The sequence below is a fragment of the Petromyzon marinus genome, unplaced genomic scaffold (genome assembly GCF_048934315.1).
Source record: "Petromyzon marinus isolate PM22_M1 ecotype Great Lakes invasive population unplaced genomic scaffold, UKy_Petmar_22M1.pri1.0 PM_G_Scaffold_84, whole genome shotgun sequence".
In the NCBI taxonomy this organism is placed as follows: Eukaryota; Metazoa; Chordata; class Hyperoartia; order Petromyzontiformes; family Petromyzontidae; genus Petromyzon; species Petromyzon marinus.
In genome coordinates this window covers 319,922-379,582 of record NW_027423040.1, presented here as the reverse complement: position 1 = coordinate 379,582, position 59,661 = coordinate 319,922, and the positions used below count along the sequence as shown (strand labels likewise).

The 59,661-nt window shown below is 50.7% G+C and overlaps 1 protein-coding gene and 2 long non-coding RNA genes across 3 annotated transcripts; 2 read left to right on the top strand and 1 right to left on the bottom strand.

Annotated features, from left to right (window-relative positions):
- Positions 1-7,349: 7,349 nt before the first annotated feature.
- On the bottom strand, positions 7,350-21,937 carry LOC142921680 (protein LSM14 homolog B-like). Its single transcript, XM_076062985.1, has 8 exons — positions 21,898-21,937; positions 20,175-20,298; positions 18,371-18,579; positions 15,365-15,511; positions 14,511-14,657; positions 12,950-13,052; positions 11,503-11,752; positions 7,350-8,006 (listed from the first exon to the last, which is right to left on the bottom strand). The coding sequence occupies exons 1-7, from the start codon at positions 21,935-21,937 to the stop codon at positions 11,545-11,547; spliced, it is 978 nt and encodes a 325-aa protein (XP_075919100.1). The 3' UTR covers positions 7,350-8,006; positions 11,503-11,544.
- A 13,322-nt stretch (positions 21,938-35,259) lies between these two features.
- Positions 35,260-36,712, top strand: LOC142921683 (uncharacterized). Its single transcript, XR_012939616.1, has 3 exons — positions 35,260-35,395; positions 36,080-36,224; positions 36,492-36,712. It is a non-coding gene; the product is annotated as an uncharacterized LOC142921683 (long non-coding RNA).
- A 13,861-nt stretch (positions 36,713-50,573) lies between these two features.
- LOC142921682 (uncharacterized) lies at positions 50,574-52,026 on the top strand. Its single transcript, XR_012939615.1, has 3 exons — positions 50,574-50,709; positions 51,394-51,538; positions 51,806-52,026. It is a non-coding gene; the product is annotated as an uncharacterized LOC142921682 (long non-coding RNA).
- Positions 52,027-59,661: the final 7,635 nt, after the last annotated feature.

Below are 59,661 nucleotides of genomic sequence, written 5' to 3'. Positions count from 1 at the left end.
GTTGCTAAGTAGAGGCCCAACACGCGAGGCGGCCAGGCACAAACAGCACTCTGATGGGAGCTGTGGTTGATGGGAGTGGAACGCGGTTCTTGATCTGAGCCAGAGTCATGATTTGTTGTACGTGCACGTGTGACATTCAAGGCAGGGGTAAGCCTGTGGTCACAATCCTGCCTTGTGCTCAAAATGTCAATGAGCCAGCAACAAACAGTGCAAAAGAGAAGCGTCAACACACTTCCTGCAATAAGCAAGGTAATAAGAACTTAAGAAAAGTGACGAGGGGTATTTTATGTTTATATTTGGTGTTTGCAGTTTCTCCCCGTGGTCCGGATTTCCCTCCGCATTTTTGAAACATGCATTTGGAATATTTGGCTGCTATAAATGTCCACCACACACAACATAAGCACACTTCGCTGAGCTATAATGTGTGGCCAGGTTGCTCGCTTCTGACAAAAATATCTGCCTGTGTGTAGCTCAGTGGGACCTTTCCTGGTGAAATGAAAAATAGTTCAGAGTTTAGTTTTTTGTTTATTTCAAAGTCGAGCAGTGGGAGGAAAGAAGGAGAGAAAGAGAGGACTGCAAAAATTGGCTGACTGTGATGACTTGTGGGGCTCAACATAAAAAATCGTGTTCTTGGTGACAGAACGCCTCGAGGGCGTGTGACCAATTTTCTCGGAATGCACCAGGTCATCAAAACACTCAGAAGCTAAGCAGGTTTGAGCCCGGCTAGTGCATGGATGAGTAACCACCGTGTACAAGAGGGCAGGGGCAATGCGGTGTGGTAGGAGAAGGCAGTACAGGAAAGTTCATTGTTGTAGCGTTCTTCTACGCTCCCACTTCATACGCACCTCCATTCTCACCAACCCGCACTGACCGGCGCGATGAAATGTGTTCAAATAACGCACACGGACTGCTCGGCATGGGGAGGCATTCATCCCGCAGTTGATCGACGTAAAAGAACAGCGGATTAACATGATGGGGGCAGAGAGAGAGAGAGAGAAGTTGGTGTTGGAAAAAATGTTTCAGAGTAAAGCCTGAAGTGAGCACCACAGTGTGTTGAGGAGCACACTACCTGCCACTGCTGACATAAACATTCCATTTCTAACCACAGCGGGACCGCCAAGTCCATTGGAGAGATTGCTGAGATTTGCTTTCATAGACGTTCTTCAGCTCCTCAAACGTGACTAAAACAACGGTCTCTTAGAGATGATGCACTGATTCATGTTGAATTATTAACCTCACGATGCATCATCGTGTGTGCGTGCACATGTAAGAATAATATTTGTTTTGGTGAAATCGTATACGTATGTTGCATGTCATGGGATCGTGTAACCCTCGCAGCAGCCACTAGTGGCCGATACATTCACCGCAATTTTATATATAAAAGAAGAATGGATTATTTAATCAATTCGCGACCCTGAATTGTGACAATTCATTGAATTTGCCTGGTGAGTTGGGATGGGGGCAGAGGGTTGGGGGATACACCACGGAATAAATGTTTGCTTTCTAACCTTAGGCCTTCACCCAGCAGTGGATCGATCATAGCTGCTGATGACGGTGTAGTAAATGTGGCTTTGGGAAGTACGACAAGGACTCAACAGTACCGTGGAACTTGTGCTGTGTAAGACATTACATTCATAATCATTGTAAACATCCTGCATGTGTATTCCGTGTATACATGGTACTGTGTTTGCGCGCACACATCGTGTACGTGGCGACATGGACACCGTGGAATATTGAGGAGAGTTGTAAATAAAGCGGTGTTCGAAGAAAGACAAAAGTTGTCCGAGTGAAATCGAACGCTACATATCTACCCGATCCAAATTCACATTGGTCCGGTGGATCTTTGCACCGCTTACCATATATACGCGTAAACATATACAAAGCATTTACAAAAAAATATTGAAGGTACAATTCACGCACGCGTAAATATGCACATGGAAATAAAATGGTCCGCACCTAGAGAATAAAATGTTTCTTGCCAAAATAATCCTGCGGACCCACCCGAAGTGAGACCTGGGCTGGAGGGCCCACCGTGGGCTCCCTGGATGCGCTGAATGGAGCTCTCCTGCGCGTCTCACTTCATTTTGATTCATTCTTGCTCCAAAGGTTTCATTGACTTGCGACGGACGCCTTTTAAGGGACGTACGAAAGGCGTGCCCGTTGTGTAGATCAGGAAGCCGATTCACTGGAGGAGCGGCGCTTGACGTCACCTTGCGGGTGCCCCTTTCTCTGACGCGGGGCCACGCGCCACGCGTTGCCGTGACGTCGATAACACAAACGGCGTGAAATAAGGGAAAACAACAGCAAAGGTGGCAAACAAAATAAACGTTCTGATATTTTAATGTGACCATCACTAAGGGATTCGGGTACGACGGTGTTTCACCTTATTAGTTGGCTGTGTCGGGTGGTAGTGGGTTTAACGACACATTTTAATATTTACGCGATCTAAACCACACACCTCTGTTATGGATGAACTGCTTCGTTTTGCAAGTCGTCAGACTGGACGAAACGTTTGCGTTTCGTCCAGTCTGACAGGGTGACTGTAGCTGTGACACACAGCTACAGTTACCCTGTGTGACACACAGCTACAGTCACCCTGTGTGACACACAGCTACAGTCACGTGACACACAGTTACAGTCACCCTGTGTGACACACAGCTACAGTCACGTGACACACAGCTACAGTCACCCTGTGTCACACTGCTAGTCACCCTGTGTGTCACACTGCTACAGTCACCCTGTGTGAATTGTCTTGCAATTAACGTCAAGCTGCAAACGTTTCGTCCACTCTGACGACTTGCAAAACGATGCAGTTCATCCATAACAGAGGTGTGTGGGTTAGATCGCGTAAATATCTAAATGTCGTTGAACCCGCCACCACCCGACACAGCCAACAAGTAAGGTAAAACACCGTCGTACACGAATCCTTTAGTGATGGTCACATTAAAATAATATCAGAACGTTTATTTTGTTTGCCACCTTTGCTGTTGTTTTCCATTATTTCACGCCGTGTGTTATCGACGTCACGGCAATGCATGGCGTGTGGCCCCGCGTCAGAGAAAGGGGCACCCGCAAGGTGACGTCAAGCGCCGCTCCTCCAGTGAATCGGCTTCCTGATCTACACAACGGGCACGCCTTTCGTACGTCCCTTAAAAGGCGTCCGTCACAAGGCAATGATACCTTTGGAGCAAGAATTCATCAAAATGAAGTGAGACGCGCAGGAGAGCTCCAATCAGCGCATCCAGGGAGCCCACGGTGGGCCCTCCAGCCCAGGTCTCACTTCGGGTGGGTCCGCAGGATTATTTTGGCAATAAACATTTTATTCTCTAGGTGCGGACCATTTTATTTACATGTGTATATTTACGCGTGTAGGGTGCGAAAGAAGATTCAATGTAACATGGGGGACTCACAGACGACCCGTAGACTCATAGATTCACCCATAAACTCACAACAGACACCCACACACAACAGACACCCACACACAACAGACACCCACACACAACAGACACCCATGGGTGAGTCTATGAGTCTACGGGTCGTCTGTGAGTCCCCCATGTCACGTCGAAACTTCTTTCGCACCCTAAAGCCGAGTGTGCGGTGCAACATCGGGGAGGTGATGGGGATTCGCCTCCCCGTGGAGAGGCAACAGGCGGAGTCCACGCCTCGTTGCCATGTCGTCATCTCCCGGCGAGCCAGGGGGGGTCGCGTGGCTCATCGTCGATTGACGCCCACCGTGAAGGGAGTTGGCACAGCATCGTTTGTGGGGGCAGACGCCCACCTCCCCACTCCCCGTGAGCAGGCAGGGCGCGACATCCACCCCCTCAACTCCCCCCTCCTCCTCCTCGTTGGCCACCTCTCGCCGGGCCCCCGCCGATCGAGTGATCACCCCCCCCCCCGCACCAGCTCCAAGGGACATCTCTACACGGCCGGCTCACCGCTGCCGGTGTTCTCCCGCGCACGCCGAGCGCTAAACAAAGAAATCGGCTGCTGCTGTGTCAGTAACACGCGCGCATCTCCTGGGATTAAGGCCTAATCCGCGTGCCCGCAATGCTAACTGAAAATAACTGGCGGCAGTATGAATATGTAGTGGAGTAGGAAGGTGTGTAGTGCAAACAGCGTGATTACATGATAACACAGACAGTACGGGTTATGTTGGGTCAGCCTGTAGCGAAGGCAAATACAGTGCAGGTTATGTTAGGGCAATTAAGCTGGGAGAGCCAAGGATGGCTGTGATTGGCTGGAGCTGTTGTTAAGGCTAGAGTGGCGCCTAAAGGTCTGGGTAAGAAACAGGTGCGAACGACGCAGAGCGTCGTTGGGGCACGGACTAATTAATTGGGGAGTAATGAGAGCGGGGATAAATTGGGAAGTCGGGAATTGGAGCGAGGTTGTTGAAGTTGGAGAGCTTGGAGTCAGCAGCGGGGAATTGAAGGGTAGAGAACTTGGCGACAGAGTTGGAGGGACAGAGTTGGAGAGACAGAGTTGGAGACGGAGCTGGGAAACAGCGTAGCGATAGCGGAGCTGAAGAAGAGAAGCAGCCAGCAGTGGCGAGAGCGTAGCGATAGCGGAGCTGAACAGAGACGAAGCAGTTAGCAGTGGAGAGAGCATAGTGACGGTGATAGCGGAGAGCGGAGACGAAGAAGTTAGCGGCGGAGTAAGCGCAATAATCGTGGGGAGTGGAGAGACAAAGGTGGCGAGCGAGTCGAGTGAAGCACGGCGAGCGAGCCGTGGCGACATGGATACTGTGAAATATTGAGGGCATGTGGAGAGTTGTAAATAAAGTGGTGTTCGAAGAAAGACAAAAGTTGTCCGAGTGAAATCGAACACTACAAATATGCACACCCCCCCCCCCCCACCGTGGATAAGCCTTAATCCGCTGTGCACAGGTGCTAATGCAAGCGGGAAAGGAACGGCTGGGACCAGGCTATGGGGCAACGCCTCACCGTTAACGTGAATGCTACTGTGCGAACGCGCTGCGTTAAGCGCGCTGTGCAACAACACGCACGCGAGCACGGCCGCTCCGTGTGCTGCAGTACACGGAGCGCCTCACGCGCACCGCGCTCAAATCACTCGCACGGTGCTGCAGATGCGCGTCTCACACACCACGCCGAAACCCTCACGTAAACCGTAGCGGGTCGTAGAGATGGCGATCTACGCGCACAGCGGTGGAGTGGATTTAGCACACCCCGAACCCCACCTTAATCGCTCACGCTGCGCTGCAGACGCGCGTCTTCTACACACACACACACACCGCGCGATACCCCGTGTAACCAGTTGCGGTCGTATAGACGTTAATAGATGTGTAGTGATGGTAGCGTCACTACTGCGTACACACGCACACGTGTGACGTCACTATGCGGGGGAGCGTCACTACTACGCCGGTCTACACACACACACATGACGTCATCCCGGCTGGAGGCGGGAATGACGTCAGGGCCGGTTCTGGACTCGGGAGGCCACGAGGGTGGTGTGAGGTCGTGGCCCTCTCTGTGACCCCGGCTGGACACGTGACTGGACCCCAGTGGGGGCCGGGGGCCTAGGGGGCACCTTGGGGGGCATGTGGACAGCAGGGGGGGGGGGGCTTCGAGAGGGTTCTCGAAGGGAGGCGTGGCCGGGGCGGAGCCCGGGCACGCCGAGGCCCATATAAGCAGCCTCCTCACGAGCTTCGAGGCTGCCCGTATCAAGAATAAAGATGCATCGTGAAGACGCCAAGAAGAGATCCGTGTGTAGGTCCCAGCCGGAGGACTCTAGGATAGCAGTAGACGTGTTGTAAGTCCCGCCAAGACAGGAGGCTGTACCTCCCTAGGGTATCTGAGAAGTGTGTGTTAGCTAGAGTAAGTCGGTGGTCACCACCCTATGCGTAATGTAAGAGCTAACTGTTTGTGTTCATTAATAAATAAGTGTTGCCTCCCAAGAAGTTGTGTGTGCACCTAATTCGAATCCACTACAGATGCGCACCTCACACACCAACCCCGCGCCGACACCCTGCAGCCCCGCGCTCGCTCTCTCACGCACCCCGCCCCCCGCACGCAGTCGCTCCACTCAAAAATCACAGATACCACGCCGAAGTTCGCCCACACGCGCACGCAGAAATCGCACCGCACCGATCTTCTGAACTGAAGTTTATTAATGACGCGTCTAAAGAAAACCCTGTGCGGCCCTGTAGTAAATATTCCACGAGCAGCGTGTAGCCTATCCCTATTCAATCCCTGGGTGTACCCCCCACACTCTACTTCTCAACTCGCAGATGCACTCACGGTGTCGCACGGAAGCTGCGGGAGTCGGAGGGACGATGATCCAAGAGGTCTCCGCCTGGGGTAGAGTCGTAGCGGCGCTCGCCAGCGTCCCTCGGACGCCGCGAGCGGCCGGGAGTCAGACTGGGGTGGCTGGATGGCTGGAGAACCACCTGAACGTTTTTTCACCTCCCTCCCTTTGACGCCCTGGGAATCCGAAGATCCAGGGTCACGTGGTGTTATCCTGCGCAGACCAATCGAGCGCCTACATTTTGATTTTAAACCGATGTTCCCGCCCTTACCTGGAGCGTGACTTTCCGTTGCGCCTTGACCCATTGTCTACGCACCCCTCCTCCCCACCCCCTCCTCCCCACCCGGTCCTCCCTACCCGGTCCTCCCCACCCCGCGGCGTGGCTAGGAACTTCCCTCCCACCTCCACGTCTGCGCTGCCAGCGGAGTGTTCTGCCCTCGAGGCCCCATCTCCCGTGTTGCGTGCGCTTCATTGCGGCCAGTCTGTAAAGCACTATGCGCTCCTGCGACTTTTTAAAGCTGATTTTAGGGGGGGCCGCCGTGTAATCCGGCCTGGGGGGGGGGGTCAGCCAATCTCCTGGCAATGGGAAACCGGGGGACATCCCTGCTAGGGGCCCTTCGGATGAAAGCCCGTGGGCCAGGCCTCCCCCTTCGAGACCCTACGTGAGTGTGTGTGTGTGTTTAGTGGGAGTGTGCGTACGTTCGTGTGGAGGGGTGCGAGGGGATGGTGGCGCCTGCGGAGTTGCTCCGTTGCTGTGGCACCACGGTATCTATGGAATCGATAGTCATATCTATTGACTATAGTATTATCAGCTGACTATAGCAGTGTCTGCTTACTCTATAACAGTATTTAATTACTCTAAAGTAGCATCTACTCTGCAGCAGTATCTACCGACTCAACAGTAGTATATACCGACTCTATTGCAGTTAACTTCTTACTCAGAGTACCGTGGTGAGGCCTAGTCTCGTGCAGAGCCCCCGGCCTCGCCTAGATTGCCCAGCCGGCCGAGGTGGCACCTTGGCAGGCTGGGGCTGGGCTGCCACATCACGCTGCATAACATACCAAGCACAGATTCAATTTTCAAAATCGGCCCTCAAGCTGGAACAGATGCCTCAATTTATTGAAATGCACTTTACTTTTTTCAAATACAGCAACCCCCCCCCCCTCCCACCATCCCCGATCCTGTTAAAGCCATGCATTGTACTACATTACGGACAAAGTTTACAGGAATCTAAAGCAATGCAGTAAAAATTCAACGAAGCAATGTTGTAAAGCTAACAGTTGGCCAACTTAATTATTTGCCGGCCATTTCACCACAGCGAATGCACCAATATAAATTCTGCAACATTTAATGCTGCCTTGTGAAATACAAACAAAACTCAATTAAATTGTCATGTCCATGCTCATTACAGCTTAAGACCGGTCGCACAAAATAACCAATTTTAGGAGACAATTAAAGCTTTAAAGTTAAGTCCGACTTTACAGAAATGTTTTACCACACCCATTAGACTAAAGTTTAAAACTATACTTACAATTATAAATGTGTAAAGTGTTCAACTAAACGAGGTGTGTATCTTATTTACACACCATAGACATTAAAAGAATCGCATATCAATTAACACAACCCACATACAGTCCTTGCACTACCCCTCTACGTAACGTTTCTTCAGACCCAACAAATTTTAACTTTTTAAATCAAGCAAACCCCCAATATATGTACACTCTGGGAGGAAGTTCTCTGCAACCTGCAACAACAAAAGCAAGCATTGCCGACATCAAGAAGCAAAACCAACAGATCATCGTCGACCCCACAAAGGGCTCCATTCTCATTTGGAGAATTTGGTTTGCGTGGTCCCGATTTAGGCCAAGATTTGGTGACAAGGTGCCTCTCCAAACCATCCAATTCCCTTCGTCAATCTCTAAAATTGGGCACGAGAGCGTTGCCAACCAACTCCATTTGAAAGAAACTACTCTACATTTGTATTTTACCAGGTAAGGCCCACGGAGCTATGCAGCGCTCTTTCCGGAGAGACATGGCCACTGTTCTGCCCCACGGCAGATATGGGGCTGTGTTTACACAGGAACTTCCTGATATGATGGTGTCGAGTTTGGTCACGTGACCTGGAAGTGACGCGTTAAGGGTCTCGAAGCGACGAGGCAAGGCAGGGGTGTCAGTCATTACAAAGAGTACAAAATGGAGGCACAATTAGCATCTCAGCGAAGACGGGAGCATCTGCTCATTGTGGGACTTTAAGAATCATTGTCTGCAAGTTAGTTTATCTCCATATATAAAAGGCAAAGTTGTGAATGTGTGCCTGTTCAAAATGTTTAGCGTACTTCCCGACTTGCAACCAACTGGAAATTGGCCATGTGGGTACTTACCAGACTGTACACCACGCAAAAATGAAAAAAAATACACTTTTTTTAGGGGGGGGGGGGGCGGGGAGCTCAATAATGCATATTTTTTTTGCACGGCAAGTGAGCTGTGGCGTCAAATCTGTCACGTGACCCTCGCATGTGGAAGCGTAACGCATTGCAGTGTAGTGGTTAGCGCTACGCTGCGCTACGAACCCGGCGACCCGAGTTCGATTCCCGCTCACGGCCACCAAACGAGTAACTGCTTGGGTGTCAACATCGCCACTGGGGAGATAAAGGCGACAGGGCGTGCTGCTGGCCACCAAACCCCCTCGTGTTCTTATAATTACTGGGACTCCTGTTATGTTAGGATTGCCGTTATAATGCTGTAAATGCCTTTATAATGCTGTTAAATTGTTACGATAAATATGGAGGCCTGGTTAACAACGAAGCCTGCCACTTGCATTATTGTGAATAGTTGTTTGTAATTAGATAAGTCGAGCCAGACTTGTGCCCATGTAACTTTAATGCATTCTTGAGAGCAAGGATGAAGATGTATCTCGTCTACAGTTCAGTGTTATGTGCAGCAGCGCTGTACATTTGGGCTGCAGTATGGTGATTACACAAAGTGACCTTATTGAACATAGTAGCTTATTCTCTTGTTGTAGAGCTATTCAGTGCTAATGTAGGTACCTGGTCCATCCAGGACCTATGATTGAGATTCATGTTGTCCAAGACAATGTTATGATGCTGCAGTGTCAATTAATTATATTGATATTGCAAGTATTAACAGATGCTCTATTTTGTGCTGTGTTTTCCCATGAGTTTTATGTCGTTCTATTCGTTAAATATGTTGGAGTCGGATGGTCACCCTGGCTCTGAAGGTTTACTACTCGGACAGTGATGCAACGCAGCGTAGTGAGGCCGAGACAGCCACCACAAATGGATAGCTCAACGAAGTGGCTTATCGTGTAGACATTTATAGCAGCAAAATACTCTAAAACGCATGCTTTTAAAAACGTGGGAGGGAAAAAAAACAGAGGACCCGGAGAAAAATCCACATGACCACGGGGAGAACTTGCAAACTCCAAATATGCAGCAGGCGTCGGGGTTGGGATGGAACCCCAGACCTCCTGCTGCATACCAGGCAAAGTGAGTTAACATCTCCTAGCCACCGTGGCATCCAAATAGAATCGTCAAGAGGACATTCTGACACTTGAAGAAAACCTGTACCAATCTTGGCCATAACCATTCTTGTACCTCTTGATCTTCCAAACACGTGTAGAGGTGTTACGGGAGGGTGACACGCGGTTGTATAACGGTGGCCACAAACACGTCCGCTACGGTCACCACCCTGGGGGGCTGTGGGGGATGCTGTGATCACTCCCAGCCCCGCCCCTCAGTGAGAGACAGTATAAAAGGTGGGACCCGGGGAGCTGAGAGGCAGTTCAACTCAAGCAAGATGAAGAGCCAGTGAAGAACGAAGATTGACTAGCCAGACCCTGGAACTCCTTTGATTCGCTGACCTTCTGAGGGCCGGGCAAAGCAAGCCAGGGTGCGACACCGGAGCCGCGAGGGCCGATGTCCCTCTGAGGGCCGGACTCGTCTGGCTGGTGATCGGGACCTGCGCCGAAGCTGGGCCAGGTCAGATAGCCTCCCGGGAGAGGAACAGGATAGAGGGAACCAGGGAGCTAGCGTGGGCTAAAGCTCGGGGAACGTTTCCCTCTATAAAGTACGGGTGAAGAGGCCATTACCTCTTCAAGTATAAGACTCGCAACTGTAACAGAAGTGTCTGTAATAAATACGTGTTGCCTCAAGTAAACAGTCTCCGACGTCAATAAGGCCACTACACATGTAGCCCTCCAGCAGGTCAGATCGTACAAAAGCATTAAATTTGGCATGCAATTGATCGATAAAAAAATCTAGTCATGTTTAAGATTTTATATAAATGATGATTGAGAAGTTGTTCACGATATAATACGCAAATTATATTATGTGAGCAAATGCGGTAGTGTACCCATACTCTTTGGTTCTATTCGGTAAAGTCACTCCAGCGCTGTCCTCGAGACAGCCTGATCCCTTCACCGAGAAGATGGTTTCAAATTAAGCAACCATTGGAAAGATGTTCTAAATCGAACTAAACATTAAACTAATTTTCAATGGTACAGTATATTTTTCAAGTAGTGGTACCCCGAACTTTCGCAGCTCTTAAAAATTCCCCTTTCACACTATCAATAGGTAAAGTCCCCCCCCCCCCCCCCCGCCAAACGGCATGTTCACCCGCACGTACACCACCTCTATGCTAAGTCGGCCAATCAAATGCTAATTTTTATGCTAATTCCTTTGTCAAGGCACCTTGTTTCCTCGCACACAGCTTAAAGGTCGCGGTCTGAGCGTGGCTGTGTTTCACTCCAGCGCTGTCCTCGAGACAGCCTGATCCCTTCACCCGATGAAGGCCGCTTGTGTTGTGGCCGAAACGTCGTGATTTTGTTGTTTTATTTTTTACCTACGTGACTTTACCGAATAGAACCAAAGAGTATGGATCCTTGCAGTCACGAAAGCTTTAAATCTAGAAGTGTACCCATGGCTACAACCACGAGAAGGCGAGTAGAGTCAAGGACGTAATGAATGGGAAGAGGAATAGAAAGGGGTAGAGGAGACAAATGGAAAAATGGGATCAGAGACAATACCTTAAAAGGGTCTCTCTATCATCCTCCACGGAGCAGGGTATTTTCACAGGGGGGGGGGGGGGTTGGGGGCAGAGGGTAAGGGATTCAGCAGGGATGGCCACACAAGTCACGTGACTTCCTCAGGGAGGCACGAGCAGATTCTCGATATTTTTGTTTTGCAGCTTAACGGGAGTGCAGGAGCGGGAGCTGCCCTTACCTGCACGTGCTCCTCCTCCTCATCCTCATCATCATCATCTGTCTAGGCCTGCACCTTGGCCGGCAGAGGAGACCGCACCCCTGCTTTGGGCATGCCCGGCCGCCCGTCCCCACCCCACAGGGTCCGGCGGTTGAGCCAGGACGCGTGGCCCCAACTGTGCCAGAAGCGGCGATTGCGCGCGGCCGGGAGGTTCTCCCCGAACGTCTGCATGTTCAAGCGCTGCTCCTCCGCCAACGTCACGCGGCAGTTCCTTACAAGATGGAAGGAAGGGGTGGCGGGGGTTGTGAGCACAGCTGGTGCATCTTGCCAGTCATCTCAGTCTATCCATGGCCACCTGGGGTCTGTCCCATGACCTCCTGTCAGCGAGCCTTCGACATTCCACGTGTACCTTCACTGAGCAGTGAATGGCGCGTGTTGGTATTGGAGGTGGAGGGAGGAGATAAAGATGCAGTGCTACAACTTCTTGCTCGTGCCACTACTACTGGCAGAAGGGCCACAGTAAGTCACTCATTTTCATTTTGGCAAATATTGCAGTTTTTACACCGGCACACGAAAAATGCCTGCCACTTGTAAAACACGTCACGGGATTCTTTGAATGTTCCCTGCCAAGCAGCAGGCGTACATCCCTACGGTTAATGCGCCCGCAGTATTATAAATCAGAGCAGCCACTAGATTTGCACCGCGAATAGTTTTGTTGTTACGCGACAACGACTCTGTCTGACGCTCCGAGCAGTGGCTCACCCCACACCATGTTGAAGAGTGGCCTGTGGATGACGATAGATCACGGTACTACAGAATTGCTCGAGTGAACGCTAAACCCTACATTAGAGGTTCCCTGCACGGTTCCACACCATCCTGCGTTTTAGAGAAATGTTCGCCTCGTGCCCAGTCAAATAATTACACGGTTCTTCCTCTTATTTTCGAGTTAGGATTTTTTCCCGAATCAAGCGCAACACCGCAATTCACGCGGCGTGCATTTTCTGCGCAGAGTAATTAAAGTTAACGTCACACATTTGCAACGCCCCAAAGTTTCCAGATATTCAGGAGGCGTAGTCAACCGCATACGAGTGAGAAGGCAGCCAGCAACGGCACCAACAATTGCCCGAGATCTGTCATCCTATATTAGGATGGTTAGGCCAACTCCATTTGTGAGTTTTTATTACACGAGGGACGAAACCAAAGAAAACCCACACGTGCAAAGGTGGGAGAGTGAATGGGGGGGGAACAGCAACCCCATCTCCGTACAGATGGAGATGAATCAACATGCTGTACTGCTACCTCCTGGCAAGTCGGTGCACATGGCAGAAGATTGTGAACCACCAACCCTTTGCCTCCTCCAGGCGCTGTATATAAAGGTGTGCCGCCACCACGGCCCGTCCGAGACCATCAACCCCGCGATGAGCAAGGAGACCCAATTAAAAATCACAAGTGGCAGAAATGCCATTACCTGCCGCCATCTTTGGAAATGTTATCAAAGAAGCATCTTGTTTTGTCGTAGAAGCATTTGTCAGGAAACACGGCAGAGCTCCTGCTGGGACCCCTCTGCATGTCTGCAGCACAAAGGGAGATGTCAATGTCAGAAACTAATTAAGGGATGGCCTGGACAATTAAAGACAAAGATCCCCACCCCATTTCGCTTCAGACTATCGGGGCAAGTGCTCTTAGTGAGTGGCACCCCGAGGCCGGCACGGCACACGAAGGCATGGGTGGGCCTAGCACCATGCCCGGCCACCTTCGTCTCCCTCATAGCGATGGCTGAGGTGAGCCACTAGAGGGGGGCGACGGTACAGATTTGTTGAACCAAACTTTTCAACAGAAGACGCCGTGGCAGCAGTGGCAACAGGCCACCGTGATGGACGCTCGTGGAGATTGCTCCTCGTGAACAAAAATTGTCAAAAGTGCATCATGGTCCTAAAGGGACCAACATTTAGTACAGGGGATTCTCCAAATGTTTTTACCATTTGTTAAAATACAACCATTCACCAATGCGAGTCAGGGCTAAAACAATACGACCATAAACTTTGCATTATATTTCAGGCCCATCAAGCTATATGGCTCTTTTTCAGAAGAGACCTGGCCACAAATGATAGCTCAACGAAGTGGCTTATTACATGAAAATTTCTGGCAGGTAAACTCCAATAAGTGCACGTTGATTCTAAAATGTGGAGGGAAAAACCGGATGACTCATAGAAAACAGGTTTTTTTGGGTTAGATCGTGATCCAACCCAAAAAAAAATCTATCATGGATGATATTGGTCGCAAAAGCCTACATGTTCAACCGACCCAGAGAAAAATCCACACTACCACGGGGAGAGAGACGCATGCAAACTCCAAATATACAATGGTCAGGGTTTTGGTGAAACCCACGAGGCAAGGTACCCCCCCCCCCCACAGCCGCCTAATAATTTGTTGGCACAAGAGAGGCGGTGTAAGACAAATCCACTGTTGCACTGCACATCCATGCTGTACATTGTCCAAGCTCCACTCTTTCTGCAACCCACACCTGACCAGAGTGATGCGAGGCCCTCACCCACAAGTGCAGTGACAGCCAAGCTTACTAAAGGCTGTCAAATGCAGAGAGTTTCTCAAGTTATCATTCCTCATGATTACTCTAACTCGTATGAAAAAAAGGGCCTAATATAAATGTCCACATAAGCTACTTCGTTGAGCTATCATTTGTGACCTGGTCGCTTCTGAAAAAGCGAATAGCTCAGTGATCTTTACCTGGTAAGACAAGATTAGTTGATTTTTATTTTTTCAAGCGATATGTTCACTTGACCTATAGACTGTGCACTCCCATCGTGTTTTTGTATTGTATGTTGTTACATTCTGACCCGCCCCTACTGAACATCTGTGGACAAAAAAACCTTTGTAGCGCATCGAAATCCCCCAGTGGACAAAAAAATATTCTGATTCTAAAAGGAGACATCCCACAGGAGTGGTGGTGGTGGTGTGAAACCGGGTCCCTCAAAGTGCTCCTTTTAAAAAAAAAGGTCCGACACCTTCACCTTGCTTGGCCTTGTTGTCCTGGAACTCCTTGTCCAGCTCCTCGCGGTCCAGCTGCGCGTTGCTGCTCTCAAAGTCAAACTCCGCCTGAAACTCATCGCCCAGGTTCAGGGCCTGTGCCTTCTGGGGGCGCCCATGGCGGCTCGAGCCTGCGGGGAGAGAAAAATAAACGGCAGCTCGGTTTGTGATCCACCAACGCCGCGGTGGTGAGATGTTAACTACCTAGCCTGGTACGCAAGAGCTCGTGGGTTCTATCCCGACCCCCTGCTGTATACTTGGAAGTTTGCATGTTCTCCCCAAATGTGAAACATTTCCTGCAAACTTTCTCCATTGGAATAATGCATCAATGAGTACACCCTGCTGCAAAGAAAAAAAAACTTTTGCTGGACCCTCATGGACAAATGTGAGTCTCTTACTTTCGACCCAGATTTCCTGGGTAAATATTCACGACCATAAAAAAATAGCGCACCGGCTGCCCGGTATTCAGGTCGGCACCAGCGGCCAAGAATCTGTTATTCTCTCCGCCCTCTGCACATGTTCAAAAGGCCATTGCCAAAGTCCAGGCTAATGCACCGCGTCGCCTTTGAGGCAACGTCAGTGATAAAAGTGGCAAGGGGTTTTTGCCTTCCCACCGCGATTTACAAAGCCCCACGATGAATGCGTCCACAGAAGCTGTGCACGGCGAGCCTTCAATACGCAAACGCATTAATTAGTCTCCGTCAGTACGAGACGCCGACTGTAAATTGGGACACGTTGCTTCAAAACGAACTTACAAATTTGATGAAAAGATGAATGACGGCATGGGGGGGTGGCGGGTGGGGAGGGCGAACACCACCCACACCACCCGTAGCCGTACCTGCAATCTGCTTCACGGGGGCCCTCCGCCACCGCCGCCGGGGCGCCGTCTGCACCCCCCGATCCACCGTGCCGCTCTTCCTCGCCGGCTGCTGCGGCGTGGCGTTGACGCGCGCAGCGGCCGCGCCGGCCGTGGGCGCTGCCGCACCTGTGGGCGATGGGCACAGCCGGCGCGCACCCACCGGTCGTCTCGGTTCGTCAACCCGTCGGGGGGGCCACGTGGGACCCTCCCGCGACCTCATCTGGCACGGGCGCCGTGGTGACGTCACCGTCACTTAGTGGCGAAAAACGGCTGTTGGTATTATGGGGCGGGGGGGGGGGCGTTCTACAACAGCTGTGTGGGCAAGACACAAGTGCCATAGCCCTCCATCACCCATCGTGGTGTCAGTGTCATCATCATCATTACCACCACAACACCTCCCCCCCTATCGTTCCTCACGACTGCAGGTCACACGTTTGTGTTGTCACCAGGCAGAGGGGCTCACCGCACACAAATCCCAGTGTAGCCAAGCGTGCCATTATTACGTCGCTTCGAGAGAGGCCGTCAAAACCGCACAGATCACTCGGCGGCCAAGCGCAGAGCTTGCCGACCACCCCGTTTGCGTCTCCGACATTTACGAAACGGAAACTCCGCTTTCATTTGCTCTTGATGCAACCAATTGCCATAGCCACGTAGGTAAAAAATAAAATAACAAAAATCACGACGTTTCGGCCACAACACAAGCGGCCTTCATCAGGTGAAGGGACGAGACTGTCTGGAGGACACTCCAGCGCTGTCCTCCAGACAGTCTCGTCCCTTCACCTGATGAAGGCCGCTTGTGTTGTGGCCGAAACGTCATGATTTTTTGTTATTTTATTTTTTACCTACGTGGTGACTTTACCCAATAGAACCAAAGAGTATGGATCCTAGCAGTCACGAAAGCTTCAAATCTAGAATTGCCATAGCACCACCATTCATATATTTCGTCAAAAATGATTATTTCGCACGGGTTTAAAATATAAAAATATTAGCACACGTTTGTCGTTAGGGGCGTTTGCGCGCAACTTTTATGGGTCTGGCAGCATTACATTGGGGGGGTGGGGGGGGGGGTTAACATTAATAAACGAGACGGTGGAACGAGGGTCACCGGGGCTCTTGTCCACAAGCCACGGCAGACTTCACGACTCGTCCTCCCGCCTGCAGAGGGAGGCCTCGGCTACACCAACACGGGCGGCGCGAGGATCCACGATGCTTCCGTTAAAACCGGTAGCTGTTTGTAACCTTTGCCGCAGCCTTGCAACCCCTTTGGTTCTCAATCGTTCACAAACAACGTGCAACGTCAACAGACGTAGGGGGTTTGATGAAACAAAGCGGTTGCACTTGGTCCGCGCGCAATCTGTATTTCGATGATATACCTTCGAAATAAATCCCCAGAACGGGGATCTTGCAACCCCCAAGGGGTGCGTGCACCCCTGGATTAAGAACCACTGGGCGAGACGATCGTGGGGTAACACAGCAACATCAATTTACAACTTACACCCCTCTCACGTCGTCGCTTTATTATGAACACCGCTAACGCAATTTACGTCGGTGACAGCATCGATCCTTTCTTGTATCCCCATCGCTTCTTGCTTCACCTATCCTGTAAACTACCCTGTGGTGTCGCGCGCATGACGACATGTACTGTGCTTTCGATGACAAAATATATTATTGATGTACGGTATTTTGGGAAAAAATTGTTTCAATTTACGTCGCACATTTCAGGAACGCATCACCAATGTAAATTGGGGTACTGCTCTACAATGGCCAATGTTCTGCTACACCGTCTGCCACCCAACAAATCAAATTTGTCACCTGGAGCACCACACCAATTTATGTGCTTTCGGCAAACCAGAATGTTGAAAAAAAAACAAAAAAACAATCAGATTTCCGTACGACGTCTCATTGGACATTACAAAATCGGGCGTCAGGTGTTTGATAAGAGATGCTGGTGGAGATCCGATCATAAATCCTCTCATCTCTCAATACCCAGCCAGTGAACAGGGTGGCCACAACCTCAGCACCACGACAGCACCTCATTGAGATCAATATAGCAAGTTGCCTCTGGCAACCTCGTTTCTCACAAAACCACAGATTTTAAAAAAGAAAGTCTTCGTTCATCATCGCCATGGAGAAATGCATCGTGCAGGACCTTGAAGTCGCAATTAAATTTTGTTGGTGCAAATCTTAATTGGGTTAAGTTGTGGAAGAGGGGTAATTTTAAAACGTTTTTATTTTTTATCAGGCAAGACACCGAGCTATATTTGCACTTTTTCAGAAGCCACTTTGCCACAAATGATCGTTGAATAAAGCGGCTTTCTTGGTAAACGCCATTATTGCAAACAACAAAACCCATTTAGCACCACATTTGTATTATCTCGTGGTAGAAGAGTGGCTCTCGAACAACTACGAACCCAACGACGCAAAAAATAACTCGATTCTCAGCCACATCACGAGCGAATTATATCCAAATCGGTGGTTGGCTCCTCACCTACCCATTCACCACAACCGCACAAGTGAAGCGTGGCAGGTCAAATAACCACCCCACCCCGCATGACAAGACAGCGTGGCCTTCGCCGAGCAGTCCATTGACAGAGGGCACCAACTAATAACGCTTTAAATGACGGGTTATTCTGAAAAGGCGACAATTTAAAATACAATCACTGGGTATCACCATCAAGCGCAAAGTAAAAACAAAAATGCTCGTCCTCATGCACTATGCATTATCATCATCATCGAGCTGTTATACACAGAGCCTTTTATTTTCCTGCATGCGCTTACGGAAATAATTCCATGAAGATAGCTGCAACTCAACTGCGTTCAATTAAGATCGCATTGAAATCACGCAGTTGCCTCTAAACGAGCAAAAGGCGAAAACGACCCGAGGCAAGGCCACTGGGCAACGGAAACCACGTGGCATTAAGAGGGCAAAGGTGCAGCCCTGCAGTGCCGATGTTTACCGCACACCGCACCCCCCCCCTCCCGTACCCGCAGCTCCTCCGTACGCAGGCTGCACGAAGGGACGGTGCCCGACCGCTGTGGCCCAGGCGTCGTGCCGCGCGTGGCCCGGGTGGCCGCCCGTGGCACCGCGGGGGGGTCCGGTCGGCGTGCCCGGCGCGGAGTGGCAGCTCGCCGCCGCTCCGATACCGCACGTGTGGCAGCGAGCAGCGCCCCCCCCCCGGGGTGCCCGGCGAGGACTGGACGGGGGGTGAGGGTGGGTTAGGCAGCGATTAGAACAAATCACGACGGACGACGTACGCATGTCAAACTTCTTATGCACCTTCTTGGTTCTTTCGGTAAAGTCACCACCACGTAGAAGGGAAACAATAAAATAATAAAAATATAAAACTTTAAAATTCTCACGACGTTTCGACTGCAAGACAAGCAATCATCATCAGGTGTAAAAACCACAGCAAGACATTTTTTTTTAAAAAGTGGCGGGTTTTTTTTTTACATTAGCACCACGGAGAGCGATTTGGCAGTTATTCAGATGGACAAGTCCATCTATGTTCGGAAAAGAGGAGGGGGGAGACGAAAATGATGGATGCGGTCTGAAAGCCACCGTAAGCGTGAACAATCAATTAAGACCCGGAATGGTTTATCAAATCCTTCCAATGATTGCTAAGCCAGAATTCCTTCCTCTCGGTTGAAATTGTCTCTGTGTTTGTATATGTGGATAGCCTCATGAACGAATCTCTCATGGTAGCCAGATGGCTTACAGAGAACCTCTGTAAGTCATCAGGCTACCATGAGAGATTCTCCCGTTTCGGTCTTAGGAGGAGGGATAATTGCGATGTCATCACCCGAGAGCCAATCAGGTGCCAAGGGTTGCGCAATTCAGCCACTGGCACGCTGGCACCCGGGCTCGGATCTTGGTAGCCTCTTCCATCTCCTCCTCCTCAACCTGTAAAAACCCTCCACAGCTACCACTGTTAGCTAACTATTGTAACTCTCAAATGCAACTTTCATCAAGCCCCCCGAGTGTGAAGTGCAGTCTCCAACCTCGTATTCTCCACCATCTCTGGCTTCCTCGATTCCAGTGCCGTGAAGGGAAAATTTGCCCGAAATGCGGCCGATCAGCGTTGACTTTTTTTTCCACATTTTGTCAACATGTTGCCAAAGATGTCCCTTAAAGGCTTAACGGACGTTCGGGGCAAGTGCAGTGCGAGCAACTACGAGGCCGGCAAAGCACACGGAGGAGGTGGGGAAGCCAGACCCACGCCCGACCGCCTTCTCCCCAGTGGCGATGTTTATACATCGCACCAGGTGCTCATTGGATAGACCTCAGGAAAAGCCCGGGACCGTTTCAGATAATCGTCACCTGGCGTTGGCCGTAAGTGGGAATCAAACCTCGGTGGGTCGTAGGCGGGTTTGTGGTGCAGCGCATCAACCACTGTGCCACCACTCCCCTAAACCATGGCACTGCTGCAGTGGCAAGATGTTAACTACCTCGCCTGGAGTACAATAGGTCGTGGGGTTTGATCCAGACCCCCGACGCCTGCATATTTTTGGAGTTTTCAACGTCCTCCCCCGTGGTCACGTGGATTTCTCTGGGTCATCCAGTTTCTACCTCCACGTTTTAGAACCGACGTGCATTTGGAGTATTTGGCTGCTGGAAATGTCCACGCGATAAGCCGCTTCGTTGAGCAAATCATTTGTGGCCGGGTCGCTTCTGAAAAGAGAGTTAAGTAGCTCGGTGGGCCTCACATGGTACAATAAATAAATAGTTTAATGGTAAAGAGCGGCTGCACCTCTCACCTGCACCATGGCCACGTCGTGGTGCAGAGCGGACAGCATGTACTCGCACGGGGTCAAGTCCTTGATCTCGCTGATGCGAAAGACGATGTGTTCGAAGACCTCCTCGCGAGGGGCAATGGGACGGTCGGCGGGGCGCCCCTCCGTCCCGCGCAAGCACACTGCGCGCACACAAAGACGCCCGCCGCCGGTACAGACCTCCACGTACCCGTTTGGTCAAGCGTTGTTACGGTCGAGAGCACCTATGCAGGTCGGAGCAAGTGCGTGGTTGTGGGTTTTGGGCGCCACTGTGGTGAGAACTTAACTACCTCGCCTGGTATATATCGAAGGTCATGCGTTTCATCCCAACCCTGACAACACCTGCTGTATATTTGGAGTCAGCGAGGTTTTCTCTTCCCATGGGTCGAGCGGATCCCCCCCCCCCCTCCAGGTCCTTCGATAAGCCACTTCGTTGCGTTACCTACCATTTGTGGGCAGGTCGCTTCTGAAAGAGCGATATAGTAAGTGGGCCTTACCCGCAACTTAAACAATTCTTTAAAATAGTTTCTAGCTGGTTCAGCTACCTTCATCCTCCCCAGTGCTGATTTAATCATCTTTTTTACTTACACACCACACCAGGTAACTTCACTTGAAGGCAGTCTACCTACGCGAAAACCAGAATGTGTTGGGATACAAGGCCACCACCGACGACGTTGTCTGTAGCCAGGAATCAAATCTAGCTCGCGGGGTTCCGAGCTGCACACATTTCTCAACTCTGCAAGCCATGCAAGCCAAAAATTGAGATTCATTTATTTCCTGTAACAAGCTATATTAAATATTCTTGTTTCTTTCGGTAAAGTCACGTAAAAGGGAAATAATAAAAATAAAACATAATAAAATAAAAATGAAATTTATTTTATTTTTATTTAAATAAAATTAAAATGAAATTTATTTTATATGTATTTTATTTTATTATGTCTTAGCTGTATTAAAACCAATAGCCCATCATCCATAAGCCATATGCCTGCAGGTATTGAATGTTTATGGGTATCAACATCACAAATCCCTATCATCACTGTCGCAAAGAAGAAGTTCTCCATTGTGCCAATTTAATCCCGACAGGTGCCGTTGGCCCAAATCTGTGAATCCGTTTAGAGTATTTGGCGGCTAAACGTTCCCACGCGCTAAGCCACTTCATTGCGTTACCTACCATTTGTGGGCAGGTCGCTTCTGAAAGAGCGATATAGTAAGTGGGCCTTACCCGCAACCTAAACAATTCTTTAAAATAGTTTCTAGCTGGTTCAGCTACCTTCATTCTCCCCAGTGCTGATTTAATCATCTTTTTCACTTACACACCGCACCAGGTAACTTCACTTGAAGGCAGTCTACCTACGCGAAGCCCAGAATGTGTTGGGATACAAAGCCACCACCGACGACGTTGTCTGTAGCCAGGAATCAAATCTAGCTCGCGGGGTTTCGAGCTGCACACATTTCTCAACTCTGCAAGCCAAAAATTGAGATTCATTTATTTCCTGCAACAAGCTGTATTAAATATTCTGGTTTCTTTCGGTAAAGTCACATAGAAGGGAAATAATAAAATAATAAAAATAAAACATAAACTCAAAATGAAATTTATTTTATTTTTATTTAAATAAAATATAAATGAAATTTATTTTATATGTATTTTATTTTATTACGTCTTAGCTGTATTAAAACCAATAGCCTGTCATCCATTAGCCATATGCCTGCAGGTATTGAATGTTTATGGGTATCAACATCACAAATCGCTATCATCACCGTCGCAAAGAAGAAGTTCTCCATTGTGCCAATTTAATCCCGACAGGTGCCGTTGGCCCAAATCTGTGAATGAAGACAAAAATGAATCTGGAACATTTCCAAATTAACTGTTTTGGGGCCGTCCAGAAATGACGTCACGCACCTGGGGGGGGGGGGGGGGTCAGACATTTGTGACGATGTGTGACGACTGGGGGGGGGGGGGAGTTTGATAAATGTGACGTCACATCAAAATGCGCAACTTTAAATATAGACAACACGTTCCACTTAATTAGACTTTTTAATGTTTTCTCCTACAAGATCAGAGTGCAGCGGCACATTAAATACGCACTACAATGACAACAATAGTTTAAAGCGATTTGAAGCGTGTTTTTTTTTTTGCGGGGGGGGGGGGGGTGAGGGGGGAGGGGGCAGAGCTTTGTGACGTCATATTTGAGGGCGGGGGGGGTCAAAAAAATCGTTCAGAATCACGTGACGTCATTTATGGACGGCCCCTTATGTGGCACCGCCGGGCTCTTTGGCCGGGTCACGCGCCGTCTATGACCAGCCACGTCTCATTGCCCTGTGACTACCGACCCGGCTTCAACACTTGATTTTTGCACACAGCGTTTTAATAAGTTTTTTTTGTGTGGAATATTTGCTGGTTTATTCCAGAATGTTTCTGTTACGCGTTGTCGCTTTAAGATGCTCTGTGTTCAAATGTTGTTTGTTGCGGTTGCACCCGACTTAAGAGCCGCATGGCTCACAGGGGTATACCTAATAAATGAAACTTGAAACTTGAACACGCGCACGCACCGAAACCACGAACTTTTTCAGGTCAACGGGGTTAATCGCGCGTTCGTGTTGACATAGCTGTCAACCCCTTATCAGTGCCCCTAGATTGTTACAGATCGATTCAAACCCTTATTGGTCACCCCCTGCCCTTATAAACATCAACGTTTAGCCAACGAGGTCCCGTTGCCAAGGGAGAAACGCAAACAGATGGACGAAACAATGTGTGCCCGTATTGAAACGGCTGTGCACCCAATAACCTTCGTTGAAAAATACTTGAAACCACTGCGACCCAGAACCAGCAAGAACAACAACCTCAGAACATTCGTGATTAAGCGGGTGACGAGTTGAAGAACTTTGTCCCAGTACAGCTAGAGGCGCCGGCCATAAATGACGTCGCGCGATTTTGGACGATTTTTGCCACCCCCCCCCAAAAAAAATATATAAAACATGCTTCAAATCTCTTTAAACTATTATCATTGTAGCGCGTATTTAATGTGGCGCTGCACTCTGATGTTGTAGGTGAAAACATTTATTAAAAAGTCTATTTAATTAAGTAGAACGTTTTGATTTAAAGCTTTCGTGACTGCAGGGATCCATCTTATTGGTTCTTTCGGTAAAGTCACGTAGAATGGAAATAAAATAAAACATAATAAAATAACATTTTATTAAAAAATCAAATAAAGTAAATAATAAAACATAATAAAATTTTATTGAAAATTAAATGTTATTGCTTTATTTTTATTATTTTATTTCCATTCTACGTGACTTTACCGAAATAACCAAGATAAGTAGAACGTGTTGTCTATATTTAAAGTTGCGAATTTTGATGTGACGTCACATTTCTCAACTCCCCACCGCCCCTCGTCACACATCGTCACAAATGTCTGACCCCCACGTGACGTATCAATGGCTGTTATTTTAAACATTTCTGGGCAATTCCCACTGAGATTAAGGACTCTCTTACAAATCCAGGTTAATTGAAAACGCAAAAGTACATACAGCAATCCAATACAATCATGATTTCATTTATTTCTTTTCATTTATTTTATTGATTTTTTTCACCTACGTGACTTTACCGAAAAAAACCAAAGACTATCTTATTTGTCGTTTGAGCATCTTAACACCTCCTGTTTGATTGCCCTGAAAAGGGTCAAACCCCTCTTTAATACCCCCCCCCCACACATTGACCCCACGACACCCACACCAATCTGTCCAGAAGGCGACAACGTCGCCGACACGTTCACCTCCTCCTGGCAAACTTTCCCCAGTCCCAAGGCCTCCTCCTCCTCCTGCTGCTGCTGCTGCCCGAGCGAGTCGCCTGTTAGGACGACTCAAGCGGCTTCATTAAACCCCTAACCCGCAGCTTCGCGGTGTCCACAGTCATCCCGTGAACCACCCACCCCCACCCCCCAGTGCGTAACCTTTCGCCAAGACGACGGTGGAGTCGTCCGTGTTGATGTCACAGAGGATGCCCTCGTAGCGGATGCCCGCCATGGAGAGCAAGCTCATCCTGACGCCCATGCAGGCCGCCCAAGTGGCCATGGTCGCCGGCTCTGGCTACGGGCGACGAGAGGGGCTGGTGGGGCCGCCTTGGTGGGGCCGGGCAGGAGGAGGGGGGGGAGGGGGGAACTTGGCCCGGATCGTGAGACGACGACGATGATGATGATGGTGTTGGTGGTGGTGTTGATGATGGTGATGATGGTGGTGTTGTTGATGGTGGTGTTGATGGTGGTGGTGTTGATGGTGGTGGTGTTGTTGATGGTGGTGGTGTTGATGATGTTGGTGGTGTTGATGATGATGGTCTTGTTGATGGTGGTGGTGTTGATGGTGGTGGTGTTGATGGTGGTGGTGTTGATGGTGGTGTTGATGATGGTGGTGTTGATGATGATGGTGGTGTTTATGATGATGGTGTTGTTGTTGATGGTGATGTTGATGGTGTTGATGATGATGATGGTGGTGTTGTTGATGATGGTGATGATGGTGTTAATGATGGTGGTGTTTATGATGGTGTTGTTGTTGATGGTGATGTTGATGATGATGGTGGTGTTGATGATGTTGATGATGATGGTGTTGATGATGATGGTGTTGATGATGATGGTGATGTTGATGATGATGGTGGTGTTGATGATGTTGATGATGATGGTGTTGATGATGATGGTGTTGATGATGATGGTGATGTTGATGATGGTGTTGATGATGATGATGGTGGTGTTGTTGATGATGGTGATGATGGTGTTAATGATGGTGGTGTTTATGATGATGGTGTTGTTGTTGATGATGGTGGTGTTGATGATGTTGATGATGATGGTGTTGATGAGGATGGTGTTGATGATGATGGTGATGTTGATGATGATGGTGGTGTTGTTGATGATGATGATGGTGTTGATGATGATGGCAACAACTCACGGCGTATCCCCCACGTGTTCACGGACACGCCACTGGCACTGCAATGCACTCTGGGTAGCGCCAAGTGGGCGGGATTGTGGGGGGAGGGGGATTTGTTTCTCTTCCGCTCAACGTCGTGGGTTTTTTGCTTTGTGTTTCATTTTAGTAATTTTTTATTTAATTTTTATTTTCTATCTACGTGACTTTACCGAAAGAACCAGGAATGTGAACTGCATGAAATATAAAGCGGGTCACGTGCATGCTTCTCGACCAATAGAAATACGCGGCGTTTTTTTAAACCGAGGGGCATTTCCCCACCCCGCCCACCCTGCCCCCCGTCCACCCCGCCCCTTACACCCCCACCCCGCCCCCTTACACCCCGCCCCCTTGCACCGCCCCGCCCTCTTCCACCCCGCCCCGCCTCCTTCCACCACGCCCCCTTCAAACCCCGCCCCTCCTCCACCCACGTCTCTCCGTGACGGTTTGAAGGCCCAGTTCAGTTTTCAGTTTATTTTAGCCCTGTGAGCGATTCGGCTCTTGAATCGGGTGCAACCACAACAAACAAAAAAAACAAAAACACGAACAAGAAAAACATCTTAAAGTGACTATGTGACTGTGCAAACAGAAAATCCATGAAAAAAACAGCAAAATATTCCTGAAAATTAGCCGTACACCAACGCTGTGTGCAAAAAATCCCAGTGGGATGCAAGTCAAACAACAACCACAAAAACTTAGATTAAGGCCATCAGTTTAACTCCGTACTACAACAAAACAAACATGTCCAAACCTAAAAACGTTTTCCAAATCACCAAAAAATAAAGCCATAATTGCAGCGTAACAGTGATCACAGGGACTGTGACCGAATTTTTACAATGAACTACATAAATAACATGTAACACCAAATCCTAGAGCCATAGTTGGCTGCATGAGTTACTCCACAACAACAGATGCATCGGTCTGAGTATCAAATTACTCAATGTACCTTTAAGATCAGCACGCTAAATCAAAATACAGATAATACTTTGCAGCGTCATCCGGAGCGAAACATTTTATTTTATGTTATGCCAATGAATAGCAGTGGCAGCTAGGGGTGTACAACTCCTCGAGAGCAGTTTTGAGAGAAGATCTCATTGGTAGCGATTCAAGTTGCAGTTTATTGGCAATAGCATTCCAGACTCTGGGGGCATCAATAGCAAAGGCCCTTCCTACGGCAATAGGGAATGTGAAGCTGGTAAATGAGCGAAGACCTGAGGTCAAATTTGTTATTTGAAATAGAGTGGAGATCCAGCAGGTAGTCTGTGGATTTTTTTGTAAGTACATCGTGAATAAATAAGATCTGGTGCACAAGCCGTCGAACATTAAGAGACGTTAAGTTTGACCCAATGTAGAGATCACAGTGGTGAGTCCTATATGTGCAGTTCAATGTAAATTTTAAGGCCGAGTGATAGATGGAATCAAGCTTCTTCAGTACAGTACTTGGGGCTGATTTATACACGATGTCACAGTAGTCAAGTAGAGGCAGTATGGTAGCTTTTATCAATTCCAAACGGAACATTGGGGGGAAGCAGTGCTTGTGTCGATACAGAAAACCAATTTTTATTTGTGTCTTTTTACCAATATAATCAATGTGATCTTCAAAATTCAGTTTTGAATCCAGGATGACCCCAAGATACTTATAGATCTTGACTTGCTCTATTTTATAATTATTTAAGGAATGTAATTGGGGAAACATGACTTCCTGCTTTAGTCCTGGTGAGAAGCATAGCACCTTGGTTTTGTAGGTATTCAGGACTAGTTTAAGAGCAACTAGCTGATGTTGTAGTTTGTTGAAATCACCCTGTAGCTTAGCAATCACGTCATCCGGAGAGCGGCCAGCAGTAATCACTATTGTGTCATCTGCAAAAAGATTTACCCTGGAATGATCCAGGTCAGTGCCCAAGTCATTGACATAAAGAGAGAAGAAAAGGGGGCCGAGGATGGAACCCTGTGGAACCCCTTTTGTTATCTTAACACTGTTTGACCTCCAACCATCTGTGAATACAGTTTGGGTGCGAGAAAAGAGGTAATTTTGTAACCATTTTACTGTGTTTTCGGAAAAACCGAGGCAACTTAATTTACTAAGCAGGGTGTTGTGGTCTACTGTATCAAAAGCTTTGGACAGGTCTAGAAAAAGACAGGTACAGTACTGCTTATTATCAAGGCTACTGTAAATGTGATTCAGAGAGTCTAATGCAGCAGATGTGGTGCTGTATTTTTTTCCGAACCCAGATTGTTTTAGATGTAGTAGATTGTTGGTGGACAGGAAACTGCTAATTTGGTAGGTCAATAATTTTTCAAAAATTTTCATCAACGGGGACAAAATTGAGATAGGTCAGTAGTTATTTGGATCATCTTTAGGGCCCCCTTTGTGAAGTGGACGGACATAGGAATGTTTCCATTCTAGAGGAACTGTTGCTTCTTTGATGGACAGGTTGAAAATATGGGCTATAGGTTTGTATATTAGGTGACCAACATTTAGTAGAGCAAAGACGGGAATACTATCTGCTCCGGAAGAGGAAGACCCTTTGAGGTAAGACAGTTGTTTCAGAACATTACTTTCGTGGATTGTCTGGAAACTAAATTCGTTTAATGTTTGGACAGGGGTGTAGGAATTTGCATGAGCAGAGGTGACTCCCAATACATTATAAAAAAAGATTACCAGCTTCAGAAAAATGAAGGTTAAAATTGTCAACTATTTTTTTGGGATCTGAAAAATATTCCCCATTTCGGTTAAGCTCAACGGGCAGATTGTCTGTTTTGGATGCCTTTTCGATATATTTGTTTTCAAGAAAATCCTGGCATTTGCATGTGATTCCAGGAGAGTGGAGGAAAAGTAGGCATTTTTTGCATGCCGTTTTTTTTGACGCATCTATTCCTTAAAATCCTGTATTCTAGCCAGTCATTGACCAAATTACTTTTCTCAGCACATGCCCAAGCCTTGTCCCTAGTTTTCATTAGCTTTGTAATCAAATGATCAAACCATGGTGGGCGGTTGCATTTAGTTTTAAATCTAACCAACGGAGCATGCTTGTTAAGAATTTGGAGAAACGTGTACCTGAAAGTCTCCCAAGCCGTAATCAGGTTGGGGATATCACAGACCTTGTCAATATCCGAGTGAAGCACATCATTAGCAAATGCCTGAGTGCTGAAGTGTCTCATAGAGTGCTTTTCAACCAATTTAGGGGGGCTTTGGGTCTGGCTGATGATCTCACTCCAAAAATGAAGGAGTGATCACTAAGGTTATTACCCAGAACACCAGTCAGTGTGAAATTGTGAGGGGCATATGTCAATAGGACGTCAAGCAGAGTTGACTGTCCCGAATATTTTAGGTTGGGTCTTGTGGGGACATTTATTAATTGAAACAGATTAAATTCATCTGCAAAATGTGTGGCCACGGCCGGCGGGTTTAGCCAATTCCAATTTAGATCACCCACTAAAACTATTTCACCTTTAGGGAGGCGCCCAAAAAGCTCTCTCAGTGCAGACGCAGCTTCAACATCCTTCCCACTAGGCGGTCGATAGCAGCACACTACCAATATCTGTTGATTATTTGGGAGCGTTATTTTGAGAGCGAGACCTTCAAAGCAACATTTTTTAAACAAGGAGTGAGCTAGTGAACAAGCTCCTCAGCCGCCACCATTTCAGTCTCCGACCGCCAGCACTTCCTCTGCGTCTTCGCCATCAACAACTCCAAGTCCTTCGAGGACATCCACCAGTACAGGTGGGTCGTTGTGTGTGTGTCGGACTTAACGCATCCACAAGTACAGGTGTGTGTGTGTGTCGGACTTAGTGCATCCACAAGTACAGGTGGGTCGGTGTGTGAGTGTGTCGGACTTAGTGAATCCACCAGTACAGGTGTGTGTGTGTCGGACTTAGTGCATCCACAAGTACAGGTGTGTGTGTCGGACTTAGTGCATCCACAAGTACAGGTGTGTGTGTGTCGGACTAAGTGCATCCACAAGTACAGGTGTGTGTGTGTGTGTCGGACTTAGTGCATCCACAAGTACAGGTGTGTGTGTGTGTGTCAGACTTAGTGCATCCACAAGTACAGGTGTGTGTGTGTGTTGGACTTAGTGCACCCACCAGTACAGGTGGGTCGGTGTGTGTGTCGGACTTAACGCATCCACAAGTACAGGTGTGTGTGTGTCGGACTTAGTGCATCCACCAGTACAGTGGGTCGGTGTGTGTGTGTGTCAGACTTAGTGCATCCACCAGTACAGATGGGTCGGTGTGTGTGTCGGACTTAGTGCATCCACAAGTACAGGTGTGTGTTTGTGTGTCGGACTTAGTGCATCCACAAGTACAGGTGTGTGTGTGTGTCGGACTTAGTGCAACCACAAGTACAGGTGTGTGTGTGTGTGTCGGCTTAGTGCATCCACAAATACACGTGGGTGTGTGTGTGTCGGCGGTGGGTGGCTTACTGCAGCTACCATATCATGCGTCTTGTGCTGGAAGAAATAAAGCCTCCAGTTAAATTTTTGACTTGTTACACTGGTCTACAGCCAAAATGCTTTCGAGAAATAAACATGTAGTCCAACTTTACTAATTCTGTGTCACTGAGCTGTCCACTTGACACTGATGTTCCGGTGTGTCTGTTCCACCTGAAGAAGGAGACTTGTGTTGCCTCCGAAACGTTGTGATTTAATTGTTTTCTTTTGTTTTATTTTATTTTACCTCCGTGACTCCACCGTACAAATTGATTCTCATTGTTTCGTGAGGAGTCGACTCCTTTTTAATCGCATTAAGAATCGACTCCCATTGACTTGCACAGGGAATCGGATTGTAGATTGTATTAGAAATCGATTGCTCATTGAATTGCATGAGGAATCGACTTAGCGTCTGAATCAATTCCTTGTCGACTTGTGTTTGGAACCGGTTCGTGGTGTGGAGTTGGATCCGGGTCTGGGGGGTTCAGCATCGCCTGGTGAGTTTACACTCAACACTCACCACTACTCACCACTAGTACACTCACCACTAGTACACTCACCACTACTCACCACTAGTACACTCGCCACTAGTACACTCACCACTAGTACACTCACCACTACGCACCACTAGTACACTCACCACTACTCACCACTAGTACACTCACCACTACTCACCACTAGTACACTCACCACTAGTACACTCACCACTTACCACTACTCACCACTTACCACTAGTACACTCACCACTAGTACACTCACCACTTACCACTACTCACCACTCACCACTAGTACACTCACCACTACTCACCACTCACCACTAGTACACTCACCACTAGTACACCCACCACTCACCACTAGTACACTCACCACTAGTACACTCACCACTAGTACACTCACCACTAGTACACTCACCACTACTCACTAGTACACTCACCACTACTCACCACTAGTACACTCACCACTCACCACTACTCACCACTCACCACTAGTACACTCACCACTAGTACACTCACCACTCACCACTAGTACACTCACCACTAGTACACCCACCACTCACCACTAGTACACTCACCACTAGTACACTCACCACTAGTACACTCACCACTACTCACCACTACTCACCACTAGTACACTCACCACTAGTACACTCACCACTCACCACTAGTACACTCACCACTACTCACCACTAGTACACTCACCACTAGTACACTCACCACTCACCACTAGTACATTCACCACTAGTACACTAACCACTACTCAACACTCACCACTAGTACACTCACCACTACTCACCACTAGTACACTCACCACTAGTACACTCACCACTACTCACCACTACTCACCACTCACCACTAGTACACTCACCACTAATACACTCACCACTAGTACACTCACCACTAGTACACTCACCACTCACCACTAGTACACTCACCACTAGCACACTCACCACTCCCCCACTAGTACACTCACCACTACTCACCACTAGTACACTCACCACTAGTACACTCACCACTAGTACACTCACCACTACTCACCACTCACCACTACTCACCACTCACCACTAGTACACTCACCACTACTCACCACTAGTACACTCACCACTACTCACCACTCACCACTACTCACCACTCACCACTAGTACACTCACCACTCACCACTAGTACACTCACCAGTAGTACACTCACCACTACTCACCACTACTCAACACTCACCACTAGTACACTCACCACTAGTACACCCACCACTCACCACTAGTACACTCACCACTCATCACTAGTACACTCACCACTAGTACACTCACCACTAGTACACTCACCACTCACCACTACTCACTACTAGTACACTCACCACTAGTACACTCACCACTCACCACTAGTACACTCACCACTCACCACTGCTCACCACTCACCACTACTCACCACTAGTACACTCACCACTAGTACACTCACCACGCACCACTACTCACCACTCACCACTACTCACCACTAGTACACTCACCATTAGTACACTCACCACTCACCACTACTCACCACTCACCACTACTCACCACTAGTACACTCACCACTAGTACACTCACCACTACTCACCACTAGTACACTCACCACTAGTACACTCACCACTAGTACACCCACCACTCACCACTACTCACCACTAGTACACTCACCATTAGTACACTCACCACTCACCACTAGTACACTCACCACTCACCACTACTCACCACTCACCACTACTCACCACTAGTACACTCACCACTCACCACTACTCACCACTCACCACTACTCACCACTAGTACACTCACCACTAGTACACTCACCACTCACCACTACTCACTACTAGTACACTCACCACTAGTACACTCACCACTCACCACTAGTACACTCACCACTCACCACTGCTCACCACTCACCACTACTCACCACTAGTACACTCACCACTAGTACACTCACCACGCACCACTACTCACCACTCACCACTACTCACCACTAGTACACTCACCATTAGTACACTCACCACTCACCACTACTCACCACTCACCACTACTCACCACTAGTACACTCACCACTAGTACACTCACCACTACTCACCACTAGTACACTCACCACTAGTACACTCACCACTAGTACACCCACCACTCACCACTACTCACCACTAGTACACTCACCATTAGTACACTCACCACTCACCACTAGTACACTCACCACTCACCACTACTCACCACTCACCACTACTCACCACTAGTACACTCACCACTCACCACTACTCACCACTCACCACTACTCACCACTAGTACACTCACCACTAGTACACTCACCACTCACCACTACTCACCACTCACCACTACTCACCACTAGTACACTCACCAATCACCACTAGTACACTCACCACTAGTACACTCACCACTACTCACCACTCACCACTACTCACCACTAGTACACTCACCATTAGTACACTCACCACTCACCACTACTCACCACTCACCACTACTCACCACTAGTACACTCACCACTAGTACACTCACCACTACTCACCACTAGTACACTCACCACTAGTACACTCACCACTAGTACACTCACCACTAGTACACTCACCACTCACCACTAGTACACTCACCACTCACCACTACTCACCACTCACCACTACTCACCACTAGTACACTCACCACTCACCACTACTCACCACTCACCACTACTCACCACTAGTACACTCACCACTAGTACACTCACCACTCACCACTACTCACCACTCACCACTACTCACCACTAGTACACTCAACACTCACCACTAGTACACTCACCACTAGTACACTCACCACTCACCACTACTCACCACTCACCACTAGTACACCGCTGTGTCTGTTCCACCTGAAGAAGGAGACTTGTGTTGCCTCCAAAACGTCGTGATTTAATTGTTTTCTTTTATTTTGTTTTATTTTACCTCCGTGACGCCACCGTATAAATTGATTCTCAACATTGTTTCGTGAGGAGTCGACTCCTTTTTAAACGCATTAAGAATCGACTCCTATTGACTTGCACGGGGAATCGGATTGAAGAGTTGTATTAGAATTCGATTGCTCATTGAATTGCATGAGGAATCGACTTAGAGTCTGAATCAATACCTTGTCGACTTGTGTTTGGAACCGGTTCGTCGTGTGGAGTTGGATCCGGGTTTGGGGGGTTCAGCATCGCCTGGTGAGTTTACACTCAACACTCACCACTACTCACCACTAGTACACTCACCACTAGTACACTCACCACTACTCACCACTCACCACTAGTACACTCACCACTACTCACCACTAGTACACTCACCACTCACCACTACTCACCACTAGTACACTCACCACTAGTACACTCACCACTCACCACTAGTACACTCACCACTCACCACTACTCACCACTCACCACTACTCACCACTAGTACACTCACCACTAGTACACTCACCACTAGTACACTCACCACTCACCACTAGTACACTCACCACTACTCACCACTAGTACACTCACCACTAGTACACTCACCACTACTCACCACTAGTACACTCACCACTACTCACCACTCACCACTAGTACACTCACCACTAGTACACTCACCACTACTCTCCACTCAGCACTACCCACCACTAGTACACTCACCACTAGTACACTCAACACTCACCACTACTCACCACTCACCACTAGTACACTCACCACTACTCACCACTACTCACCACTCACCACTAGTACACTCACCACTAATACATTCACCACTACTCACCACTAGTACACTCACCACTAGTACACTCACCACTAGTACACTCACCACTACTCACCACTCACCACTACTCACCACTCACCACTACTCACCACTAGTACACTCACCACTACTCACCACTAGTACACTCACCACTCACCACTAGTACACTCACCACTAGTACACTCACCACTACTCAAAACTCACCACTACTCACCACTCACCACTAGTACACTCACCACTACTCACCACTAGTACACTCACCACTCACCACTACTCACCACTAGTACACTCACCACTAGTATACTCACCACTAGTACACCCACCACTCACCACTACTCACCACTCACCACTAGTACACTCACCACTAGTACACTCACCACTCACCACTACTCACCACTAGTACACTCACCACTAGTACTCTCACCACTCACCACTACTCACCACTAGTACACTTACCACTAGTACACTCACCACTCACCACTAGTACACTCACCACTAGTACACTCACCACTCACCACTAGTACACTCACCACTAGTACACTCACCACTAGTACACTCACCACTCACCACTACTCACCACTAGTACACCCACCACTCACCACTAGTACACTGACCACTAGTACACTCACCACTCACCACTACTCACCACTAGTACACTCACCACTCACCACTAGTACACTCACCACTACTCACCACTAGTACACTCACCACTAGTACACTCACCACTCCCCCACTCCCCCTCCCTCCCCCCCAGGACGAGGACTTTGTCACCACCATGGCCAACGCGGCCTTCCTGTCTCACGCTCTGCGCCCTGACCCTTCTGCTGTCCCTGCTGCTGTTGCTGCCCCTGCTGTCCCTGCTGCTGCTGCCCCTGCTGTCCCTGCTGCCCCCGCTGTCCCTGCTGCCCCTGTTGCTGCCCCTGCTGTCCCTGCTGCTGCTGCCCCTGCTGCTGCTGTCCCTGCTGTCCCTGCTGTCCCTGCTGCCCCTGCTGCTGTCCCTGCTGCTGCTGCTGCCCCTGCTGCCCCCGCTGTCCCTGCTGTTGCTGTCCCTGCTGCTGCTGTCCCTGCTGTCCCTGCTGCTGTCCCTGCTGCTGCTGCCCCTGCTGTTGCTGCCCCTGCTGCTGCTGTCCCTGCTGCTGCTGCCCCTGCCGCCGCTGCCCCTGCTGCCCCTGCCGCCGCTGCCCCTGCTGTCCCTGCTGCTGCTCCTGCTGCTGTCCCTGCTGCTACTGCCGCACTGCCGCTTGGCTCCCCGCTGTGCCGCTGGTGGCTCGGCTTCCTGGGCGCTCTCAGACGCTGCTGCTGCTGCTGCTGCACCACCACCAACACCACCGCCGCTGGCTGTGGTGTTGGTGGTGGTGTTGGTGGTGGTGTTATTGGTGGTGGTGTTGGTGGCGTTGGTGGTGGTGGTGTTGTCGGTGGTGGTGTTGGTGGCGGTGGTGGTGTTGGTGGTGGTGGGGGTGGTGGTGTTTGTGGTGGTGGCGGTGGTGGTGGTGTTGGTGGGGGTGGTGGCCGTGGTGGCAGTGGTGGTTGCGAGCAACCCGAGGAGTGGGCGGTGGCAGTGGTGAGGGCGGCTGGGACGCCGCGCTCACTCCTCACGCTGCTCACTGACCGTGAGGACGACGACCAGGTGAGACCACGGGTGGGGCGCACAAGGATATGTGTCTGTGTGTGTGTAGGTCGACTCAGCCTCAAATGAGTACCTGGAGGGATGTGTAAACATCGCCGCTAGGGAGACAAAGGCGGCCGGGCATGGTGCTGGCCACCCACCCCCTCGTGTGCTGTGCCGGCCTTTAAAGGCGCTCGCTAACAGCACTTGCCCCTACAGTCTGTTAAGGCTATACGGGGTATCTTTGTCTGTGCGCGGCACGGGCTAGAGAAGAGATGGAGTGACGTGGTACAAGAGGATGTGGAGCTGAGTCGACTTCCCGATGACTGGTACCAGCGGTGTAAAAATCGGCCTCTGTGGAGGAGGCTCGTGAAGGACGCTACTGGGCAGTTGGAGGCAGTCGCCCTCCAACAACAACGGAGGGCGGAGGAGCGACGCTCAGAACAACGAGCGGAGCGCCGGGTGGCTAAAGCACAGCAGGTTGGCACAGGAGGGGGCACAGGCGGTGCATCAGCCAGTCATCTCAGTCAGTCGACCCGTGGCACCTGGGTCTGTCCCTTGACCTTCTGCCAGCGGGCGTTCGACACTTCACGTGGCCTCAAGGTGCACATAGCCTGGCACAAGCGTCGTGGTGACATCACCGCCACTTGGTGGCGTATGGCGGTTGTTGTTTGTGCATCTCCTCATCTCCCCGTGCCCCCACAGGTGCGTGCATATGCATGTGAGGTGTTGCAAGTCCTCAGCTCCAACCATGTTGGCGCATTGGCCCTCTGCAACAATGGAGGCATCGCGGCCTTCGCCAGCCTGCTGGGACGCACTCACAACCCTCACACCCTGGAGAAGATCACCGGTAGCAACCCACCCACACTCACCACCCACTCTCGCCACCCACACTCACCACTCACCACCCACTCTCGCCACCCACACTCACCACCCACGCTCACCACCCACACTCACCACCCATGCTCGCCACGCTCGTCACGCTCACCACTCTCACCACGCTCACTACTCTCACCAGGCTCACCACTCTCACCAGGCTCACCACTCTCGCCATGCTCACCACCCACACTCACCACTCACACTCACCACCCACCCACCCTCGCCACCCCTACCCCAGGCACGCTGTGGAACCTGTCGTGCCACGAGCCTCTGAGGGCTGCGCTGGTGGAGCTCTGCCTCCCGGCGCTGGTGGAGCTCGTGCTGGTGCCAGAGAGCGGCTGGAGGAGCAACGTTGGAGACAAACCCTCCTCACCGTCCTCACCCAGCTCGCCCGTCTCACCCTCCTCACTCAGCTCGCCCGCCTCGCCTTCCGCGGCGTTCTGCAACGCCTTGGCGTGCCTGCGGTAAGGCGCGCCGAGACAGACGTGACGGGGACGTTGCGGTGGACGCGACGGGAATGTCGTGGTTGACGTGACGGGGACGTCAGGGTTCACGTCACGGCGGTGACGTTGCAGGGAGTTGAGCTTGGCAGACCCGGACAGGCGGCTGAGCATGCGGCAGTGCGAGGGGCTGGTGGACTGCGTGCTGCACTTCATCCGCTCGGCACTCAAAGGGCACAACATCGAGACTCAGGTGACCCCCACACCAAGATGGGTAGTGGTAAAGTAGTGGTTAGCGCTACGAACCCGGCGACCCGGGTTCAATTCCCGCTCGTGGCCAACACCGGTGAAGATTATCTGAAATGGTCCTGGGCCTCCCCTAGGTGTACTCAGCCTCAATTGAGTACCTGGTGTGGTGTGTAAACATCGCCACTGAGCAGACAAAGGTGGTTGGGCATTGTGCTTGCCACCAACCCCCTCGTGTACCGTTCCGGTCTCTTCATAGGTGCTCGCTAACAGCACTTGCCCCTACAGTCTGTTGAGGCTATATGGAGGGTCTTTGTTTATGTATGTGTATGTATGTACACGTGTGTGGATGTATGTGTATGTGTATGTATGTCCGTGTGTGTGTATTGTCCGGCAAAAACAACCCCCTACCTCCTCGAGGTGCCGGACGGCAAAATTGTGGTGGGCAGTGCCGTGGGGGGAGGGCCAATTTAGATTGGCCTTTCCCTTCATGGCATTTGTTACCACCACAATGGCCAAAAGGGGGCTTTGGACCGGTGCGAGGGACTGGTAACCCCTCCACTTTCAATTAACTACCACTAAAATACGAGGTAATGCATTTATTAAGTTTGTGCCGGAGGCACCAGGGGTACGGGCGTCTATGACGTCTCCTGGCCAAACCCCATTTGGCGGAGCGAGGAGATTGAATCTTTATCCTCGGGGCTTCTTCAGAAACAACAAAAAGCCTCTACGGATGGCCACGTGGAATGTTCGAACGCTCATTGCGGAGGAGAGGCTTCCATTCTTTTGTTGGGAGCTGGACCGGTACCGCCTGCATCTCTATGGTATTCAGGAGGTCCAGGGGACCGGCTCTGGCTCCTGCCACCATGAGGGGTGGACAGTCCTTTACTCGGGGCAGGAGACTGCCAAACAACAGGGAGTGGCTCTTCTTCTGAACAAAAGAATGAAGGGGGCGTGGGAGTGTGGCGGTCAGGTGTGGGATGCTGTAATCCCCAGGCTACTTTGGGCTCGCCTTCCCATCAACCAGAGGCAAGGAGTGGTGGTCGTGGTTATGTATGCCCCCACTGAAGACGAACATCTGGAAGGATGCAGGCAAGGCCGATGAGTCAGATGGCTTCTATGACCTCCTGTCAAAGATACTGGCTAAAGTGGCCCTTCGGGATAGAGTCATCTTGTTGGGTGACTTCAATGCCCGAGTTGGTCATGATGCTAGCACCTGGTCTGGAGTGATTGGAGGGCATGGGCCAGATCAGCTCAATAACAACGGTAAGAGGCTGATAGATTTTTGTGCAGCCCATGGGCTTGTAATTACCAACACGCTGTTCCGGCATCGGCACATCCACACAACATCATGGATGCATGCCAGGTCCAAGTGTAACGAGTTCAACTGAGTCGCAGACGTTGTCTTGGGAGCAACACTTTATTCAGAAACTCAACGTAACATAACACAACCTACACTTGGGTGTTGAATGCTCATCTAGCCACGCTACGGCAGAACTAGACACGGTTCGCTATCCCGGCCCAGACCACAAGCTGGGTCCCGGACCACGTGGCTAGAGGCTTCTTCAACCCGACGTGGATCTTCATCACCAGTAACACGAAGAACCCCGAGCCCCTCCCGGGGCCCCCGTTATATCGGCCTGGGCTGGGGTTGGCTCCGCCCCTCGCCCCGCCCACCTTCCAGATCTCTCCGGCTCTTTCCCGAAGGCTCCCCAAGAGCTCTGCTATACCACGTGACCGCCCAGCGGCCCCCGTCCACCGGAGGCCCCCCTCCAATATCATCCGGTTACGTGTCGGCAGGCCAACCAGCGTATCATGCCCCAACGTAACCCTGGCTGGCTGACACTCCCTCTCGCTCCCTCACCGGGAGCCCGCACCGCACACCGCACATGGTGCCTCCACGCTGCACAGCGCTCACCCAAGCCCCGTGAGGGCTGGTACTTCGCCCAGTAAGCGGACTACACATAATGCCAAGACATTATCCGCTGCGGTTTCGTAAGCCCGGCACCACACAGTGACAATCACAGTCACTACACAAGCAAGACCATCTGCTGGACTACATTGTGATGGAACAGTGGATGCGGGCCCATGTCCTTGACACCAGGAGCTGATCTGCCCACTGACCATCGACTTGGCATCTTTAAGATGTGCCTGCCATTCTTCCACTCCGGTGGTGGGTGTACACCCAGGACCCCATTCAAACCCATAGTGGCATTGTCTCAGCTAGCTGATTAAAATTTCAAGCGATAATTTAATCATCGCTTGCAGCTGGGGTTGGCATCATCCCAAACCTCCTCATGTCGAGGGGAAATGGGCGAGGTTTAGGACTGTGGCTTATGCAGCTGCAATGGCTTCTTTGGGTACACGGTCCAGACCTCCTCAGAGACCCTGGCTGACAAAGGAGGTGTTCAGGCTGGCTGAGAAAAAGTGACAGGCCCACTCTCATCATCTACAACATCCCATGTCAGAGAATGAGGAGGCTTACCGAAGCCTTCGCTCGGAGGTTCGTAGAGCCGTGAGGCGCCTTAAGGATGGTTGGTGGTTGCAGGTTGCTGAGGAGATGGAGTCTGCCCCAATGGCCTGTGATCACAAATTCCTATTTAACTCCATCAAAAAAGTAACCTGCAGCGCCACACCTATTACCATCATTAGGAGAAAGAACGGTGATCCAATCTCCGACCCCCAGGAACAGGTTTGCAGATTTGCTGAGCATTTTTGGGAGGTCCTGGGGGAGGGGAAATCCCCCAACCTGGAAAACATCGTGGCACAAAGTGAGGATGACCCTGCTGAGGCTGCGGTGCCTCATAGAAGAGGAAGTCACCCCCTGTGAGTGGCTGGCTGAGGTGCCATCTGTTGAAGAAGTACTGAAGGCGATCCGGAGTCTGAGACCAGGAAAGGCACTGGGTAGAGATGATCTCCCAAGCAAAATGCTGAGGGAGGGTGGCGTTTGAGCACAGACTGCCCTATATGACATCATAACAGCAGTCTGGACCACTGGACGGGTTCCGCAGGATTGGAAGGATGCCCTGGTGGTCCCCCTCTTTAAGAAGGGGGAACGCACGGACTGTAACAACTACAGGGGCATCTCATGCCTCAGTGTGCCGGGAAAGGTCCTGGCAAGGATTATTCAACATCGCCTTGTCAGGCACGCTGAGGCGAGGCTTGCAGAGCCCCATTGCGGTTTCAGGAAAGGGCGGTCCTGCAAAGATGCCATATTTTCTATCGGTCTGCTACAGCAGAAGTGTAGGAAATTCCACATCTCCGCTTTTTTGACCTGCTCAAGGCCTATGATACCATCAGTAGGCCTGGGCTCTGGGTTGTTCTTAGTGCTTTCGGAGTCCCTAACGCTCTGCTTATGATCATTAAGGAACTTCATGATGGTGAGCGGGCCAGGGTAGAACTTCGTGGCCGGGGTGCGACAGTGATGTCCTCTGGCTCCCACATTATTTAACATCTATTTTGACCACGTAGTTCGTGAAGCCTTCAATAGCTGTACCGGGGGAATCTCCATTTGGTACAGATATAAGGGAGGCTGATCGATGCCCAGGTGCAGTCACGGGATGGCTCCCTATTGCTCAACCACGTTATGTATGCCGATGATTTGGTAATTGCTGCTCATTCAGAGGAGGAATTGGAGATGCTGGCTGCTGAGACTGGAGCGTGCCACTAAGAGATGGGGCCTTACCATCACCCCCACCAAAACTAAGCACCTGCCTGGGTATTTTGTACCATCGGACACTCCACCCCCACAACTCCCAATCGGTGATGGGGCAGTTGTGGAGAGAGTGGAGAGATTCCCATATTTATTTTTTACCTACGTGACTTCACCGAATAGAACCAAAGAGTATGAGTTTCCCATACCTGGGCAGTGTGCTTATGACCGGCTCCAGTTTAACAGCAGAGGTCTCACTCCGAATCAGTCGAGCAGCAATATCTTTTCATCGGTTGCGTGACGCTGTGTGGAAGCTACCTGGTCTATCGCTCCGTACTAAGCTTCAGGTCTTCTCGGCCACGGTCATTCCCTCCCTTCTCTACGCTTGCGAAACGTGGACCCCCCTAATGGAACATCTTCACCGGTTAGAAACAGTTAGGCTGGCCTGCCTACGATCCATCCTGGGTTTAACCAGACTAGATTGTGTGAGGAGCTCACAAATCCTTGAAAGATCTGGGCAAGGTCCCATCGGTGAGCTCCTCCGGCGGGCAAGGCTGCGATGGCTGGGTCATGTAGCCCGCATGCCCAGCCACCGCATGCCGAAACAGCTTTTGTTCGGCCGGATCGAGGGGACTAAACGGGCGCGGCACCGGCTAGAGAAGAGATGGAGTGATGTGGTACAGAAGGACGTGGAGCTGAGTGGACTTGTCGATGACTGGTACCAGCGGTGTCAAGGTTGGTATCTGTGGAGGAGGCTCGTGAAGGACGCTACTGGGCAGTTGGAGGTAGTCGCCCTCCAACAACAACGGAGGGCGGAGGAGCGACGCTCAGAACAACGAGCGGAGCGCCGGGTGGCTAAAGCACAGCAGGTTGGCACAGTAGGGGGCACAGGTGGTGCATCAGCCAGTCATCTCAGTCAGTCGACCCGTGGCACCTGGGTCTGCCCCGTGACCTCCTGCCAGCGGGCGTTCGACACTTCACGTGGCCTCAGGGTGCACATAGCCTGGCACAAGCGTCGTGGTGACGTCACCGCCACTTAGTGGCGAATGGCGGTTGTTGTTGTTGTCTGTGTGTGTGTCTGTGTGTGTGTGTGTCTGTGTGTGTGTCTGTGTGTGTGTCTGTGTGTGTCTGTGTGTGTCTGTGTGTCTGTGTGTGTCTGTGTGTGTCTGTGTGTGTGTATGTCTGTGTGTGTGTCTGTGTGTGTGTGTCTGTGTGTGTGTGTCATGATACTGGAACCTGGTCTGGAGTGATTGGAGGGCATGGGCCAGATCAGCTCAATAACAACGGTAGGAGGCTGCTAGATTTTTGTGCAGCCCATGGGCTTGTAATTACCAACACGCTGTTCCGGCATCGGCGCATCCACACAACATCATGGATGCATGCCGGGTCCAAGCAAGAACATCTGCTGGACTACATAGTGACGGACCAGCGGATGCGAGCCTATGTCCTTGACACCAGGACCTACCGTGGAGCTCATCTGCCCTCTGACCATCGACTAGTCATCTGTAAGATGCGCCTGCCATTCTTCCACTCCGGTGGTGGGTGTACACCCAGGACCCCATTCCGACCTAAAGTGGCCTGGTCTCAGTTATCTGATGAAAGTTGCAAGCGAGAATTTCATCATCGCTTGCGGCTGGGATTGGCATCGTCCCCGACTGCTCCTGATGTCGAGGGTAAATGGGCGAGGTTTAGGACTGTGACTCATGCAGCTGCAATGGCTGCTTTGGGTACGCGGTCCAGACCTCCACAGAGACCCTGGCTGACAGAGGAGGTGTTCAGGATGGTTGAGAAAAAGTGACAGGCCCACTGTCATCGGCTACAGAGTCCCACGTCAGAGAATGAGGAGGCTTACCGCAGCCTTCGCTCGGAGGTTCGGAGAGCCGTGAGGCGCTGCAAGGATGGGTGGTGGTCGCGGGTTGCTGAGGAGATGGAGTCTGCCTCAGTGGCCCATGATCACAAATCTCTATTTAACTCCATAAAAAAAGTAACCTGCAGCGCCACACCTATTACCATCATTAGGGGAAAAAACGGTGATCCAATCTCCGACCCCCAGGAACAGGTTTGCAGATTTGCTGAGCATTTCTGTGAGGTCCTGGGGGAGGGAAAATCCCTCAGCCAGGAAAAAATCGTGGCACAAAGTGAGGATGACCCTGCTGAGGCTGTGGTGCCTCAAATATTGGAAGAAGTCACCCCCCGTGAGTGGCTGGCTGAGGTGCCATCTGTTGAGGAAGTACTGAAGGCGATCCGAAGTCTGAGACCAGGAAAGGCAGCGGGCAGAGATGATCTCCCAAGCGAAATGCTGAGGGAGGGTGGCGTTTGTGCACAGACTGCCCTATATGACATCATAACAACGGTCTGGGCCGCTGGACGGGTTCCACAGGATTGGAAGGATGCCCTGGTCGTCCCCCTCTTTAAGAAGGGGGACCGCACAGACTGTAACAACTACAGGGGCATCTCACTCCTCAGTGTGCCGGGAAAGGTCCTGGCAAGGATTATTCAGCATCGCCTTGCCAGGCATGCTGAGGAGAGGCTTGTGGAGCCCCAATGCGGTTTCAGGAAAGGGCGGTCCTGCACAGATACCATATTTTCTGTCCGTCTGCTACAGCAGAGGTGTAGGGAATTCCAACAAGACCTACATCTCTGCTTTATTGACCTGGTCAAGGCCTATGATACCATCAGTAGGCCTGGGCTCTGGGTTGTTCTTCGTGCTTTTGGAGTACCTGACCACGATCATTAAGGACCTTCATGATGGTGAGCGGGCCCGGGTAAAACTACGTGGCCGGGAGTCAGAGCCATTCCCTGTACACCTTGGGGTGCGACAGGGATGTCCTCTGGCTCCCACATTATATAACATCTATTTTGACCACGTAGTTCGTGTAGCCTTCAATAGCTGTACTGGGGGAATCTCCATATGGTACAGATATAATGGGAGGCTGATCGATGCCCGGGTGCGGTCAAGGGATGGCTCCTACAGACACTTACATACAGACACTTACATACAGACACTGAGACACTTACATACAGACACTTACATACAGACACTTACATACAGACACTGAGATATTCACATACAGACATTTACATACAAACACTTAACATACAGACACTTACATACAGACACTTACATACAGACACTTACTTAGACATTTACTTACAGACACTGAGACACGTAAATACAAACACTTACATACAGAAGCTTACATACAGACACTTACATACAGACACTGAGACACTTACATACAGACATTTACATACAGACACTGAGACACTTACATACAGACACTTACATACAGACACTTACAAACTGACACAAACAGACACTGAGACACTTACATACAGACACTTACATACAAACACTTACATACACACACTTACATACAGGCACTTACATACAGATACTTACATAGACACTTACATACAGACACTTACATACTGACACAAACAGACACTGAGACACTTACATACAGACACTTACATACAAACACTTACATACAGACACTTACATACAGACACTTACATACAGACACTGACATACAGACTCTTACATAAAGACACTTACATACAGACACTTAGACACTTACATACAGACACTTACATAAGACTCTTACATAAAGACACTTACATACAGACACTGAGACACTTACATACAGACACTTACATACAAACACTTACATACAGACACTTACATACAGACACTTACATACAGACACTTACATATAGACACTTACATACAGACCCTTACATACAGACACTTAGACACTTACATACAGACACTTACATACAGACTCTTACATAGAGACACTTACATACAGACACTTAGACACTTACATACAGACACTTACATACAGACAATGTGTGTGTCAGACTTAGTGCATCCACAAGTACAGGTGTGTGTGTGTGTTGGACTTAGTGCACCCACCAGTACAGGTGGGTCGGTGTGTGTGTCGGACTTAACGCATCCACAAGTACAGGTGTGTGTGTGTCGGACTTAGTGCATCCACCAGTACAGTGGGTCGGTGTGTGTGTGTGTGTCAGACTTAGTGCATCCACCAGTACAGATGGGTCGGTGTGTGTGTCGGACTTAGTGCATCCACAAGTACAGGTGTGTGTTTGTGTGTCGGACTTAGTGCATCCACAAGTACAGGTGTGTGTGTGTGTCGGACTTAGTGCAACCACAAGTACAGGTGTGTGTGTGTGTGTCGGCTTAGTGCATCCACAAATACACGTGGGTGTGTGTGTGTCGGCGGTGGGTGGCTTACTGCAGCTACCATATCATGCGTCTTGTGCTGGAAGAAATAAAGCCTCCAGTTAAATTTTTGACTTGTTACACTGGTCTACAGCCAAAATGCTTTCGAGAAATAAACATGTAGTCCAACTTTACTAATTCTGTGTCACTGAGCTGTCCACTTGACACTGATGTTCCGGTGTGTCTGTTCCACCTGAAGAAGGAGACTTGTGTTGCCTCCGAAACGTTGTGATTTAATTGTTTTCTTTTGTTTTATTTTATTTTACCTCCGTGACTCCACCGTACAAATTGATTCTCATTGTTTCGTGAGGAGTCGACTCCTTTTTAATCGCATTAAGAATCGACTCCCATTGACTTGCACAGGGAATCGGATTGTAGATTGTATTAGAAATCGATTGCTCATTGAATTGCATGAGGAATCGACTTAGCGTCTGAATCAATTCCTTGTCGACTTGTGTTTGGAACCGGTTCGTGGTGTGGAGTTGGATCCGGGTCTGGGGGGTTCAGCATCGCCTGGTGAGTTTACACTCAACACTCACCACTACTCACCACTAGTACACTCACCACTAGTACACTCACCACTACTCACCACTAGTACACTCGCCACTAGTACACTCACCACTAGTACACTCACCACTACGCACCACTAGTACACTCACCACTACTCACCACTAGTACACTCACCACTACTCACCACTAGTACACTCACCACTAGTACACTCACCACTTACCACTACTCACCACTTACCACTAGTACACTCACCACTAGTACACTCACCACTTACCACTACTCACCACTCACCACTAGTACACTCACCACTACTCACCACTCACCACTAGTACACTCACCACTAGTACACCCACCACTCACCACTAGTACACTCACCACTAGTACACTCACCACTAGTACACTCACCACTAGTACACTCACCACTACTCACTAGTACACTCACCACTACTCACCACTAGTACACTCACCACTCACCACTACTCACCACTCACCACTAGTACACTCACCACTAGTACACTCACCACTCACCACTAGTACACTCACCACTAGTACACCCACCACTCACCACTAGTACACTCACCACTAGTACACTCACCACTAGTACACTCACCACTACTCACCACTACTCACCACTAGTACACTCACCACTAGTACACTCACCACTCACCACTAGTACACTCACCACTACTCACCACTAGTACACTCACCACTAGTACACTCACCACTCACCACTAGTACATTCACCACTAGTACACTAACCACTACTCAACACTCACCACTAGTACACTCACCACTACTCACCACTAGTACACTCACCACTAGTACACTCACCACTACTCACCACTACTCACCACTCACCACTAGTACACTCACCACTAATACACTCACCACTAGTACACTCACCACTAGTACACTCACCACTCACCACTAGTACACTCACCACTAGCACACTCACCACTCCCCCACTAGTACACTCACCACTACTCACCACTAGTACACTCACCACTAGTACACTCACCACTAGTACACTCACCACTACTCACCACTCACCACTACTCACCACTCACCACTAGTACACTCACCACTACTCACCACTAGTACACTCACCACTACTCACCACTCACCACTACTCACCACTCACCACTAGTACACTCACCACTCACCACTAGTACACTCACCAGTAGTACACTCACCACTACTCACCACTACTCAACACTCACCACTAGTACACTCACCACTAGTACACCCACCACTCACCACTAGTACACTCACCACTCATCACTAGTACACTCACCACTAGTACACTCACCACTAGTACACTCACCACTCACCACTACTCACTACTAGTACACTCACCACTAGTACACTCACCACTCACCACTAGTACACTCACCACTCACCACTGCTCACCACTCACCACTACTCACCACTAGTACACTCACCACTAGTACACTCACCACGCACCACTACTCACCACTCACCACTACTCACCACTAGTACACTCACCATTAGTACACTCACCACTCACCACTACTCACCACTCACCACTACTCACCACTAGTACACTCACCACTAGTACACTCACCACTACTCACCACTAGTACACTCACCACTAGTACACTCACCACTAGTACACCCACCACTCACCACTACTCACCACTAGTACACCATTAGTACACTCACCACTCACCACTAGTACACTCACCACTCACCACTACTCACCACTCACCACTACTCACCACTAGTACACTCACCACTCACCACTACTCACCACTCACCACTACTCACCACTAGTACACTCACCACTAGTACACTCACCACTCACCACTACTCACTACTAGTACACTCACCACTAGTACACTCACCACTCACCACTAGTACACTCACCACTCACCACTGCTCACCACTCACCACTACTCACCACTAGTACACTCACCACTAGTACACTCACCACGCACCACTACTCACCACTCACCACTACTCACCACTAGTACACTCACCATTAGTACACTCACCACTCACCACTACTCACCACTCACCACTACTCACCACTAGTACACTCACCACTAGTACACTCACCACTACTCACCACTAGTACACTCACCACTAGTACACTCACCACTAGTACACCCACCACTCACCACTACTCACCACTAGTACACTCACCATTAGTACACTCACCACTCACCACTAGTACACTCACCACTCACCACTACTCACCACTCACCACTACTCACCACTAGTACACTCACCACTCACCACTACTCACCACTCACCACTACTCACCACTAGTACACTCACCACTAGTACACTCACCACTCACCACTACTCACCACTCACCACTACTCACCACTAGTACACTCACCAATCACCACTAGTACACTCACCACTAGTACACTCACCACTACTCACCACTCACCACTACTCACCACTAGTACACTCACCATTAGTACACTCACCACTCACCACTACTCACCACTCACCACTACTCACCACTAGTACACTCACCACTAGTACACTCACCACTACTCACCACTAGTACACTCACCACTAGTACACTCACCACTAGTACACTCACCACTAGTACACTCACCACTCACCACTAGTACACTCACCACTCACCACTACTCACCACTCACCACTACTCACCACTAGTACACTCACCACTCACCACTACTCACCACTCACCACTACTCACCACTAGTACACTCACCACTAGTACACTCACCACTCACCACTACTCACCACTCACCACTACTCACCACTAGTACACTCAACACTCACCACTAGTACACTCACCACTAGTACACTCACCACTCACCACTACTCACCACTCACCACTAGTACACCGCTGTGTCTGTTCCACCTGAAGAAGGAGACTTGTGTTGCCTCCAAAACGTCGTGATTTAATTGTTTTCTTTTATTTTGTTTTATTTTACCTCCGTGACGCCACCGTATAAATTGATTCTCAACATTGTTTCGTGAGGAGTCGACTCCTTTTTAAACGCATTAAGAATCGACTCCTATTGACTTGCACGGGGAATCGGATTGAAGAGTTGTATTAGAATTCGATTGCTCATTGAATTGCATGAGGAATCGACTTAGAGTCTGAATCAATACCTTGTCGACTTGTGTTTGGAACCGGTTCGTCGTGTGGAGTTGGATCCGGGTTTGGGGGGTTCAGCATCGCCTGGTGAGTTTACACTCAACACTCACCACTACTCACCACTAGTACACTCACCACTAGTACACTCACCACTACTCACCACTCACCACTAGTACACTCACCACTACTCACCACTAGTACACTCACCACTCACCACTACTCACCACTAGTACACTCACCACTAGTACACTCACCACTCACCACTAGTACACTCACCACTCACCACTACTCACCACTCACCACTACTCACCACTAGTACACTCACCACTAGTACACTCACCACTAGTACACTCACCACTCACCACTAGTACACTCACCACTACTCACCACTAGTACACTCACCACTAGTACACTCACCACTACTCACCACTAGTACACTCACCACTACTCACCACTCACCACTAGTACACTCACCACTAGTACACTCACCACTACTCTCCACTCAGCACTACCCACCACTAGTACACTCACCACTAGTACACTCAACACTCACCACTACTCACCACTCACCACTAGTACACTCACCACTACTCACCACTACTCACCACTCACCACTAGTACACTCACCACTAATACATTCACCACTACTCACCACTAGTACACTCACCACTAGTACACTCACCACTAGTACACTCACCACTACTCACCACTCACCACTACTCACCACTCACCACTACTCACCACTAGTACACTCACCACTACTCACCACTAGTACACTCACCACTCACCACTAGTACACTCACCACTAGTACACTCACCACTACTCAAAACTCACCACTACTCACCACTCACCACTAGTACACTCACCACTACTCACCACTAGTACACTCACCACTCACCACTACTCACCACTAGTACACTCACCACTAGTATACTCACCACTAGTACACCCACCACTCACCACTACTCACCACTCACCACTAGTACACTCACCACTAGTACACTCACCACTCACCACTACTCACCACTAGTACACTCACCACTAGTACTCTCACCACTCACCACTACTCACCACTAGTACACTTACCACTAGTACACTCACCACTCACCACTAGTACACTCACCACTAGTACACTCACCACTCACCACTAGTACACTCACCACTAGTACACTCACCACTAGTACACTCACCACTCACCACTACTCACCACTAGTACACCCACCACTCACCACTAGTACACTGACCACTAGTACACTCACCACTCACCACTACTCACCACTAGTACACTCACCACTCACCACTAGTACACTCACCACTACTCACCACTAGTACACTCACCACTAGTACACTCACCACTCCCCCACTCCCCCTCCCTCCCCCCCAGGACGAGGACTTTGTCACCACCATGGCCAACGCGGCCTTCCTGTCTCACGCTCTGCGCCCTGACCCTTCTGCTGTCCCTGCTGCTGTTGCTGCCCCTGCTGTCCCTGCTGCTGCTGCCCCTGCTGTCCCTGCTGCCCCCGCTGTCCCTGCTGCCCCTGTTGCTGCCCCTGCTGTCCCTGCTGCTGCTGCCCCTGCTGCTGCTGTCCCTGCTGTCCCTGCTGTCCCTGCTGCCCCTGCTGCTGTCCCTGCTGCTGCTGCTGCCCCTGCTGCCCCCGCTGTCCCTGCTGTTGCTGTCCCTGCTGCTGCTGTCCCTGCTGTCCCTGCTGCTGTCCCTGCTGCTGCTGCCCCTGCTGTTGCTGCCCCTGCTGCTGCTGTCCCTGCTGCTGCTGCCCCTGCCGCCGCTGCCCCTGCTGCCCCTGCCGCCGCTGCCCCTGCTGTCCCTGCTGCTGCTCCTGCTGCTGTCCCTGCTGCTACTGCCGCACTGCCGCTTGGCTCCCCGCTGTGCCGCTGGTGGCTCGGCTTCCTGGGCGCTCTCAGACGCTGCTGCTGCTGCTGCACCACCACCAACACCACCGCCGCTGGCTGTGGTGTTGGTGGTGGTGTTGGTGGTGGTGTTATTGGTGGTGGTGTTGGTGGCGTTGGTGGTGGTGGTGTTGTCGGTGGTGGTGTTGGTGGCGGTGGTGGTGTTGGTGGTGGTGGGGGTGGTGGTGTTTGTGGTGGTGGCGGTGGTGGTGGTGTTGGTGGGGGTGGTGGCCGTGGTGGCAGTGGTGGTTGCGAGCAACCCGAGGAGTGGGCGGTGGCAGTGGTGAGGGCGGCTGGGACGCCGCGCTCACTCCTCACGCTGCTCACTGACCGTGAGGACGACGACCAGGTGAGACCACGGGTGGGGCGCACAAGGATATGTGTCTGTGTGTGTGTAGGTCGACTCAGCCTCAAATGAGTACCTGGAGGGATGTGTAAACATCGCCGCTAGGGAGACAAAGGCGGCCGGGCATGGTGCTGGCCACCCACCCCCTCGTGTGCTGTGCCGGCCTTTAAAGGCGCTCGCTAACAGCACTTGCCCCTACAGTCTGTTAAGGCTATACGGGGTATCTTTGTCTGTGCGCGGCACGGGCTAGAGAAGAGATGGAGTGACGTGGTACAAGAGGATGTGGAGCTGAGTCGACTTCCCGATGACTGGTACCAGCGGTGTAAAAATCGGCCTCTGTGGAGGAGGCTCGTGAAGGACGCTACTGGGCAGTTGGAGGCAGTCGCCCTCCAACAACAACGGAGGGCGGAGGAGCGACGCTCAGAACAACGAGCGGAGCGCCGGGTGGCTAAAGCACAGCAGGTTGGCACAGGAGGGGGCACAGGCGGTGCATCAGCCAGTCATCTCAGTCAGTCGACCCGTGGCACCTGGGTCTGTCCCTTGACCTTCTGCCAGCGGGCGTTCGACACTTCACGTGGCCTCAAGGTGCACATAGCCTGGCACAAGCGTCGTGGTGACATCACCGCCACTTGGTGGCGTATGGCGGTTGTTGTTTGTGCATCTCCTCATCTCCCCGTGCCCCCACAGGTGCGTGCATATGCATGTGAGGTGTTGCAAGTCCTCAGCTCCAACCATGTTGGCGCATTGGCCCTCTGCAACAATGGAGGCATCGCGGCCTTCGCCAGCCTGCTGGGACGCACTCACAACCCTCACACCCTGGAGAAGATCACCGGTAGCAACCCACCCACACTCACCACCCACTCTCGCCACCCACACTCACCACTCACCACCCACTCTCGCCACCCACACTCACCACCCACGCTCACCACCCACACTCACCACCCATGCTCGCCACGCTCGTCACGCTCACCACTCTCACCACGCTCACTACTCTCACCAGGCTCACCACTCTCACCAGGCTCACCACTCTCGCCATGCTCACCACCCACACTCACCACTCACACTCACCACCCACCCACCCTCGCCACCCCTACCCCAGGCACGCTGTGGAACCTGTCGTGCCACGAGCCTCTGAGGGCTGCGCTGGTGGAGCTCTGCCTCCCGGCGCTGGTGGAGCTCGTGCTGGTGCCAGAGAGCGGCTGGAGGAGCAACGTTGGAGACAAACCCTCCTCACCGTCCTCACCCAGCTCGCCCGTCTCACCCTCCTCACTCAGCTCGCCCGCCTCGCCTTCCGCGGCGTTCTGCAACGCCTTGGCGTGCCTGCGGTAAGGCGCGCCGAGACAGACGTGACGGGGACGTTGCGGTGGACGCGACGGGAATGTCGTGGTTGACGTGACGGGGACGTCAGGGTTCACGTCACGGCGGTGACGTTGCAGGGAGTTGAGCTTGGCAGACCCGGACAGGCGGCTGAGCATGCGGCAGTGCGAGGGGCTGGTGGACTGCGTGCTGCACTTCATCCGCTCGGCACTCAAAGGGCACAACATCGAGACTCAGGTGACCCCCACACCAAGATGGGTAGTGGTAAAGTAGTGGTTAGCGCTACGAACCCGGCGACCCGGGTTCAATTCCCGCTCGTGGCCAACACCGGTGAAGATTATCTGAAATGGTCCTGGGCCTCCCCTAGGTGTACTCAGCCTCAATTGAGTACCTGGTGTGGTGTGTAAACATCGCCACTGAGCAGACAAAGGTGGTCGGGCATTGTGCTTGCCACCAACCCCCTCGTGTACCGTTCCGGTCTCTTCATAGGTGCTCGCTAACAGCACTTGCCCCTACAGTCTGTTGAGGCTATATGGAGGGTCTTTGTTTATGTATGTGTATGTATGTACACGTGTGTGGATGTATGTGTATGTGTATGTATGTCCGTGTGTGTGTATTGTCCGGCAAAAACAACCCCCTACCTCCTCGAGGTGCCGGACGGCAAAATTGTGGTGGGCAGTGCCGTGGGGGGAGGGCCAATTTAGATTGGCCTTTCCCTTCATGGCATTTGTTACCACCACAATGGCCAAAAGGGGGCTTTGGACCGGTGCGAGGGACTGGTAACCCCTCCACTTTCAATTAACTACCACTAAAATACGAGGTAATGCATTTATTAAGTTTGTGCCGGAGGCACCAGGGGTACGGGCGTCTATGACGTCTCCTGGCCAAACCCCATTTGGCGGAGCGAGGAGATTGAATCTTTATCCTCGGGGCTTCTTCAGAAACAACAAAAAGCCTCTACGGATGGCCACGTGGAATGTTCGAACGCTCATTGCGGAGGAGAGGCTTCCATTCTTTTGTTGGGAGCTGGACCGGTACCGCCTGCATCTCTATGGTATTCAGGAGGTCCAGGGGACCGGCTCTGGCTCCTGCCACCATGAGGGGTGGACAGTCCTTTACTCGGGGCAGGAGACTGCCAAACAACAGGGAGTGGCTCTTCTTCTGAACAAAAGAATGAAGGGGGCGTGGGAGTGTGGCGGTCAGGTGTGGGATGCTGTAATCCCCAGGCTACTTTGGGCTCGCCTTCCCATCAACCAGAGGCAAGGAGTGGTGGTCGTGGTTATGTATGCCCCCACTGAAGACGAACATCTGGAAGGATGCAGGCAAGGCCGATGAGTCAGATGGCTTCTATGACCTCCTGTCAAAGATACTGGCTAAAGTGGCCCTTCGGGATAGAGTCATCTTGTTGGGTGACTTCAATGCCCGAGTTGGTCATGATGCTAGCACCTGGTCTGGAGTGATTGGAGGGCATGGGCCAGATCAGCTCAATAACAACGGTAAGAGGCTGATAGATTTTTGTGCAGCCCATGGGCTTGTAATTACCAACACGCTGTTCCGGCATCGGCACATCCACACAACATCATGGATGCATGCCAGGTCCAAGTGTAACGAGTTCAACTGAGTCGCAGACGTTGTCTTGGGAGCAACACTTTATTCAGAAACTCAACGTAACATAACACAACCTACACTTGGGTGTTGAATGCTCATCTAGCCACGCTACGGCAGAACTAGACACGGTTCGCTATCCCGGCCCAGACCACAAGCTGGGTCCCGGACCACGTGGCTAGAGGCTTCTTCAACCCGACGTGGATCTTCATCACCAGTAACACGAAGAACCCCGAGCCCCTCCCGGGGCCCCCGTTATATCGGCCTGGGCTGGGGTTGGCTCCGCCCCTCGCCCCGCCCACCTTCCAGATCTCTCCGGCTCTTTCCCGAAGGCTCCCCAAGAGCTCTGCTATACCACGTGACCGCCCAGCGGCCCCCGTCCACCGGAGGCCCCCCTCCAATATCATCCGGTTACGTGTCGGCAGGCCAACCAGCGTATCATGCCCCAACGTAACCCTGGCTGGCTGACACTCCCTCTCGCTCCCTCACCGGGAGCCCGCACCGCACACCGCACATGGTGCCTCCACGCTGCACAGCGCTCACCCAAGCCCCGTGAGGGCTGGTACTTCGCCCAGTAAGCGGACTACACATAATGCCAAGACATTATCCGCTGCGGTTTCGTAAGCCCGGCACCACACAGTGACAATCACAGTCACTACACAAGCAAGACCATCTGCTGGACTACATTGTGATGGAACAGTGGATGCGGGCCCATGTCCTTGACACCAGGAGCTGATCTGCCCACTGACCATCGACTTGGCATCTTTAAGATGTGCCTGCCATTCTTCCACTCCGGTGGTGGGTGTACACCCAGGACCCCATTCAAACCCATAGTGGCATTGTCTCAGCTAGCTGATTAAAATTTCAAGCGATAATTTAATCATCGCTTGCAGCTGGGGTTGGCATCATCCCAAACCTCCTCATGTCGAGGGGAAATGGGCGAGGTTTAGGACTGTGGCTTATGCAGCTGCAATGGCTTCTTTGGGTACACGGTCCAGACCTCCTCAGAGACCCTGGCTGACAAAGGAGGTGTTCAGGCTGGCTGAGAAAAAGTGACAGGCCCACTCTCATCATCTACAACATCCCATGTCAGAGAATGAGGAGGCTTACCGAAGCCTTCGCTCGGAGGTTCGTAGAGCCGTGAGGCGCCTTAAGGATGGTTGGTGGTTGCAGGTTGCTGAGGAGATGGAGTCTGCCCCAATGGCCTGTGATCACAAATTCCTATTTAACTCCATCAAAAAAGTAACCTGCAGCGCCACACCTATTACCATCATTAGGAGAAAGAACGGTGATCCAATCTCCGACCCCCAGGAACAGGTTTGCAGATTTGCTGAGCATTTTTGGGAGGTCCTGGGGGAGGGGAAATCCCCCAACCTGGAAAACATCGTGGCACAAAGTGAGGATGACCCTGCTGAGGCTGCGGTGCCTCATAGAAGAGGAAGTCACCCCCTGTGAGTGGCTGGCTGAGGTGCCATCTGTTGAAGAAGTACTGAAGGCGATCCGGAGTCTGAGACCAGGAAAGGCACTGGGTAGAGATGATCTCCCAAGCAAAATGCTGAGGGAGGGTGGCGTTTGAGCACAGACTGCCCTATATGACATCATAACAGCAGTCTGGACCACTGGACGGGTTCCGCAGGATTGGAAGGATGCCCTGGTGGTCCCCCTCTTTAAGAAGGGGGAACGCACGGACTGTAACAACTACAGGGGCATCTCATGCCTCAGTGTGCCGGGAAAGGTCCTGGCAAGGATTATTCAACATCGCCTTGTCAGGCACGCTGAGGCGAGGCTTGCAGAGCCCCATTGCGGTTTCAGGAAAGGGCGGTCCTGCAAAGATGCCATATTTTCTATCGGTCTGCTACAGCAGAAGTGTAGGAAATTCCACATCTCCGCTTTTTTGACCTGCTCAAGGCCTATGATACCATCAGTAGGCCTGGGCTCTGGGTTGTTCTTAGTGCTTTCGGAGTCCCTAACGCTCTGCTTATGATCATTAAGGAACTTCATGATGGTGAGCGGGCCAGGGTAGAACTTCGTGGCCGGGGTGCGACAGTGATGTCCTCTGGCTCCCACATTATTTAACATCTATTTTGACCACGTAGTTCGTGAAGCCTTCAATAGCTGTACCGGGGGAATCTCCATTTGGTACAGATATAAGGGAGGCTGATCGATGCCCAGGTGCAGTCACGGGATGGCTCCCTATTGCTCAACCACGTTATGTATGCCGATGATTTGGTAATTGCTGCTCATTCAGAGGAGGAATTGGAGATGCTGGCTGCTGAGACTGGAGCGTGCCACTAAGAGATGGGGCCTTACCATCACCCCCACCAAAACTAAGCACCTGCCTGGGTATTTTGTACCATCGGACACTCCACCCCCACAACTCCCAATCGGTGATGGGGCAGTTGTGGAGAGAGTGGAGAGATTCCCATATTTATTTTTTACCTACGTGACTTCACCGAATAGAACCAAAGAGTATGAGTTTCCCATACCTGGGCAGTGTGCTTATGACCGGCTCCAGTTTAACAGCAGAGGTCTCACTCCGAATCAGTCGAGCAGCAATATCTTTTCATCGGTTGCGTGACGCTGTGTGGAAGCTACCTGGTCTATCGCTCCGTACTAAGCTTCAGGTCTTCTCGGCCACGGTCATTCCCTCCCTTCTCTACGCTTGCGTAACGTGGACCCCCCTAATGGAACATCTTCACCGGTTAGAAACAGTTAGGCTGGCCTGCCTACGATCCATCCTGGGTTTAACCAGACTAGATTGTGTGAGGAGCTCACAAATCCTTGAAAGATCTGGGCAAGGTCCCATCGGTGAGCTCCTCCGGCGGGCAAGGCTGCGATGGCTGGGTCATGTAGCCCGCATGCCCAGCCACCGCATGCCGAAACAGCTTTTGTTCGGCCGGATCGAGGGGACTAAACGGGCGCGGCACCGGCTAGAGAAGAGATGGAGTGATGTGGTACAGAAGGACGTGGAGCTGAGTGGACTTGTCGATGACTGGTACCAGCGGTGTCAAGGTTGGTATCTGTGGAGGAGGCTCGTGAAGGACGCTACTGGGCAGTTGGAGGTAGTCGCCCTCCAACAACAACGGAGGGCGGAGGAGCGACGCTCAGAACAACGAGCGGAGCGCCGGGTGGCTAAAGCACAGCAGGTTGGCACAGTAGGGGGCACAGGTGGTGCATCAGCCAGTCATCTCAGTCAGTCGACCCGTGGCACCTGGGTCTGCCCCGTGACCTCCTGCCAGCGGGCGTTCGACACTTCACGTGGCCTCAGGGTGCACATAGCCTGGCACAAGCGTCGTGGTGACGTCACCGCCACTTAGTGGCGAATGGCGGTTGTTGTTGTTGTCTGTGTGTGTGTCTGTGTGTGTGTGTGTCTGTGTGTGTGTCTGTGTGTGTGTCTGTGTGTGTCTGTGTGTGTCTGTGTGTCTGTGTGTGTCTGTGTGTGTCTGTGTGTGTGTATGTCTGTGTGTGTGTCTGTGTGTGTGTGTCTGTGTGTGTGTGTCATGATACTGGAACCTGGTCTGGAGTGATTGGAGGGCATGGGCCAGATCAGCTCAATAACAACGGTAGGAGGCTGCTAGATTTTTGTGCAGCCCATGGGCTTGTAATTACCAACACGCTGTTCCGGCATCGGCGCATCCACACAACATCATGGATGCATGCCGGGTCCAAGCAAGAACATCTGCTGGACTACATAGTGACGGACCAGCGGATGCGAGCCTATGTCCTTGACACCAGGACCTACCGTGGAGCTCATCTGCCCTCTGACCATCGACTAGTCATCTGTAAGATGCGCCTGCCATTCTTCCACTCCGGTGGTGGGTGTACACCCAGGACCCCATTCCGACCTAAAGTGGCCTGGTCTCAGTTATCTGATGAAAGTTGCAAGCGAGAATTTCATCATCGCTTGCGGCTGGGATTGGCATCGTCCCCGACTGCTCCTGATGTCGAGGGTAAATGGGCGAGGTTTAGGACTGTGACTCATGCAGCTGCAATGGCTGCTTTGGGTACGCGGTCCAGACCTCCACAGAGACCCTGGCTGACAGAGGAGGTGTTCAGGATGGTTGAGAAAAAGTGACAGGCCCACTGTCATCGGCTACAGAATCCCACGTCAGAGAATGAGGAGGCTTACCGCAGCCTTCGCTCGGAGGTTCGGAGAGCCGTGAGGCGCTGCAAGGATGGGTGGTGGTCGCGGGTTGCTGAGGAGATGGAGTCTGCCTCAGTGGCCCATGATCACAAATCTCTATTTAACTCCATAAAAAAAGTAACCTGCAGCGCCACACCTATTACCATCATTAGGGGAAAAAACGGTGATCCAATCTCCGACCCCCAGGAACAGGTTTGCAGATTTGCTGAGCATTTCTGTGAGGTCCTGGGGGAGGGAAAATCCCTCAGCCAGGAAAAAATCGTGGCACAAAGTGAGGATGACCCTGCTGAGGCTGTGGTGCCTCAAATATTGGAAGAAGTCACCCCCCGTGAGTGGCTGGCTGAGGTGCCATCTGTTGAGGAAGTACTGAAGGCGATCCGAAGTCTGAGACCAGGAAAGGCAGCGGGCAGAGATGATCTCCCAAGCGAAATGCTGAGGGAGGGTGGCGTTTGTGCACAGACTGCCCTATATGACATCATAACAACGGTCTGGGCCGCTGGACGGGTTCCACAGGATTGGAAGGATGCCCTGGTCGTCCCCCTCTTTAAGAAGGGGGACCGCACAGACTGTAACAACTACAGGGGCATCTCACTCCTCAGTGTGCCGGGAAAGGTCCTGGCAAGGATTATTCAGCATCGCCTTGCCAGGCATGCTGAGGAGAGGCTTGTGGAGCCCCAATGCGGTTTCAGGAAAGGGCGGTCCTGCACAGATACCATATTTTCTGTCCGTCTGCTACAGCAGAGGTGTAGGGAATTCCAACAAGACCTACATCTCTGCTTTATTGACCTGGTCAAGGCCTATGATACCATCAGTAGGCCTGGGCTCTGGGTTGTTCTTCGTGCTTTTGGAGTACCTGACCACGATCATTAAGGACCTTCATGATGGTGAGCGGGCCCGGGTAAAACTACGTGGCCGGGAGTCAGAGCCATTCCCTGTACACCTTGGGGTGCGACAGGGATGTCCTCTGGCTCCCACATTATATAACATCTATTTTGACCACGTAGTTCGTGTAGCCTTCAATAGCTGTACTGGGGGAATCTCCATATGGTACAGATATAATGGGAGGCTGATCGATGCCCGGGTGCGGTCAAGGGATGGCTCCTACAGACACTTACATACAGACACTTACATACAGACACTGAGACACTTACATACAGACACTTACATACAGACACTTACATACAGACACTGAGATATTCACATACAGACATTTACATACAAACACTTAACATACAGACACTTACATACAGACACTTACATACAGACACTTACTTAGACATTTACTTACAGACACTGAGACACGTAAATACAAACACTTACATACAGAAGCTTACATACAGACACTTACATACAGACACTGAGACACTTACATACAGACATTTACATACAGACACTGAGACACTTACATACAGACACTTACATACAGACACTTACAAACTGACACAAACAGACACTGAGACACTTACATACAGACACTTACATACAAACACTTACATACACACACTTACATACAGGCACTTACATACAGATACTTACATAGACACTTACATACAGACACTTACATACTGACACAAACAGACACTGAGACACTTACATACAGACACTTACATACAAACACTTACATACAGACACTTACATACAGACACTTACATACAGACACTGACATACAGACTCTTACATAAAGACACTTACATACAGACACTTAGACACTTACATACAGACACTTACATAAGACTCTTACATAAAGACACTTACATACAGACAATTACATACAGACACTTACATACAGACACTAAGACACTTACATACAGACACTTACATACAGACACTTACATACAGACACTGAGACACTTACATAGACACTTACATACAGACGCTTACATACACTT

Coding starts and splice junctions, on each gene's coding strand:
- LOC142921680 (XM_076062985.1), bottom strand. CDS start 21,937: ATGGAGAACTTCTTCTTTGCGACGGTGATGATAGCGATTT. Junction 15,512..18,370: donor TGCGTACGGAGGAGCTGCGG/GTACGGGAGGGG, acceptor CATCGCCCACAG/GTGCGGCAGCGCCCACGGCC. Junction 14,658..15,364: donor CCCCGTGAAGCAGATTGCAG/GTACGGCTACGG, acceptor CTCTCCCCGCAG/GCTCGAGCCGCCATGGGCGC.